The 72,089-nt window shown below is 37.4% G+C and overlaps 1 protein-coding gene across 1 annotated transcript; it reads right to left on the bottom strand.

Annotated features, from left to right (window-relative positions):
• Positions 1-20,160: 20,160 nt before the first annotated feature.
• Positions 20,161-71,766, bottom strand: PLSCR4 (phospholipid scramblase 4). The gene is made up of 10 exons (XM_036756689.1): positions 71,668-71,766; positions 71,144-71,532; positions 49,575-49,602; positions 48,245-48,340; positions 44,509-44,738; positions 42,707-42,749; positions 39,362-39,588; positions 36,852-37,010; positions 29,009-29,167; positions 20,161-24,478 (listed from the first exon to the last, which is right to left on the bottom strand). Exons 3-10 carry the CDS (start codon positions 49,579-49,581, stop codon positions 24,422-24,424), a joined length of 978 nt encoding a protein of 325 aa, XP_036612584.1. The 5' UTR covers positions 49,582-49,602; positions 71,144-71,532; positions 71,668-71,766; the 3' UTR covers positions 20,161-24,421.
• Positions 71,767-72,089: the final 323 nt, after the last annotated feature.

Raw genomic sequence — 72,089 nt, 5'->3', positions numbered from 1 at the left:
TGTCAGATGTTGGCTTGGTTATCAGGTCAGCTGGGATTAGTCTCTTTAAGATCAGAGGGAGTGAAAATGTATGAGGTTCAGGAAGGCTTGGCCAGTTATAATTGTCCCTGACAGCCAGCGTTTCAGGAATCTGTTGGGTCTGCCTGGCTACTCAGTGCTCAAAGTTGGCCTGAAATCGCCGATTTCTACCTCTGGACCTGCTCCCTTAGCTTGTTAAATGGGAGCCCGACTTCCCTCTCTTCCTGGACCTCCCCGGTTCTCTGACATTTACCAGCTGAATGACCCTGGGCTTTCTGATTCCTGGTTTTCTCATCTGTAAAATGAAGACAATAATAGCACCTCCCTCACAGGGCTGTTAGGAAAATCAAGTGAGATCATGGTTTTAACAACACTTTGCAAACTTTGCTACATAAATGGAAACCTTTGGTGTTATGGTTATTTCTCGATTCTGCTTTGTTCTGCCTCCATCCTAGCATGTTCCCAGAAAAAGGTAGAAAGGACCCGTCATTCATTACGAGCCTTGCTGAGAAAGTTCTCTTATATTCACTACAGCTTCCAGAAAGTCCTCCCTTCCCCCCTCTTTCTGACTCATCCCCCCGACCTTTGTTAAGCCTAACATTCTAAGGTTTTCTTACCGACATTATAGTATCATAGATCCACAGCTGGGAATGACTTTAGAGGTTATCTCTAACCCCCTCATTTTCCAGATGAGGAAATGGAGGCCCAGTGAGTTTAAATGATTGCAAGGTTTGCACACTAGTAAATGTTAGGTGTGGGATTTGAACTCAAATCTTATGACTCCAGAGCCATGATCTTTATATTATACCATGCTACCTTACAGTATGATAGATCATACCATTACTATGTGATCCATCTCACCTCTAAGCCTGGAGGACCTCATGGCTTCTTTTACTGGGCTCAAAATGTTGCCCTGCATAGGGACAAAGCTACCTTATACAAATGGAAAATTCAACAGAGAAAAACACTTACGGGTTTGTTAAGATTGCTTTCATAAAAGCAGCTCTTACTCTCTGGGTCTCAGGTACCCAGTCTATGCCCTATCAGCTTTCCAGACACATTTGTGGAAGGAGTAGTGAAACTCCATGTCCCAAACAAAGCTGTAATTAGAGTGGGGTAAATAGGACTTTGCACCAGAGCACCATATTTAGAGGGTTCTGAAAGCACTGGTAGCCTTTTAACGACATAAGAACAAGAGAGTTTGGCACTTCGTTATTCTTCCTCTAGTGTGCCCTGCCCTACTCAAGCCTCTGGGGAGCCTCAGAGTCTCCATCCACAGACCTAGCATCGTGGCTTAAAAAGTTCACTTGTGGGCACAGTTAGGTCCATTTGACCTGGGTGGGGTTTGTGTTGCCCCAGGCACAAAAATTGCTAGTTACCCCTCTGTTTCCAATCACTGGGTCCTCAGAATTTAGGATGTGGAAGATTCCAGGGCCTTGGAGAATTTCACTGACTTGGCATTAACCAAGCAGGGGAAATCCATATCTGTCCCATCTTTGTCCCTATGACATTGGAAGCAATTTTTATACAAACAGAAGCCACTGAATTCATTTGATTTCTCACATAGATTATGGTCATTCCATAAAATCTCAGGCATATCATTCTTCATAGAAGTACACATGTAATTAACCTGTAGGCTAGTACCTATACAAATTAGCATATGTTTTGAATTAGTGAGTATTTACTGTACTCTAAAAACAATATGTCATATGAATCAAAATACGTCAATGCTTCTAGGATCACTTAATTTTTTCATGTGGGTATTTCTCAGTTCCTGCAGGCTGCACCCCCTCTTGCAATTTACTAGATGGTCTTTGAGATCACCCTGGGGCTGAAAAATTCATCACCATAAGGCAGCCAACTTGGGGATGAGTCAGACATGAAACTGAAAACGGCTTTACCCAACTCTGTGAACACATGTAAACCATACATATTTTTTACCCATTTAAGTTACTTTACCAAGTAGCTTGCTGGGAGCCTCCTGGAGTTTTGGACTAGACGTACTTTAGCTTCAGATGACTTAATGCTATAGTATAGCCAACGGAAGGGAAAACTGCTGTTTAACATGGCCATGATTTTCAGCTAGAATGCCAGAGGCCGCAAAAAGGGATTCTTTTGTGGATTGGCTTTTGATCCTATTCTTCTGAATAAATCAGTGTGTATATCTGGTATTTTAACCAGGGCTTCCTTTCATCCCGTGAGGGTATTCCTGGGTCAGTTTAACTATGATAGTTCCTAATATACTCCTCAACTTGGCATTGAAATCCCTTGTCTGGCTCCAGCCCACCTTTTTTAGGCTCATTTCATATCATTCCCCTTCATATACTCTCAGCTCCAATTGGACAGCCTACTTTCTGTTCCCTGAACTTAGAATTTCCTCTCCCACTTTGGTGCCTTCTTTGCTAAGGCAGTTCTGCTTCCCTGGAATGAGCTCTTTCCTCCTGTATCCCTCCTGGAATCTTCCTTTTCCTTCAGGGTTCATCTTAGGCGCTCCCTCTTTCTCTTGATTCCCTTAGCTATTTGTGCTCTCTAAATACAATCATACTGATTTAATAATTAAGTCCTCCAAAACCCCCCAAAATTGTATAAGCTGTGGGAGGAGAGAGTCTATTTCTTTTTTTTGGTCTTTTCAGTCTCAGTGCTCAGCATAGTGCAAAGGATGTCCTCAGTAAGTGCTTGTTGAATTGAATGGCATGATGCCTGAGGGATGCTCTTTTATATAAAGTATCACCAAACCATCTCCATCCATTCCCTTCAATTTTTTTTTAATCTACAGGAAAAACCCATCATTTTTCCCCTAGATCTGGAACTATACTAACCAGCATTGTGTCTTCCTTCCCTTTCTTACTCACCTAGTTGAAGATGAAATCCTAATCCAGATTTTTCATGTGTTCTTTTAGTCCTTTGGTCCTTAATCTAGTTCTCTTTCTGGTCAGGGCATCCCTGGGCAAATTTATAATGTGTGATTTGTCTTTGGAACATAGCTTCTAAACCTTTCTTGTCCCCTTCTTCCCTCACCTTCAACTGCCCTAAACCTAGGTGCAGTTTACCAGGGATCCCTGATGCTTTGGGCTGGGATTTCACTCTACTCTGGGAACACTCTGTCTCATGCCCCATGTACTGTCAGCAAGCTAATCCATTGGAAATCTTTCTAAACATTCTCATTAAGAGAACTGAGAACTGAGAAAGTAACTTTTCAATTCATTTGGCAGTCAAATAACTCCTAAACAAAGTCCTAACAAAAATCCTTAATTCAAAATGGTAGAGATTTAATATTGTGGGGAAGCCTTCTTCCTCAAATTAGAACACATAATATACTCTGCTAACTGCTGCCAATGTATAATGTTACCATCTATCTAGTGTTTTTAGGGATGTGAATTGGATCTGTGATTTCATTGATTTAGGAAATGCCCAGATGAGGAAAAACCATTTACCGATGCAGATTGGCATATACCTTGAAACTTGGAGTATTAGAAAGTTGCATAGAGCACCGAGAAATTAAGTTACTTGCCAAGTGTGGGAGTTAATATGTGTCAGTAATAGAAAACCAATTCTTGAATTAACATTTTGGATATTCAATATAAATAGCTTGAGAAAGTGACAACCTATTACATTGATCATAAAATCCCAAATTTGCAAATAATTGAGCTACTCCCCTTTATATCAGGTTAGCAAGACCAGATGGGGGCAGTGTATAAGTTAAAGAGTGTGTTGCACATGAGAGGGTAGTTAGAGAGAAAGTGAGAAAGAGAGAGAGAGGAAAAGAGTAAGAAAGGAGCCAGGCAGGAAGGAGAGGTAGAGCAAAACTAACTTATAGTGTTCACTATCTTCATGGGTTCATCCAAGATCCAGAGTATGGTCCTCAGTGTGGCAAGTTCAAAGAAAACAGGATTATTGAGTTATAAAGGGGTGTTCAGCACCTAGGAAAGTAAATTCAAATGCCATCTTATTAATTTACAATGAGTGATATATACCCTTCCAGTGACAAGAATATTGGCATCAGGTCGACTATTCATCAGACCACTCCTTTCTGCATAAAAAAGTAACTGGAAGACAGAGGAAGCAAGGAATATTGGTGAATATAGAATTAGTGCAAAGGGACTTATGGTGGCCTTGTGGTCCTCTATTTTTATCCAGTAGAGGCTGAGAGGCTAGTTCAGTGCCAATATACACTTTGCTTTTCTGATAACCAAAATACTTCTTTTTCCCTCGTTCAATGTTCGATAGCCCCTGACATTTTTATCCATTGGTTCTGCTTTTCTTGATGCCATGTGGAACTTAAGCCATACATTTGCTTTTATTACTCACAAGTACCATCATATCTTGTTAGCTTCCATCTTAGAGGGTTGTATTTCCTACTCTTGTCCTTAAAATCTAAAGGAAGCTAGATAGCTCAGTGGAGAGAGCACTGGGCCTGGAGTCAGGAAGACCAGAGTTCAAATCTGACCTTATACCCTTACTATCTGTCTGAACCTGGGCAAGTCATTTAACCTTTCTTTGTCTTAATCCGCTAGAGGAAAAATGCCAAACCACTCCAATATCTTTGCCAAGAAAACTCCATGGACGGTACTGGCGTGATATGGTCCGTAACTGAACAGTGACATAACTGAACAACTGAACAGTGACAACAAAATCTATAAGTGTACCCTATTTAGAGGCTACTGAGCAAGGTAAGCTTTCCATAAGCTGTTTTCAGACAGCCATGTCTCCATGTCTCACTACTATATCCGTCCATAATGGAAGTTACCTCTGCGTTCCACAATCTTTTCACGTCATGTTTGCCTTCTCCCCTGGCAGAGCTGGCCAGAGTGAGCCATTGGCTCCCTGGGTGGTCTGTTCCCTTAACTAATAACTCTCACTGACAACAAATCTTTCCTTGTTACTTAAAGTAAAAAACATTCTGTTCTTGAAAGAAAACTTCTAAATTTCATTTCCAATTCCTAGCTTAGTGCCCACTTTATGTTTAGAGTTTTGTTGGTCTATTTATGGTAGGATATGTTGTAGTTTAGATTTGAAACTAATGCTTATTAATCATAGCTCTAAGGAGCTAAACTATATACTCATGAGATTGGGGAATTGTGAGGAACTTCAGTGGTGAAGTAGGTGCTAAAGGTTTTATTATCTCTAATTGTCACAGTGAGCCTGCTATGACTTGGAGAGGTCTAGTGACTTTGTCCAGAGCCATACAGCTAGTGGTTTCTGAGGTAGGATTCAAACCCAGATCTCCTGACTGCAAGACCACTAAGCTGGCATACTCTGTTAGAGCAGATTGCTTCCTTATCCATAATAATACTGACATTTACATGCTGTCTACTTTATTAGACTATAAGCTCCCTGAGGCCAGCATTCCTAACCCCTTTGCTCAGTGCCTAGTAACATGGTAATTGATTAATAAATGTCAATTGCTTGATAGATTCATTCAGCTTTCACTTTCTGACAACTCTAATTGCTAGGAAGGTTTTGATTTTGGTTTTTGACTTGGGTTGAAATCTACCACCTGATGCAATGGTTCTCAGTCTTAGGGATTCAGGATTAGAAGGTATTTTAGAGAACATCTAGTCCAACAACTTGATTGACCCAAGGTCACACAGATACTAAATGACAGAGTCTGAATTTGAACAACGTCCTCTGCCTCCAAAACTCTCTCCACTGTACCATGCATAGAGATTCTGGCTGACTTTTCAGTTTAACTTGTATTTACACAGAAAGGGATTTGAGGTAATTATTATTTAACAAAAAAAAGTCATATATATTCATCTATACCTATGGGCAAAGCTGCTAAATTGGAAAGATTTTTGCCCCTCAGTCAGTGAGAGGAACCCTAATTCTGCTATGCCCTTATAACCAAAGGCAGCATTACCTAAAATAATTAGTCCGCAGAACATCATGGAGGTTCCTTACCTTCCGTCTTTATTTATTTGGGGGTGAGGGGAGATGGAATGAACAGTGTGTGAGGAGTCAGGCTAGACATGGGAATTTTAGGGAAGAGAGTCAGGAGGCATCTTAGGAAAGTGGAGAGGACAAAATCTGGAGTCAAAAAAAGCTGACGTTGTTAGGGTTTAGGATTTAAGAGTCAGGAGAGTCCTGAGTTTGAAACCTGCCTCAGATGCTACCTGCAATTCTGGGTAAGTCACTTCTAGCCTCACTTTACTCATCTGCTAGGTGGCAAAGTAGATAGATCACTGGCCCTGGAGTCAGGAGACCTGAGTTCAAATCTGGCCTGAGACACTCACTAGCTATGTGACCCTGGAAAGTCATTTAACCCCAATTGCCTCTAAAAAAAGAGAGGAAAAAAGAAAAAGATAGCACCTATCTTACAGGTTGTTGCTTATATCAAATAAGATATGTGAAATGCTTTACAAACCTAGATTAACTACTCTAATTACAGCCCCAGCAGGGATAGGATGTCTCTCTTGTCCCAGATTGAACTTTCCCTTCACTGACACAGCCTTGGCCTTGATCTGTAGATTTAGAGTTAGCACTGAGGACTGGGAGGGGAGAGAGGGCTGTGACCTTGAAATGATCTCTCTTAAGATGGAGCCTTGAAGGACTGGTGAAGAGGGGTAGTTCATTAACATTTTCTCACATTGTAAGGAACATTGGTTGCTGATCTAGAGAACGTGTTTAATGGGCAGAGTCATCCCCAGGCAACATTAAAAGTAGGTGAAATTTGTCTTTATCTGCTTCCCACCTCCTAAGTCAATGATCTTTTCCCTGTTGGTAGTCCTCTGCCCTGTCCTCATCCCCCTAGGGATTTACCTTATGTCTGTCCCATTTCCCACAGTGACCTCCTGGAAGCTGACTGCACAGTTATGAGTTTTCACTAACATGCTCGCTGGTAATGGCCTAAAGCTTCTAAATCCAAGCTAAGGATACTGCCTTGGTAGAATTTCTCACTTAGCACTCCTACCACCAAATTGCACTACGTGGGCATCTGCCAACTTTGCCTAGTATGGCAGGACCTGATTTTAGAGCAAGCAAGGGAATCCCTATAGTACTTCTGCAATTTGGCCAGCAGGTAGGGAATCACTCACTGTTTTTCTGCTGTCAGCAGTCAAAAATGACAAAGGCAGTGAAAACTGCAGGGGAACAGGATAGAAGGAGCTCAAGGAACATGAGCTACTTGAGGACAGGGTATCTTTTTATTTTAATTTTTTTGTCTTTGTATTCCCAGCATCAATCAAGATCCTTGCCATCACACAAGATGAACACCTTTATTAATGTACCAGGCACTATATGAAGCACAGGAGAGAAAAAGATAAATACAAAGCCATCCTTGCCCTCAAGGGGCACACTTCTGCAGTGATGAGGGGGAAGATGATATGTACATTTATAAACTAACAACTTATATACATACATATAACATATGCAGATATATGCATAATAAGAACAAGGAAATTTTGTTAAGGAGCAGAGTAAGTGCATAAAAGTTCACTGAACTGAAAAGGAGGAAAAAAAAGAATAAAAACTGATTCAATGTTATAGTAACCAAAGAAAATTGAGAAGAAAGGGAAAATAAAAATACCCACATATTTCTTTTTTTATATTTGTGAATGCAAAAACACTTACCAAATGATAGGCAGATAAGTACAAAATACCAACTGTTCATTTATAATATATAATATATCTTTAATGATACGATGCTCTAGAATAAAAGTTGCTAAATATAAATGTGACAAGTATATTGAAAAAAAATTCCTAGGTTATATTTACCAGTTGTTTGTTGAGCATATTTCTATTAGGATCACTCATCTTGTGATTTATATATTTAAATGTCATATGGATATTTTTGTAATTTGAAATATATAAATTTAGTTTCTGGTATGGGGGTGAGGAGGAAGAGGAATTTTTAATCCATCAGTCAAAGAGCTAATGAAAGGCACTGAGGAAATCTGTATTTCCTTTCTCCCTGCTTGCTCCTGCCAGGGAGGTCATCCAGGCCAGACCTCAAAACAAGTTGCAGGGACAGAAGGAGAGAGAAATCTGCAAAACTGCCTGGGCTGAGGAGGCGAGGCTCCAAGCCACAGGGAGCAGACAGAGAGATGGGGACAAAATGAAGTAGCATATAATATAGGGAGTAGAGCTATAATACTGAAGTAATCCAAGGAAATGAAGCCAGGGCATCTTTATGCTATTGGGAAGGCAGGTTTTAGCTTAAATGAGGTTGGAGCAGAGAATCTTCAGCTGCCTGAACTCTGGTCTGCTTAAACCCTGGATTTCATATGCACACCCTCACCCGTGCATATTACCTTTTAAGCAAAGAAGCAGGATGGGGTTCCTTTAAGCACAGATTTAAAAGCTTACAGCACATAACATGTATATCTGTTTAAATTCTAATTGATAATTTTGATTTTTTTTTCTTCGCCTGTTTGTTCTGGTTTTCATTGTATACCCTGAGCATTAAGTCCTACAGACAGATGTACCAAGCAAAACATGATAAGCTTTGCTTTAAAAACTAAACATATATTTTATTAAATGAAATAGTGACTTAATGGTATCAATAGGAAGATATGAAGGAAAAGGATAAGCTGGAATAGATAAATGAAATAAACTAAATTCTATTTCACATACATACATATTTAATATGAATTTATTTTCTCAGTTAATAAAAATATTTTTCTCTCCCTCCTACCTTCTCCACGGACAAAATAAAGAAAGTAAAATTTCTTGTGACAAATACTCTGAGGCATAACCAATTCCTCACCTCTCTGTGGGTCTTTTGGAATCAGGGTTGATCATTGTATTGCCCAGAGTACTTAAGTCTTTCAGAGTGTTTTGTATTTCCAGTGTTGCTGTTTCCATGGATATTTTATAATTAAGTTACCAGTGTAAGGCAGCGCTACTTTAAAGTGATATGACTTAGTGATGTAGACCTGGGTTTCAGAGGTGGCCCTTGAGTGTTTGAGTTTGGTGAAAGAAGGGAGGGTTGATGATGATGATGTAGAAAAGCCTTCAGTATTTTCATTTTACAATTTTTTAACATTTTACAGGCTATTGAGTATATGATTGTTTTATGAAGAAATAAAAGAAAACCACCAACAACACAGCTCTCCTACATTTGCACTATAGTGTCCTCAACTGGAAACTGAGAGACCTTTCTCCTCTTTGCTCTGTGAACTAGCTGTGTGACCCTGGGCAAATCATTAAACTCTCTGGGACTTATTTTTCTCATCTTTACAATTAGGGAGCTGGTCTACTTATCCCTAAAGGTTTTTGCATTCCCTTTCTATCATTCTAATGAAATTTTGTTCACATATGAAAATTCTTAAAGATAACATGTGGTTATGCTGCCCCCTACTGAAGATTTTATTTATTTGAATTATTTGGCTTGGTAAGAGGGGACAAAAGGTTGCCTGAAGCAACAATTTTGCACAAGTACATAAATAATAATTTTTTTCACTCTAATTGCTTCTAATTATCTACTATGGCATAAATGTTCCTAAACACAGTTTTTCTTTCCAAATATGTTTGTTTACTTTTGCAGCAATGTAAAAAAATACATTATGCAAAATGAATTGGCTGCCATTCATTATTCTTTTCCCCAAAAAGAAAAATGCTTTTCATGATAAAGGAATTGTATTTGTACAATTTACTCAAATTGGTTCGCTCTGCGAATGGATTATTGCTGACAGCAAAATCTTGTCATTGGAACTAATTGTTTCAGATATCTCATGATGATGATGATAGGAACGATGAAAGGTTTTGGTTTTAAAACATGACAATTGAATAATGTATCAACATAAATGTTATATATGTCACTTATGAGAAAATTAAAAAAGAATTATGATAGAAATTAGTACCCACAGCCAGGAATATTTCACAAGTTCAGAATTATTTAACTAAATTCAGATTTTCAAAAATTATCTCATGGGGGTCAAAATTGGAATTTCTGTCATTCACAGATATTATATTTCACCAAAAATTCACAGAATTTTAGTGCCAGAAGGGACCCCTGATCCAGTTCATACCAAAAAATAATTCGTATTATAACAGGTTATGTTGTATGATGAAAGGTCATCTGGCTTCTGCTTGAAGACCTCCAAAGCAAAGCAAAGGCCTGACCGTGACACACCCCTGCTTACCGAGCTCCAGTAATTCCCTATTAAATTAAATATAAACTCTTTCATTTGGCATTTAAAGTATTTCATAATCTGGACCTTTCCGGTCTTCTTAAACAGCTGTATTTGCCTCTTTTTAGCTTCTCAGACAGGATATTCCATCTCCTCTGCATTTGCAACTGCTGTATGACACCCCTAGAATATTCTACTCCTTCATCTCTGCTTCTTACTTTCCCTGATTCAAGACTTATCTCAGATCCCACTGAGTATAGGAGACCTTTTAATTGCTTCCTTCACCCTTACTCCCCACTCCCAAATGCTAATAACTCTCTCAGAGTGCTTTCCATCTATTTTTTTCATATTAGATGAATCATAATTTATGGGTATACAGAAAAGAATCCTTATGACTAGACTCAGTAGCCAAATTCTGATAATCTTCCAAACTCCAATAATACTCTAATATTTTAAAAACTGTTTTTAGTGAAATATAGGATTTATTAAAAGAGGCCTCAGTGGCCATCTGGTGCAACCTATAGCTGGAAGTAAAACAAAACTACTGTACCACATCCCCAACGAGAGTTCATCCAGATAGCTGCTATCCCTTGTTCGTCCATCTCACTTTTAGAGAACTCTGATTGTTGGAAAGGCTTTTTTTCCCTTAAAGAAAGGCTAAATTTGTCTCTTTGCAATATCTGTTGTTGATGTTCATCCTTCCTTCTTGAAGAGGACCAGTACCATCATGAGGGTGATGTCTTGACTTGTGTCTAAGTCGGATATGAGTGAGGCAGAGTTGCACAAAGTCCTCAGCCTTTCCTCCTCCTCCAGAGTCATCCAAGTCTAATGTGTCAAGATGACTGAACATGACACAGGATGCTGTGGGTGACCTTGGCTTTTCTAAATTAAGGTCTTCCCCAGGTCTCAGTTTGTGTGAGGCCATGCTCAACTTCTACCCTGGATCAATCAATCACTGTACGGGAAGAGATTCTAATTGGTTATGTTTGTTTTCCTCTAGAAATTAAAGGATTGGGTCTACAAAAGCCCATGACAGTCATGTGATTTACCCACTTTATTTAATGGATGGGTATCTTGAAACCTAAAGAGGTAAAGCAACTGGCCCGAAGTTCCACAGCATATTAGTGACAAAGTCAGGCCTAGAGCCCCCATACCCCTTTGCCACACACCACACTGGAATGTTAACAATTGTCATAATGGAAGCAGCTCTACTCACTACCTTCCCAATCGAGTTAATCAACAGGTATTCATGAAGTGCCTACTATGTGCCCATCATTAGGCTAGGTGCTAGAGACACAAAAATATAAATCAAAGTTGCCTGCCTTCAAGATGCTTACATTTTATCCGAGGAAATAGTTTGTCAAAAATAATTTACAAACAGGAATGGGCTGAACAAGCTTTGTTAAAAAGGGGGAACTAAAGGCCAGGATTAATTTAGGTCTTGAAAATTACATCCCATTAGCTGTAGAAACATTAATGATAATCTTGATGTAACCAGAATGGCCTTTGTTTTCTTTGAATGACTCAGCTTACCTCATTGAGCCTCTGGACACTGTGGCTTGCTCTTCCGGGGCAGGAAGCCCAAAGAGCATTCCAGGAAGCAGACAACTTCCTGTGTGATGGGGCTGGCTGAGGGGAGGTGTTAGCTCCAGAACCTGGTCTACGCTAGGGGGAGGGGCCAAGTCAAGAACCAATCGGCCCTGGTCATTCAGGCGGTGCTTGATGATGTCAAAAACTCTATAAGAGGGGAGAGGACAGCTTGAAGATCCCTTTTCCTTTTCCGGTTGGAGCCAGAGACACCTACGGCCAAGGCAGAGCTGACCCACATGGAGCAAGGAGTGCTGAGCCAGGACTGGAGGCCAGTGGGTAATCTTCTTACTGAACAGGGGAAGCATGTATATGATTTTGCCTTATACTATCTCACTTCTCTGTGGCCTCCTGGTTACCCTTGTGAGGCGGACTTATTGGGCCTGGAAGCTTTTGATGAAAATATCAAAATGGGGACGCTGGTTTGTGGGCTTGTTACTGTGGAGTGTAAATACATGCTTTAGTTCTCCTGCCTTCTGCCTAGAGAATTCCTTATATCCTGCGGTTCCAGACCTTTTAGGCACATATGAGATTCTCTTTGAAATCATAAATTCTGCCTTCCTAATATACTTGATTTTAAGTAAGGATAATTTAAAAGCTTTATTTTCCCCTCAATTAATGCCTAGATTTCCAAATAGTTACCTTGGAATTATTTTCTAAAACTGTCTCCCTTTTTCCTTAATCCTTTTTATGGGAATGCTGCTTTATCAATATTGGCTAGTATTAAGAATTAGCAAAGTAAACATACATACATACATACATAAATACATATATATATATATATATATATATATATATATATACATATATATAATTACCAGAAATCTATTTTTTTCTCCCTCTATCCTTGACCACATTGGAGAAAAAAAATAAACCCCTCTTTATAAATATTCATTGTCAGGTAACAAATATACATAGTCAAGAAAAAAAAATTCTTCATTGACTGTGTCAAAAATGCATATGTAACTTTCTGCACTGTGAATCCATCACCTCTCTGTTGTAGGAGGTGGATAGTATGCTTCATCAGTCCTCTTGAATTAAAAATTAGCTGACTGTGTTTTATTTTTCAACCTCAATGAGGGACTCAAGACAAGCCTCTAGTCACATTTTATGGCCAGAGGGTACGGTTTTCTACCTCTGCTACTTCTGTGGAGAAGCTTTTCTTGTGATTTCCAAAGATCAGTGGACGGACACCCCTTGCACGAATTATCCAGCCACCTGGGCTTAGGACACCAATGAATTCCTTTAATTTCCTCCAGTGCCTTCATCTTCGTCTTTCAGACCCTTTTGTTCAAAGTTTAGCTAAGCAAATGATTAGCTTCAGGCAATGCACATCTTTGTTGTGATCCAACATATGTTTATACTCTCAAAGTATATATTTATATTCCCCATGTGTAAAGGTCATCTTCTGCTAATAATTTCATTGCTCACACATTTCCAAGTTTGTGCTTGGAGAGACGGTCTCTAATTCTGGGACATTTGGCACTGTTGCAACTAGACTGTGAAGACAAATAAGCACTGATAGGCTGAATATCTAAGTGATGCTGTCCAATGTCCTGCAAGTTCTCACTGTGACAAATACTACAGCGTGTGTGTGTGTGTGTGTGTGTGTGTGTGTGTGTGTGTGTGTGTGTGAATGAATGAATGAAATATTTGTCCCCTACCACCTAAGGGCCTTACTACCAGAAAAAGGTCTCTGACTTTCAGATGCTTTCAAATGGTGGGATTAAATCAAAGGTGGGGGAGGGAGGATAGAGGCTGTCTCTAAAGAAGGGATCAGGCTTTTCTCTCTGGCTCACTAGGCCCCCTCCTCAGAGTCCTAAAAAAAAATCTCTTCTACAAAGCTTAGATGTTACCCATGTTTAGGGTCTCCCTTAAAAGGCATTAACAAGATTTTTTCTAGAAAAAAAATACTCAATATACAAAGTAGATATCAGGAATGTGGACCGGATAAGTGTCTGTGATTTCATTGGTATAGAGAACACTTATGTATGGGACAGAATTTTCAAATAATAGGAGGGACATCTTTAGGAGAAACAAAGTAAATTTATTTTACAAACCTTGCAAGGTTTGGGCACACCTCCATAATGGAGGAGGTGAGGTAAAAGGGAACCTGCCTTAATTTATACTCTTAATGAAAAGATTCCCATCTACCTCTATCCCTTCTCACCATTGGCTGGGAGGTGGGCTTACAGTCTAGGCACAAAAACTAGACAGAGGACCAAGGTTGATTTGGTCCATTCAGGTTTTCCCTATTGGACCTCAACTGCCGGGGTGGTGTCTGAAAGTCTAGGAGAAGAAATGAGGTGGGTGGGGAGGGGAGAGAACTTCCTGGAGCAGAGAACAAATAGCTCACAAGAAGTCCATTATATTCTAACATCTGAGAGAGGGGGAAGGGCATGCCCACGGCTCCAGGCCCTGACCTTCTAGAGTGACCACAAGTTCAAATCTCAAACCTCTCCTATTCCCTTAGACATTCCCTATTTCAGAAATATGAGAATAGTGTAACCCTTGTATTTTACCCTGTGAAGTCTTCACAATTTTCCATCCCATTCACTTAGATGAGAAAATTCCCTCTACCAATGCAGCTTAGTCTTATGTATTGTACCTTTTAGTACTTTGTGGGACCAAGGGACAGAAACTTACTTTCACCTCAGACCTTCCTGGCTGCGTAATAATTCACAAGGCCCAAACCTGCTTCGTCTGCCAGGTCAGACATGGCTTGGACTTTGTTTTTCTTTTTAGATGCAGTCTCCTCATGGCAAGGGTCATCTTTGGTGAGAAACAATGCCAGTCAGTTAAGAAACATTTATTAGGCAATGACTACATGCCAGGTAACAAAGAAGTTAAAAGAGAGTTCCTGTTTGAGGAACTCACAATCTAATAGGAGAGACAACATGCAAATGATTATGTACAAACAAGCTACATAGAGGACAAATTGGAAATAACCAAAAGTGGAAAGGAACTAGAATTGAGAAGGATTTGGGGAGGCTTTTTGTAGAAGGCAGGAATTTAGCTGGGAGTCCAGGGAAGCCAGAAGGCAGAGATAAGGAAGAAAAGCATTCCAGGCATAGAAGATGGCCACTAAAAATGCATGTATTCAGGAGATAGGGCGTCTTATTAGAGGAAGTGGAAGGAGGTCAATGTCACTAGACAGCATAGTAGCTTATGGGGGCAGGGGTGGAGTGTAGGGGTGCAGGATAGAGAAGATCAGGGTAGTTAAAGTGTAAGAAGGTTAGAAAGGTAGGGAAATACTCCCTGCTGGGATGCAATGCCAAACCAGGAATGCAGGGACTCTCAAACTTAAGGGGTAGCTGCCAAATCTTGGAATGTTGATCTCTTAGGATCACTGAGACAACTAAGTCATGAAGTGAAAAGAATGATGGGCCTGGAGTCAGGAAGACCTGAGTTCAAATTCAGTTTTGGACACTTACCAGCTGTGTGACTCTGGGCAAATCACTTAATTTCTGTTTGCCCCAGTTTCCTCAACTATAAAATCGGACAAGTAACAGTACCTTCCTCCCAGGGTTGTTGTGAGGATCAAATGAGATACTTGTAAAGCACTTAGCAGAGTGCCTGGCATGTAGTAGATGATTATTCTTTTCCTTTTCAGTATCTCTTTTTGCAGGGTTAAGTGACTTGCCCAAGGTCACACAGCTAGTAAGTGTGTCAAGTGTCCAAGGCTGAATTTGAATTCAGGTCCTCCTGACTCCAAGGCCAGTGCTCTACTCACTGCACCGCCTAGCTGCCCCTATTCTTTTCCTTTTTGCTTCTCCTGTTTGGTCACCTGTGCTCAAGAAAAGAAATACAAAAGAGAAGAGGCACTCTGGGACTTGAGGCCTTATCTCAGGCTTACCCAGGCCAGCAAATTTGTTACCACTTCCTTGTGAGTGAATTCTTGATGACGATGGCCACTGTTTGGGAAGGGATTAGAAATCCCTCCCTCTTAACTAGAAGAATAAGGGAGAGAATGTATTGATTGATTACCTATTCTAATCAATACGTACTTTAAAAGACCAGAAATAGTTTCTTTCCATATTTCTAGTCTCTTACAGATGGGGTGGTTTTTCTTGCCTCATTAATTATCATCTTCAAAGCAACCTCCAGTCACTGAAAACAAGGGACCAACCAGGAGCATTGAATATTTTTGCATGTCCTTTGGCCCAGAGTACAAGTGTCACCATGAGGAACCAGAGCACTTCTCCGGCTTCACAGGGAGCTCCTTCAGTCCGACTAACGATACACATTTATAAAACAGTTACTATGTGCCAGATACTGACCTAAGCCCTGGGGATATAAATGAAAGAGGGAGACAGTCTCTTTCCTCACAAAATTTACATTTTAATGGAGGAAAACAACACTTATTTTGGAGTGGTGGCCAGAGAAGGAAGTGTCTGGAGAGTCACAGAGAGGGTGAGTTGGTTTATAAACTCTTCCCAACAATAGTAAGAGTACAGCAGTACTGATATGAAGCAGCTAAGAGGCTCAGCCAATAGAGTGCCTAACCTGGAGTCAGGAAGACCCATCTTCCTGAATTTAAATCTGGCCTCAGACACTTACTATTTGTGTGACCCTGGGCAAGTCACCTAACCCTGTTTACCTCAGTTTCCTCATCTGTAAAATGAGCTGGAGAAGGGAATGGCAAACCGCTCCAGTGTCTTTTCCAAGAAAACTCACAGAGTTGGACACAACTGAACAACAACACACGGAATCCAGATCAAGGGAGATAGTGGTCTCACTCTTCTGTAGTGGTCTTATCACATATGTAATATTTTCTTCAAATTTAGAGAACTATTTTAAGGAAGGGGATTGTTCAGTTGGAAAACATCAAGGAGGACACCCCAGGATATTTAAGGATCTTAGAAACCATGTAATATAATCATAGCTAATACGTATGTATTTATATAGCACTTAAAGTTCTGCGCAGCACTTTATAATATATGTGTACACACATACACATAAATACACATATAATCTCAACAATCTTCTGAGGTAGGTACTACTATTATCCTCATTTTATAGATAAAGAAACGAAGGCTGACAGAGGTTAAATTATTTGCCTAGGATCGCACAGCTAGTAAGTATCCGAGGAAGGAAAGAAAATTAAAAAAAAAAAACAACATTTGTCAGCCACCTACTCTCTGCAAAGCATTGTGCTAATAATCACTTTACAAAATATTATCTCATTTGATTGCCCCAACTATCCCGGGAAGCAGGTGTCATTGCCATCATTTTACAGTTGAGGAAACTGAGGCAGACAGGAATTAAGTGACCTGCCCCAGGTCATACAGCTAGTAAGTGTCTGAGGTCATATTTTTAATAATATATTTTCCCCAGTTACTAATAAAGACAATTTTTAACTCTGAGTTCCAAACTTTCTCTCTCCGTCCTTCACCTCCCCACTCCCTGAGATAGTAAGCAATTTGATATGTTATACATATTGTGCAAAATCATCACACATGCAACACATATTACCATATTAGTCATGTTGTGAAAGAAGACACAGACCCAAAAGGGGGGAGGGGGCGCATAAAAAAATACAGAAAGTGAAAATAGTATATGCTTAGATCTCCATTCAGACTCCATCAGTTTTTTCTTTGGAGATGGATAGAATTTTCCTTCATGAGTTCTTTGGAATTGTCTTGCACTGTTGTTTTGTGAGAAGAGCAATGTCATTCACATTGACCATATCGCAATATTGCTGCTATTGTGTGCAATGGTCTCCTGGTTCTGCTCACTTCACTTTGCATAAGTTCTTATAAGTCTTCTCAGGTTTTTCTGAAATCAGTCTGAGGTCATATTTGAATTCTAGTCTTTCTTACTCTAGGACAAGCACTTTTATCCAACTGTGTTACCTAGCTGAGGCAGAATTAGAACTCAAGTCTTCATGACTCCTAGTCTAGTAATATCAAGAGTGATTGAGGAGGCTAGAGATATTACTTTGGAGTAGAAAAGAATAGCTGTATTTGAATATCTGTGACATTTCAAAAGCACCTTCCCTTCCCTTCCCTTCCCTTCCCTTCCTCCTCTCTCCTTAAGTCAATCTTTCCTTCCAAACTCGAAAGGTGAAGGGGGCAAGGAAACACTGGAATAGTTCTAAAGAACTTGGGCAAAAATCAGAAGAATGTGGAGAACAAGTTCACTCAAATTTGAAGCCAAGTTTTCTGTGGTAAATGAATTTGAAATTTATAGTTAAATAAAAAACAAACAACTCATCTTCAGATGTCACAAAACCAAGTTTAACAGTCACCCCTGGGATTTAATTGGATGTTTATTGAGATACAGAGGCTATGTCAAAACAAAATATGTCAATTTTAAGGAAAAGATCACTGTGATGATTTGTTTCAGCTTTTAAATATGCAAAGATTCATGAATGAAAATTATAAAAAAAAGAAGAATGCACTCACAGTTCCAATGGGAGAGAAGACATCCATAAATAAGAAAGAGATGACATACTGACTACTTACTAAATTGTGTATTCCTCGAAAGGAATAAGAAACTTCCAGGTTACACAAAGATGTACGTGGATAAGGAGGTCAAGAAAAGGGTTGTAATTGGAGGAAGTAAAGAAGATAAAACATGAAACTGAATTTCAGAAAATGAAACCAACTTGTTTATTCCAAGTGAGCAATTCTACGTTTCTCAAACACAATGATAAATGTATACATTATCAGTATAATGTAAACTGGCGTCATACACATGAAAGTACTTTGAAGCAAGGATAAGACAAAGGGTAAGTCATTATAACAATATTGCACACAGATTAGAAATCTCACATCTTCTATAGAGAAGGCCGCAGGACATTTAGAATATAAGGCACTAGCCTCTGGTGAGGAATTTCAACAAAGAAATCTGAAGTTTTTATTGATACTATTACTGTAAAATTTCCTTTTCATTTAATATATCATTATTAAAAATAGTTGCATATAAATTTCCCAAAGCTTAGTAATATAAGGTTAAATATACATTACAATTCACTGTTTTGTAAAAGAAATATATGATGAGTTAACTTCAGAAAATTAAAGAATAAAATATAGTTTGCATATACTATTAGGTATGGTTGAAGCATCACTTAAGTTTTGCTGGACAGCAATTTTTGGGGTTAATTGTAAGTTCAAGGGGTGGCTCACTGGGTAGAGGAAGGGGGAGAACACACTTGAACAGGAATATGGGATATAAAAATAAAATTTATCAATGAAAAAGCATTTAAAAGAAATAACCTAAAACATCACTATAAAACTAATCTATTATTCTGCATTAAGCAGAAAATATTTTTGAAAGTGTACACTTTTTAAATTTTACTTTGCTTTTTTTAAAGAAAAGGTTATATTGCAGTGCAATGGGAAGCCCAATGAACTTGGCATTATAGGCCCTGGGTTCAAATTTGAGCTCTGCCACTTGATACCTGTCTGACATTGAAGTATGTCTCAATCTCTCTGGGATTCTGTTTCCTTTTCTGTAAAACAGAGGTTAGACTACATGACCTCCAGGGCTCTTTCCACTCTAGATCTAGGATTTTATTATTATATTCTACATAATGGCTGTGTCAAAGGTACACACAGTCTTTATCTCTACTCAGACCACAACATAGAATAAATGAATTCAGGGTAAAATGTCCCCAATCTGTTCAGTGTGGTTTTTATTGCTTGATATAGATGATTATATATTTGATACGGATCTTTGTAACTGTTGATTCTATGTGACCCTAGAGGTCATCTAGTCCAATCCTATCATTTTTCAAATGAGCAAACCGAGTCCCATAGAAGTAAAGCAATTTGCTCAAGATCAAAAAAAATGGTAAGTGGCAGATCTAGGATTTTAATTCAGGCCGTTCAATGACACAGACACTGTTCTTTCCACTATTCCTCATTGTTGCTAAAGGTAAGTTTCAGGTAATACAGGAAGAGTGCTTTTGCTGAATTTCAGCTATTGTTGGTTTGATTTTTTTGTTTATTTTTTTTGGATGACTGATTTTTTTTTTAATTAATAGAGCTGGATGGGACTTCAGCAAACATTTAGTCTAACCATCTCATTTTAAAAAAGGAGAAACTGAGGCCCCTGAAGGAGAATGATTCGGCAAAAGTTACAAAGCTAATTAGTATCACAACCAGCACTCCTAATTTCTAATTCAAACCCTCTTTCCACTATGCCACCTAGCCTCTAATCTAGATATAGACTCATATAATATAATAACTGAATGACAATGTTAAAGAAAAATATATGTATGTGTGTGTTGCATTTTTATCAAGGGTTATATAATATAAAATGATACACATTAAATTGGAACATAAGATTAAACTTGAATTCACTTGCCAGAATAGTAATGGGATTGTCAGGGTTTCCTGGTAGAGAGGGAGCAAATTAGTTTGTTTTGTCTCAGATGAGGAACAATTAGGATTATAGAATGTACAAGTTGGAAGACCTTAGAGATCACTTCATCAGAGCCCTTCATTTTATTTGTATTGCATTTATTTGATTTAGTATGCATATATATGTGTGTGTGCACACATATATATGTATATACATATATGTACACAAATATATACACACACTCTCTCTCACACACACACGCGCGTTACTTCTATAAAGCTATTGAGAGATCCTGTCCAATTATTGTCTTACACTAACAATTATTCTAGTTTGAATTTTACATGCTCTATTTGGTCAACTCTTAATTACCTCAGCTAATAGGTTGTGGTGGGGGGGGGAAGTTGCATGGAAATATAAAATAATTAAAATGAATCTATTGTTTACTTTGCAATGTAGACTGGTGCACACAAAAAGAATGACTGAGTGAAAAGCCATTTGTTAAGTGCTTATTATGTACAAAGCACGTTAGTAGGAAATACTTGCTAATTAGAAATATTAAGATGCATAAAAATGTGGGTGAAGGTGAGAATATACATTTAAAAAATGCTTCTCATCGAGTTCGCCTTTCCCTGTCTCAATCCATCCAATGGTGAAAAAGTCCTAATTTTTAATAAGAATCCTTTAGTCCCTCCTGCATTTTTAAGGTTGCCTTCCATAGCTCTAATTTTGTTTATGTTTCACATTAATTTTTGTTCATGTTCAATAATAAATAATTATTTGATAAAAAAATGGAATGCCATTGTCGCAGTCTGCAATGATGTTTACCCTTGCAGTGGGGTCATCCCACCTCATCTTGCTGGGCTTTTATCAATTTGTTTTCTCATTTCTATACTTATTAATAGAAGGATGCTCTGTTTCATATGAAATTATGTGAAGATTGTGAGATCATTAAGTCCATACCTCCAAGTTGACTTTGAGTCATTTTTTCTACTGTTTCTAACATCTGCACACTACCAACCTTTGTCATTTACCCATATCCACAAGCCATACCAGTCTGACTATTCCCTAACTTCCACAGATAGAAATCCATCTATATTGTGTGTTTATTTCTACAGTGGCATTCCTTTCATTTTTAAGTAGGTTACATTTGTCTCAGCTCTCTGGTATGAACTCTTTGCAACCTATTTTACCCTAAAGAAATACAACTGAGACAGGAAGTTGTACTAGGACATGTTCAAAGGCACATTTATAAATAACTCTAATTTTGTGTAGCCTGACTGCCATCCCTTCTAAGCTCCATCCTTCTGTTATTAGAGCTAAAACCCAGCTTGGCTATCCTTCAATGCATCAGAGGCTTGAAGTCACTGAAAATAATCAGCAGTGAAGAATCCTCATGCAGATGATTGGAAATGGGCAATTCTCCCGATCCAAGGTTTCTAGGTTTTAGGGAGAGGAAAATGTTCCAAGATACCGTGAGTCTCTAGAATTTGAGAGATTATGATTACCCATTATCATCTTCTGAAACTGAAGAGATTTAAAGTAAAGAGCCATATGGCTCTATTCTTAGCAGTGCTCCATTCATCATTTTAATCAATGTCTTGAAGACTTAAACGGCATGCTTATCAAATTTGTAAATGACATTAAGACTGAAAAAAACCTAACCTGTTGGACAAAGGATTTGTGATCCTAAAGGATCTTAGTAGGATAGAATGATGGCCTGAACATAAGACTATGAAATCTAGTGGGATGAAATAAAGACCTATACTTAATTTCCAAAAAATCAACAGCACAAGTATTTGATGTCCTTTTCTTCTGATTATGCATTAATCATGGAAGAAAGGTTAAAAGCGGGGGAGATGATGGTCAAAATCATGCAATTTTTAAAGCAGATATTAACATTAACTTAGCTGATATTATCCTAGATACAAGATCCTTTCCAGTGATCAATGAATGGACATTCTATGTCAAACCTCACATTCTTGCTATAAGTGCAACTGGAAGACGAAAGGAGGTTAAGTTTGATGGAAGACTGGTCTAACTTGGAGAGGCAATGAAAGCATTAGTGGAATTACTTTCATCTTGAGTCCAAAGGCAATAAGAAACAGCATGGTAACACACTAAAAAAATATTTGCTTTCATCGGAGAACACTGATTACACATCAAAATGTACCCATAACTTAGTCAACAAGTTAAAGACTTTCCTAAGCTTCAGAAAGTTTAAATGACTTACTCATGCAGCACAATCGGTAAGTTACAAAGGCAGGGTTTAAACTCAGGTGTTAGCAGTTCCAAGGCCAGCACTCTTCCTACTTTGCTACACATTTAACTCAGACCTCCCTGAACCTACATCCAACACTTAGTTCACTGTGCTTCTATATATCATGACTATTTTCTTCAAGACCAAAGGTAGAAGATGTCACATATGGTTAGTACTGTCATAAAAATTAAATGACAGAGCGAACTTACTGATGTGAGAGTCATTTTCAAATTGGGTAAAAAAAAGAAAACCAATTTGTTAAAGCAAAAAATAAAATCTATATTAAATTAGAATGAAAAATAAAATATAAGATGTTATGTCACATAGCTGAGACAACTCGCCAGATTAAACAAACTATTTGCACTGAAAATAAAAGGAATGGTTAAAAGAACATATATCAAAACTATACCTTCTTAGTTCAGCCCAAGGTCATATTAGATTTTTTGACTGCAGCTTCACATTACAGACTGAGCTTTACTTTATAATCTCAACAAATTCTTTATAAAAATAGTCTACATGAGGATCATAAGTATCCTTGATGGAGGTATAAAAAAAGGAACACCAAGGCTTTCACAAATATGACCTATGGAAGACTACATCTTTATACTTGTACAACTAATTGAAGGCTCTAGAAAACAGAAGACCCCCAAAGGCTTTTAACCAAGAAGGAGATTCTCATGTATAACAAAGCTCCTTGACTAAGGAGTTTTTACCCCCTAACTTTCCATGCATGAAAAACAAAATAGTTAATAAAGTCCTTCTGCCTAATCAATGATATGAGGATAGGTGGACAATCTGTAAAACCTATCATTGTCCATAGAAATTGGGTAGTTCCAGGGGATGGGGAAAACTGGGTTCAGATTTAAATAAGAGGAAGACAATGGACTAACTTACCTGTACCATGCTTTTAATGACCCCAAACTTTCCCCTAAAGTAAGAGCCCATATATATATTGACCAACCTTGAGTCATAGGATACTACAGTCTCTGAAGAATTAAATTTGGTTATTACCCATAGGGCAATGGTAAGGCATACGGTGAATGTGAATAGGTTACAATATGTTACTAACAAATTCATAGGATAAATGACATAAATGATATCATTAGAGAAATGCATAACTTGAAAAGAAGGCAGGCTGCTACATTGCAATAGTACTGTCCCCTATACAAGGTCAACGTTACGAGACACAGAAGGCCCCCGTCATGTTAGATGGAGTCTCTGTAGAGGATTTTTGGGACAGTTATAGGATTATAGTTCTAGAACTGAAAGAAGTGATCTAATACAATCCCCTTATTTTACAGATAAAGACACAGGAAAGGGTTGACATCTGTGCCAATGGAGAAAATATTCCAATCATAGATCCATAATAATATGATATGCAAGGGATACTAGAATAATATGTTATGGTAGCCCCATAGAATTAACTTTGAGGAAACTTCAAAGGAAAACCATATTGTATGGGGGTGGTGGGAAGGCAGAGGGGAAGGCTAGTTTCACTGTTATCCTTTAGAAATACAAAGCCTCCATTTTTTCCTCTAAACTTCTTATTTTGAAGAATATAGAAGGAGAACAAAAGAAGACAAACCTAAGAAGAGTGTCATACATCAACAAGGCACAGGAAAATCACAGGTTAATATAATCACTTGATGAACTATCGGCAACGAGTGTGCATCACTTGATGTTACTAACGTGACAGAAGAGCACTCCTGAAACTGGATATGTATAGGACAATGACAGTCATATTAGAATAGTGCTTAACAGAAACAGAGGCAAGAATATACAGGACCCTTTTGTGGGGAGTCCATGGAGGGGAGATTGATGTGATAGCTTTTGAAACATATTTGAAGAACTTCAGGTATTTCTTCAGGTCATTTGGAAGAAAGATCAAACTTGTTTTCCCTTCTGTTAGAGAGCAATAGTAGTGGAAAGTACAGAGAATCTAATCAATATTCAGTCCCATATAAGTGGGAAAAAAACCGCAAACTTCTTAACAATGAGAGCTGTTGCAAAATGGAATGGTCGGTTCTTGAAGGTACAAAATCCCTCATCACTGAAGGTCTTCACATGGAAACTAGATAGCCATTTCCAGGGAATGGTCTATCTGATGTTTCTGCTCATGAATAGATTTCACCATATGACCACTAGGGCTCCTTCCAACTCTGACATTTTATTATTCTTATTAGGACTCTTGATTTTGGTCGTTACGTCTTGGAGGGCTTTCAAAAAACATGAAATCCTAGAATTTAAAAAAACAATACATATGTGTATATAATACATAAACAATAAGGTATCAACAGAAAGCCTTTGGCAATTAGCCCTACTAATTTTAATTAATTGTACTAATAAGATTTGCAAGTGAATATTTTCTTTTGGAGAAATTTCAAGGTAATCTGTCACATCAGGTGGTGAGAGTTGTCAACTAAATATTTTTCTTGCCATTTTTATAAGACTATGCAAGATTTTTCATGACCATGACTTTATGGTCAGAGGACCATAATGTTAGAGCTGGAGAGAAGTTTAGAGGTCATCTAATCTCTCTCCCTCATTTTATAGACAAGGAAACTGAGGCTCAGAGATATTTGCTGGCTTTCCCAAGTTTACATAGAAAGCAACTGGAAGAGGCAGGATATAAACACTGGTCCACCAACTCCAAATCCAGGACTCTTTCCAGGAACAGAAAAGCATAGTTTGTATTCTTGTTTGTCTCAAATAAACACAACATTTTTCCTGCTCTTTTTTATTCCTTAAGTATATTTCAAATAATTTACATAATAAATATAGAAAAATCAAAAACAATGCTCCAGTTCTAGCCTATGTTCCAGTTAATTCTCTTCCCAGTTTTTCATTTGTAGATTCAAAGAATCATAAGTTTAGAGGTGGATGGGATCTTACACATCAACTTAGTCAAATCTATGAATTTACAGACATGGAAAATGAAATCTTGCGAGACCACGTGACCAGTCTGATTTACACATGTAATAAGTAGAAGAGCTAGAATTGAAGCTCAACCCCATTGACTCCAAATGTTCTGTTCTTTCTACAATGTGATGATCTATCGCCTAAGAATAAATGTAATTAAAGTTATATGAAAGGGCACCTTTTAATTGTGGCATCAATGATGTATAGATTGCAAATATTAAATTTCCTACATTAAAAGGTAAAGATTTATTTTTCCCACTTCAGTGATGCTGGAATTCCTATATGCATGTGTTCACAAAAAGCTAACTAAATTAAACAATCATTGTCGTTTCTAAGGCTATGGCTCAGAAGAACATAATTCATGTCATAATTTCAAAAGTCAGACCATTGTTCATTTGTGGGAGACTTCCAGCCAAGATGGCTTCCTAAACAGGATGCATAACACCCAGCTCCCACTTGCCTATTAAATCAAAAACATGAAATCTCCTCCAGGCCAAATAATGATCAAGGAAGGAATAAGAAAATACAAGACTTCTACTTAGAACTGCACAAACAGGCAGGAGGCTACAGGAAGTAAAGAAAGGGAGCTAGCTACAGGGAAAGCCAGTGCCAGCACAGTTTAAAACAAACAAACAAACATAGTTCCTAGTACGGAAGGCCTATATGTCACCTACAAGGTTCTGTGGCCAGAGGCAAGAAGACTGAAAAGTCTCTGGAGGAAGACCCAGGAAGGTCCAAAAGCCCAATAATGATCAGAAAGCCCAGGGCAGAGACCTTGAAAGCCTCAGGAAAGGGAAGTCAGGAGAGCGTTATGGCAGCATTGAGAGTTGGCCACAGGGACTCTAAGGTCTTTAAAACTATCCTGAGATGAGGGAGAGAACCATGAAAAGCCAGGGCTCTAAACCTCAAAGATCCAGGGGGCCGAGCCTTCAGAAAGAGGCAGGGGGAAGAGAAGGTAGACAGATCTGCCCAGGAAGGGAACAACCAAGCAGGGCTGACCACCCCACCCCAAAAATACATCAAAACATTAACAGAAAGCCCCAGCTCAGGAGCTAAAGTTGGACAGAGGAAGAAATCAAATAAAACAATGATATATAAACAATTATTGTAACTCTAAAAGTTCCCCAAAGTAGAGTATAACTCAGTAACAACTTCAATCAGTGACTCAAAGGGGAAAAGATGGATTTTCTACAATGACTACATAAATAGCTAGAAGAAATAAAATAAGAGATGGAGGATTAAATAGAGCTCTTGAATGAAATGGAAGGAGAATAGGTAGATAAAGTGGTATCTTACGTATGTAACAGATGCTCTGAAAACTAGAACGTATGAAACAGAAATTTATGACTCTAAGAATGAAAAAGAAATATTAAAATTTAAAAATGAAAAAATGAAGAAAATTTAAGCTATTTGGTATTTTTAAAAAGCTAATCCAGAAAACAGGTCAAGGGGAGAAAATTTAAGAATCATTAGACTTGATTAAAAAATCCTATGCATCATATATCAATAAATTATAAATGATCCAACAATACAACTACTAAGTTTGTATCCCAAAGAGATTATTTTTTAGAAAGAAAAAGGTCCTATATGTACATATGCTCTTTTTGTGCTGGCAAAGAATTTGCAATTGAAGGGATACCCATCAATTGGGGAATGGCTGAACAAATTGTGCTGTATGAATGCAATGGAATACTTTTGTGCTATAAGAAATGTGCAGGAAGGTTTCGGAAAAAATCTGGGAAGACTTATATGAACTGATGCCAAGTAAAGTGAACTGAACCAGAAGAACATTGAACACAGTAACAGCAGTGTTATATGATGATCAACTGTGAATTAAGTATTTTTAGTAATACAATGATTCAAGGTAATTCTGATGGGCTTGTGATGAAAAATATCACCCACCTCCAGAGAAAGAACTGATAGAGTCTGAATGCAAATCAAAACATTTTTTAACTTTCTTTATTTTTCTTCGTGTTGCTATGTCTGCCTTTCTTTCACAACATGGTTAATATGGAAATATGTTTTACATTACTGCACATATATAATCTACATTGAATTGCTTGCCTTCTCATGGAAGGGAAAGAGGATGCAGGGTGGGAGAGGATTTGGAACTCAACAATTTTTGGAATGAATGTTCAAAATTGTCTTTACATGTAATTGGAAAAAAATATATATATAAAAAGAAAAAAAAGAAATAACAAATGAAAACTTCCCAAATAAATTAGAATCAGAGAGCAAAATGAAGATAGGATGAGTCCAACATTCACCTCCTAGACTACAGCAACATCAAGTTCAAACAACAACAAACAAAAAAGGGAAAACTTCCAGGAAAGTCATGACCAAAACCCCAAGTTTTCACATCAAAGGAAAAAAGATTTAGGCATCCAGAAAGAAACAGTTCAAGCATCAATGAAAAAGTCAAGATCACACAAGACCAGGAGACCTTGAAATACAATATTCCAAAAGACATAAGAGATAGGCTTACTAGTCTAATCTTACAGGGAAACTAATAAATCTTTAATGTAATAGAGGACTTGAAAACAGTGATAAAAACTAGGGCTGAACAGGAATTAGGAAACACAAACATGAGAGTCCTGAGAAACCTGGAATGGTAATTTTATTTGAGCAACTGGAAAGGGCTCTATGGTGATATAATGCTAACATCCTAATAGAGAGAGAAGAAACAAGTGTCCCTTTGGAGCCTTAATGTATTTACAGATTATTGAGGGAAGTAAACAAGAAAAACCAGAGTTCTCTGAAATAGGTTTTTTTCCTGTTGTGGGGATTTTAGGAAGGAGGGTAGAAGGAATATACTTGTGTAGAAAGGAAGGGGTACATGATAAGAAATGTATAGAAACATAGAGAAAAAAAGTAGAGAGACTGAACATCGGATGAAACTCAAGTTTTATCTGCAAAGGACAAAGGAGAGCTGAATCCATGCAAACAAACAATTTGGTATAGAAATATAACAATATCAACAGGGCAAGAAACTGGCGGGGCACAGCATGAACTGCTAGGATGGATGACATACTAAGAGGAAATAGCAGCCAGCAAAACAACTTCTTGACCCTGAAGGAGACATTAAAAGGAGGGACGTTTTTTAAAAAGCTAGTCTAGAATCCAAGGTGTATGCCTGTGAGGGGGACAGGGTGGGGTGGGAGACATCAATTGAGAAATGACTGAATAAATTCTAAGAATGTAATCGAATATTATATTTAAGAAAAGACAAAATATTATTTCAGAGCATCCTAGGTTGTATGAACTGATGCAGAGCAATGTGAACAAAACCAGAAATACATCTACAAAAGGATATTAACACTGTAAGGAGAAAGAGATGTGAAAGACTTAAGAAATCTCATCAATGTGGTGACCAACCACATCTAAAGAGAAGCTCTGACAATGAAGCATGTTATCCATCTCCTGACAGAGAGGTGATAGACTCAAGGTACAGAAGGAGACATATTATTTTGGACATGACCACTCTGTGGATTTCTTTTGCTTGACTATGTCAAGGCTTTCCCCCCTCTTCTCTTTATTTTTTTTAAATTGGGGGTGGGGTGGGGTTAGGAGCAGAAAGGTAAGGTTTAGCAAGAACAATCCCTAAAATGAAAGGCATTGAAGTAGAAGGAAATGCAAACAAGCAGTGCAGTCTTGAAACTAATATGTGAAATGATAAATTACATAACATATATATGTTTATTTTAAAGCAAGCAGTATGAAAAAGAAGAATGATGGTTCCATACGTAGTCATTTTCTTGTGCTCTTGTTTGCATATGGAAATGCTCATTTCCTGGTGTGTAAGTTTAGAATTGCAAAAAATATATTTTTAAAAAAAGTAAAGACTTACAATGAGGAAGGTAGCTGCAAAAATCAAAGCTTTCATTGTTACGTTGAGGTCTAATGGAAAAGTGACCTCAAAGTTGTCTATATCTGCTACTGATGCTTGTACATAGCCAGGCCACTGTCTACAAATACTTCCAATAATGGCTCCATCCAAAGATTTAACCTGAAAAGACAGAAATATGACTTTATTGATCTCCTTACAGGTATTTTATGCTAGAATAGGAAGAAATCCAATGAGTTCACTCAGACATAGAAGGAGAAGAGGCACTGCCTATAGGGGTTGACTGTAGTGCTACCTTCTAAAAGGTTATCCTGTCCCGTTGACTTGTCAAGTTGTCTAAAATTCTCAATAATGGAAATTTACTCCTTTTGGCTAATGACATTTTTTCAAAGAGTGGACACTTTACTATTCAAATAACAATAGAAGTCACATGATTTGTCATACTTGTTTTTACCATTTATTAATACCAGAGTAGATTAGTTTATCTAAAATTAGGAGATCAGTCATCCTATAAAATCTAGAAGGAACAAACCACAGAACAGGAATATTTTTAATGAAGGAACTACCTAGACTTGAGCAAAAGTTATTTACTTTTTTTTTGTCTTGAATAACTTTAGCCATCCGGGGAAGCCCTGGACCTCTTTTCAAAATCATTTTTAAATGCACACAATAAAATACACAGGATCACATATGAATTTTTTTCCATCCAAGTTCACCAGACTCCAAAATCTACCCAGGTTAAGAATCCCTGACATAGTGGTGGTCTCTAAACTTTTGCTTTCATACCCCTATAAACAAATAATGTTTGTGTATTTTATTTATGTTTATTCATTTATCTGTTTATCCTCTATTTATCTATCTCTATATCTATCCAACCATCTATTCATTCATTTATTTACACTGCTAGGTAACACACTGAGCACTGGGCCTGGAATCAGGAGGACCTGAGTTCAAAACTGACCTAAGACTTGTTGTGTGACCCTGGGAAAGTCACTTAACCACTATTTGCCTCAGTTTCTTCATCTGTAAAATGGGGATAATAATAGTCCCTACCTCCCAGGGTTGTTGTGAGGGTCAAATGAGTAATAATTGTAAAGTGCCTGGCATATATAAATCTTATTATTATTACTGTTGATATTGCTTTGAAAATCATATGACTATTATATCCATTATAAAACATATGCAAAATAGAAGGAAAAATAAGATAAAAGTGAAAGACACATTTTAAAATAAATGTTTTATTTTTAATAGCATATAAAATCGTTTTTCTCCAGCTAAAACAGTACCTATTAGTTAATAATTATATTTTATTAGATGTAATACAATTGGTCATGTTTATTATTATTATTTTTATTATTAGCAAGGCAATCAGAGTTAATTCACTCACTAGGGTCACACAGCTAGTAAGTGTCAAGTGTCTGAGGCTGGAATTGACCTCAGGTCCTCCTGAGTCCAGGGCCAGTGCTCAATTCACCATGCCACCCAGCTTCCCCCTTCATTATTTTTTTTTAAATATTTGGATTCAACACTTCATGATACAGCAATCTGCACATCTAGTTCTAAGATCAATTCACTTCAATATTTGTTTTTTAATGGTAGTTATGGATAACAGATATGTCACAAACATTGATGTTCTTGTTCAGTCGTTCAGTCATATCACTTTCTTCATCATCTCCTGGACCATAGCATATCAGGCTCTTCTATCCTCCACTGTTTTCCATAATCTGGCCAAGCTCGTGTTCATTGTTTTCATGACACTACCTATCCATTTCATTCTCTGCCATATGCTTTTCTTTTTTGCTTTTAATCTTTCCAATCTTCGTTGTCTTATCTAATGAGTCCTATCCTCTCTTCATATGGCCAAAGTATTTAAGCATTAGCTTCAGTATTTGACCTTCCAGTGAATAGCCTGAATTAATATTCTTTAAGTATTGACTGGTCTCCTTGCTATCCAAGGATCTCTCTCCAGCACCACAATTTGAAAACATTGATCCCATGGTGCTCAGTATTTCTTACTGACCAACTTTAACAGACATACATTGCTACTAGAAAAAAACCATAGCTTTGAGTATATGGACCTTTGTAGCAAGGCAATGTCTCTGCTTTTTAGTATGCTGTCCAGGTTTGCCATAGCTTTCCTTCCAAGGAGCAAGCATCTTTTAACTTCATGGCTACAGTCACTATCTACAGTGACCTCTGAGCCCGAGAATATAAAATCTGATGCTGCTTTCATTTCTTCTCCCTCTATTTGCCAGGAAATGATGGGACCAATTGCCATGATCTTAGTTTTTTTATGTTAAGTTTCAAGCCAGCTTTTACATTCTCATCTTTCACCCTCAAGAGGATTCTTAATTATTTTGTACTTTCTGCCATCAGAATGGTTTTGTCTGCATATTTGACATTGTTGATATTTCTCTTGGCAACCTTAATTCCTTCTTTTGATTTATCCAGCATGGCATTTCAAATGATCTACTCTATATAAATATCAAATAAATAAGGTAACAATATATAGCCTTGTCATACTTTTTTCCTCTCAATCTTAAATGAATTAGTTTTTCCATGTTTTATTCTAACTGTTGCTTCTTGGTCCAAATACAGGTTCCTCAGGAGACAAGCAAGATGATCTGGTATTCACATTTCTTTGAGGGCTTGCCACATTTTGTTGTGATCCACATAGTCAGAGGCTTTAGTGTTGTCAATGAAGCAGAAGTAGATTTTTTTTCTTTCTGGAACTCCCTTGCCTTCTCCATAATCCAGCAAATATTGGCAATCAGGTCTCTAATTCCTCCTTCTCTTTGACAACCAGCCTGGTCTTCCTGTCATAAAGATACTCTCAACCAAATGTAAAAATGCATCATGGACTGCACTTAATAAATCATGATACTGAATTTTAGCACCTTCCACAAGTTATATAAAGACTTTTTTAAAAAATTGGCTAGTAAATTTCCATCTTCCCTAATGTTAATCAGTTTAGTTATTCTTGCAAAGTAATCAGAAGGTATTGAGTTTATATATATATATATATATATATATATATATATATATATATACATACTTATGTATATATATATGTATTATATATATACATAAGTATATATATATATATTTAGCAAATAGTAGATATAAATTGTTTCAATTAATCCACCTGCTAATTTTAAATTTTTTGTCCAATTTCTTTCATATCTTATTAGATAGATGGCTGTGGAGAGCCAGCTATATCCTGTTTAGGCCTCATTAGACCTCTGCAAAGCATTCTCTTAGATCTCTGCATGGAAGGATCAATTGAGGATGGGTCTATGCACAGCAAAAGCCATTTTTAGGATAAGAAGACATGGCAAAGAAAACCCGCCTTCGTAGCTGATTGTCCACATGGGAAAGAACTGAAATGTTTCAATATGATTACCCATATGTGAAAGAACAGAAATGTTTCAGTATGGTTATCTATATGGGAAAGAACAGAAATGTTTCAATTTGGTTAAGCTTATAGGACACTGGTGTCTCATTCCCAGGAACAAGGAGATAAAAAATGCTAGTCAATGCTTCATTGTACTCTTCTGAGAAGTCAGGATGACTCAGGAATTAACCTGCATAAAATACTGTCAGTAACTCCATTAAAATTAGTCTATAGTCAGCCTATAAGACTTGCCTAGCCCCATGTCTTTCTCTTTTTGTGTTTCATTACTCCACCCACACAATCACACGGCTGTTCACAGGTGGCACTGGAACAGGGACCACAAGTCTGGGACTTGGAAGAGGTGGAGTAATGTCTTACCAGTACAGGCTCTGGAGCATATTCACTAAGGAGTAAGAGGATTATTCACTAGGCTTACTGGGGGATTGTAGAAATTTAGAGATTTAGAGATTTAAATATGAGGCAGATACAATTTAAGGATAGGGATCTGTATCTGCAAGTATTAAGAAAAATTGTAACAAAAAGAGGGCTTTGTATAACAGAAGAGCAAAAACAAGAAGGTACAATTGATTTAGAAAGATGGGAGATTATCAGAAAACAAATGAGTAAAAGATTAAGAGAAGATGGACCAGAACGCTTCCCAGTGTCAGCCTTTTCTATATAGAACATTTTAAAAATACGTTTTACTCCAGAGGGAGAAGTTCCTATGGTACAAAGAACAATTAAGCATGATATTGGGGTTGGGGTGAGAGCTTGTGAACCTCAGCCCAGGGATGGGTGACAATAACCCACTATGCGGTAGATTGGGAATTACTAAAGTAGAAAGGGAAAAGAAATATGATGGCAATGTCTAATTTATGCAGTAGATTCCTAGAAATCCTCTTTGTGCGTCCTGTCATTTTTCGTCCGTATATGTTTTGTGTTGTGTGTCTCTGTGTGAAGAAAGTGTGTTATCTGTCTCTTTTTGTTGTTAAAGTCATTGAAATAAGAAAATGCTCTTTCTTTCTCCCTTCATTCCAATTCTGGCCAAATTTGGAATGTGAAGAGAGATAAAGAAAATGGTAATCTTTTCCTCTTAGGTTTAAGTGAAATGTGTTACTCCTAATTTGATGTTTAAGATAAGTCAGAATTTATTATACTATTTGGCACTAAGACAAATTTGGAAAATGCATAGATCTGAAAAAGAGGCACTTTGAGTTTCCCATTATGGGGGAGAAGGGACAAGGCCCCACTGGATCTTTTCCAGAGTCCCACTCACCTTGCCTGGAGGATTCAAGGTTCTCACTTTCAAAAAAAGTTTTTAAGGAGTGAACACAGAAGTAAAATTTACTTAAGTAAAAATTAGAACCATTAAGATCTTTTCACCCTATTGTCCTGCCTCTGACTGAGCCAGGGCTGCAACAAAAATTAGAGTAGCTAAAAATTCTTTAGCAGATTCCATTAACCAAGCATATGAAACCTTTCTCAAAATAATAATACACTTATGAATGTGAAGAAAAATCAGTTTAAATGACAAAAGATGTATATTTTTCTATATCCGTCTTCAATCTATCTGTAGACTCGTTGGGGGGGTGGTTAAAAATTCCAGCACTATGTCAGAAGTGTATACAAAGGTGTTTTATTTCATGTGTGGTTAATAAGAATCACCATGAGACTAGTATAAATAAAAAACTGAAAAAGGACTTTAAAAAAAATCTAGAATGTTCTCTACAATGCATTGTAATTATGATTTCCCAATTTTTAGAATTAAGAACTTTAAGTAATGATTCTATAAATAGTAATGGAAAATATTTAATAACATAAAGGTATTAAATAAATCAATGGAATTAATAAGTAGTTTTTTTAATATACAACTACAAGATCCTTATGTGCAATTTAGTGACCCTCATTCCTATTTGAGTTTGAAAAAAGTGGCTTAACGCTTCCAAAATAGAGAAATAAAAGCACAGAATGAGAGCCAATCTGAACATATTTGACCAGAAAGACTTCTACTTACTGTATTCCTGAGAAACAAAAATACTTCTTAGAATAGGAATTATCTCAATAGATATATATTTCTAGCTTGCTGTGATTTTCCTATGTTTGCTACTTTAAAAGTTTAAAGAGTGATTTGGTTGTGAATATACAATAGAGTTGGCTTCTTTTCAATACAATTTCCCTGCTTACTAGCTGCTTTTTCTTGTTTTTTAGGCCCTTTATTTTGGTGGTTTTTTGTTTTTACCTAAAGGTCTCAATGAAAATTAAGTTGCTACTTTGTTGCCCTCTCATACCCCACTGACAACACCCTGGAGCCCTGGGCACTCTGAAGCCCACACCTCTAGGCAAGCAGAGGAACCTCTCCTCTCAAGCCCCCAAGTCCTTGCTCCCACACCGCCGGAATCTGGAATTTTTGCTCCAAGTTTCCCAAAGCCCAGCAACCCCTATTAGGAAGCAAATGTTCCTCAGGGACCCTCCTCAATGACTCCTCAGACCTTTTGAGACTTACCAATTGTGACGTACCTATTGAGACTTATTGATTGTGGCACAACTATTGAGATTTACTGGTTGTGACTTAATTATGGCAACTTACTAGTTGAGACCATTACTATTATTATTAATGTAAATACTAGTAATATACATACATGTAAAATATGAGACTGTGTTGTCAGAAAAGCAATTTCTTTTATAATCTAGATGTTGTTAGGCTAAGAATTGTACTGAGTTACAAAACTTTTAAATCATTCTAATTGACCATGTATTATAAAATTTTGTAGTGCTGTAATTTAAGAAATCATAAATTACCGAATTTTGTCTTTAATTGTTTTGTTATCATTTAGGAAATTTGTGAGATTGTTAACTAAGCTACTGAGGTTATTGCTAAAATCTAGTATTTACAAAAGTATGTTTAATTTTCTTTCTTTTTTAACCTTTGCAAAAAATGTATAATTTTATTTAATCGGTTTTCATATTCTAGACCCTTAAGGGATGCAAAGTAATCAGAAGGTATTGAGTTTTTATATATATATTTTTAACAAATACTAGATACAAATTGTTTCAATTAATCCACCTGATAATTTTAAACTTTTTGGCCAATTTCTTTCATATCTTACTAGATAGAAGGCCATCATTTTCACCACAAGACATTACTACAAAGAGCTGGCATTAGAAGTACAAAAAGCATCAGTTCTGCCATGTTTTCATTTTTGAGTTGTACTCAATAGTAGTACTATCTTCAATCTATAGTTTTCATTTCAAGAATCTTTTTAAGTTCTTTGTCCATTTGGTGAAGATTAGTTTATTTAAAACCAGATCACATAACCTGAATATCTACTTTACCAGACACGTGTAACCTATAATACATCAAAATTTATTGAAAGTAAACACATGAGTAAGGGTGCCATCCAAGTAAGATCACTATTTATTTGGAGGTGCTATGCAAATATGAGTTGTTATGAATATTTTCAAAAGACATAAATGTAAGTATTACCTTAAGATCAGTCGATTAGTATCAGTATGTAAGACTGTTTATAGGGGAATTTTGGTGGCTACAATAAAAGCCTAGCAGTACGGTAATTAGAACATTAGCTACAGAAGGGGCAAAGAGAACGGAAAAGAAATGAACAAATCCCATGGATGGTTCAAAGGAAGAATTAGCAAGGTATGATAATGGATTGGACCTAAGAGAGAGAGGAGTCAATGGCAACAGGTGAATAGTCTGGGGTTTAAGGATAATGATACCAGTGAGTGAGAGGCCACTATTTGTTGGGAAAGTTTTGGGACATGTTGAGTTTGAGATGATGGTGGAGTGCAGAAGCTCTATGAGCATTTGGATCAGAACACAGGTCAGATGGTGAACAAATAGTCATTTGCAAGGAGGTGAAAGTTGACACCATGTGGACAGAGGAATTCTCTGAGGCAGGCAAAAGGTAAGAGGGGTACAAATATAGCCATTGTCGGAGGTTTGGAGGAGAAAAATGCCATTAAAGGATAAACAAACAAGCCAAAAAATGGAAGAGAACCAATTGAGTGAAGTATAATAGATTGTAAACAGTGAGGGTCTCAGAAAATTGGAGGTGGGTTTGCTGTGTCCAATGTTGCAGAGAGATTGAATAGGGTGAAAACCTTAAAGTAATCACTGGTTTTTGCAGTATCTTTACTGGAAGCAGCCCACCATGTCACTTCCAGACTGTTTTTCCACCATTCCACCACATTCATCCCCTCGCCCCATGACACTTTTTGAACTTTAGCCCCTCCTCCCCCACTTTGTATTGCCCTTCTGTATTACAGCGTAAGCCCCTAGAACACAGGGACTATTTTGATTGCTTATATCTGTAGGCAATGTGCCAACTACAGTGCTTTCTGTATAGTAAGTGCTTAATAAATGCTTTTTCACTTATTTATTCATCTGTTTATTCATTCCAAGATCTGACATTCTTGCTTATATCTCTATCTTACCTGATAAACAGTAGCTGAGGCACAGTTAGGCATACACGGGCCATCCAGGATCAGCACTTGCTCTTTCTTCTCATTTTCAATTCTGAAATACGTCATGCAGCAGCCCCATTGTTGCATGACGTAACCGAGGGCCACACCAGGAGGAGATTGAATCTCGAGCTACAAACAAAAAAGAACAGATAGGGTTAAGCTGCAGAAAAATAACTGAAACATAAAAGCATTCCTGAATTGTATGGGCTCAGGTTAACATGGACACAGAAGGTTATAAAGAGACATTCCAGAGACCTCATGTTTTCTAGAAAAATTTGGTCTTATTGGGTACCATTTTCTGAGTAATTCTAAATGATTATCTACGAACCTCTTTCAATTCAAAAATCTGTGCAGTGTACTTTTGGGATAAACAATGGACATCCCAAATGCAAAAAGAAACAAAAAAAACCCCAAAGTTTGTTTCTTACTCAAGGAATTTTTATATCTAGAGGAAATACTACACACTACTTTCAGGGCAACCAAAGTGAAGCCTGAAGCTCATCCTGAGTTGTCCAAAAAAAAAAAAAGAGTAGGGAGGGGCAAAAAAGAAGCCTTTGATATTGTAGCTTTCTATTTTAACTATTTATTCTTTCTCACTAGGTACTACTTGTCAAGTTGTTTCTGTGCCACTGGAGTACAACAGTAATCAGTGGCGTAGGACAAAGCCTGATCATCCCACCCTAGCTATAGCTCCTACGTGGAACATCTATAATCTTTTCAGTTGTTTTACATGAGCAGAGCTTTTTTTTTTTTTAATGGGAAAACCAGGCTTATAGCAGTAGTGTCTCATGAGCAGACATAAAGTGGAGAAAGTGAATGCTACATGATATGTTCATATAAATTGTGACAGGACCCCATCTGTGATTCAAGATGTATGTATTTAATTGCAATAGTGGCATCCATTCTGCATAAATTATCAAGCCTTTGTGGTACTAAATGACATCCGATAAAATTGTTCTGGTCAACATCTTCTGGTTCTGACAATCTGCTTATTTAGCAGTTTCCTATAGAACTAAAGCTTTCCAAAAGGTTAATCTTTATATTTAAAGATACAAGATAGACGGGATCCTTCTAACTTATGTCCTCTCCCCCGCCCCAAGATTATGCAACCTCAGAAAACTGTGGTTACAGAACCTCAGGAGAGAAGTATTTCATTAATATTGAGATAAGTTTGTAGGATCTCCACAATGGGCCATCAGGTCATAGTTACAGAGCCAGAAAAGAGCACCTTCTAGTCTGATAGTCATTTTGCAGGTGAGAAAACTGAGACCTAAGGAGGTTAAGTGACTTGCCCAAGGTTAACATATAGGTACATAATAAGAGGCAGAGTTTGAATCCAATTCCTTTGACTGTGGAGCCAGTGATTTATAACATTGAAGAAAGACTGACAGATTCTGTGTTTACTCATCAAAGGAAGATGGTTTTCTGGGTCTTTCTGTACCCAGTTATATAACTTACAGTAGATCTCACTCTGCTTTTGTTCTGGTGACTTACTGACTTGGATCCAAGTAATCCGATAGCTGGCTTTTTCTGTCAGGGAAGAGACCCTTGTTGATACGTTCCTGGATTCACTAGGACACTAGTTAGTCAATAGTGATCATAACTGGGTGGGAAGCATTGTCACATATACTATGGATCCCTCTATTGTCATGGAGAGCCATGAAGGCAATAGAAATGGCAGTTTTCCGGAAAATAAACAAATAATTATGCTTATGCTGTGTCCCCCAGTGGAACAACAACAATCCTTTAAGACTGAAACTGTCTTCTTTTTGTCCCCAGGGAGTTTTGTGGTGTGTGTGTGTGTGTGTGTGTGTGTGTGTGTGTGTGTGTGTTTACTTTTGTTTTTTAAAGACTAGGTCCTTCCCACCTAGGCTAGAAGTACAGGGGCCACTCATGAGCCCAATTCTACTACTGATTGGCACAGAAACTTTGACCTGTCCCATTTCTGGAGTAGGTTAGTTTACCCTTCCTTTGGCCCCCTGCTCCTGGGGGTTTACCCTACTGATGCTGAATTTAGGGCAGACACCCACCCATAGTCTACAAAAAGATCAAAAGTCCTGAGCTCAAGAGATCCCCCAGCTTCCCTCTTACCAGTAGCTGGGATTAGAGGTGTGCATCACCACGCTTAGCAATGACTTCTAAAAACAAAAACAAAATCAAAACCAAAAAAACTGGAGGGAGATGGCCATCGACCAACACACTGCAGCAGTAAGATAGCATTTTACCTAGTCTCCTTACTTCTCTCTTATGCCTGAGACTGAATCTTTTAGGCTGCCCTCATCTTGATTCTCAAATAGCACCACTCAGAACTGAAAGAAGGGCCTTCCTATTAGCACCATTGACCACATTAGTAGCTCTCTTTTAGTGTGAGTCTTCAACTTATTGGCTGGTGGTCAGAAAACATAAACCAACAGGAGGAATTTCTCTCTGATTTTCTGAAAGAAGGAGAGAATTTATGGCATAGAGCTTAAGCCACTAACCTCTTGCATGGCAGAAGAACAACAAAAACAGCAACAGGTGCACCGATAGGGTCTCTGCAATCTCATGATTTCTCGACCCATGCTGTCAATGACCCGAATGACAAAGGGACGTAATGTATGATATGCATTTCTCGTAATGTCATCAGTGTCCTCAAGAACCATGTATATCATCTGTCCCATGCTGTTTTTCACTTCATATCTGTTATTACTTTCAAATCGTGTCATCACTGGAAAATAAAGCAAGAAGAAATTCTATAGTAAAGATTAATTCGCTTTAGCATGAATAAATAGAAGCAGAGTCAGTAGAAACCTGTTTTGGAGCCAGGAAAAATAGGTTTAAGGCCTTTCTCTGACACAAATTGGCTGTGTGACTCTGGGCAAATCATCTAAACTCTTGGTGTCTCAAATCAAGTCTCTATGACTATAAATTATAGAAGGTCCTGATCTCCGTTGGGAAAGAAGCTTCATTGGAGGCCTCCTATACCAAAAAATCACAATTCTAGAAAAAAAATAAAAGAAACTTCTTCCTTTGGTATGCTTTAAAAACTAATTTTCATTATCACATTTGAAATGTATATAATATTTTAGACAATTGTGTTATGAGTTTGTTAATTTTAATGCAATATCAAATAACTGAAATCTTTTCAAAAGTAAAAACCATTCTAAGAAATTTTATTTTAGTGTTGAGTGGTGGAGCCCAACAGACAAGTGATTTAATTGATGTGGAGACAGTTTCAACCAATGGAGATGGGAGATCATAGATTATTTGCTCATGTGCAATTTACAGTTTTCAAGAGTTTCCTGGGGCAGTGAAATGATTTGACCAGGGTCACATAGTCAGTATACAGGAGAGGCAGGACAAGAACCCAGGTTTTAAAATGACCCTAAGGTCAATTCTCTATCTACTATACCATGTGGGCTCTTACTTAAAAAGCTTAACAGCCACATAATCCAAGATCATATTTTTTCCACATAATAGACATTCGAAAAACATTCTTTTTTGTGTGGGCCTCAGGTTGCATTTAGATTTGTTCTTGGTAAATAGAAGGGATATGTCTCCATTCAATATCAGAGGAAAGGAAGAGATAGTGATGGAAAATATCTGAATGATGTGAAATGAGTATTGGGGGGAAAGATTAAGGAAGGGGAACTCCTGGCGAATGGTCTCAATTCTTGTATAACAGGCAGGATTTTACTATATTCCTGTTCCAGATCCTTTGTTATTGACATTTTTGTATGTATCAGGGAAGAAGGGATTATCATCTAGGAAAAAAATAGTTCTGAGCCAATTTTAGAAAGGATATTACTAGGCCATGCTCCATTTTTCAGTGATCGTAATAGCTACTGAGAGAAGACTGATTAATTGAAAGAAAAATGTTCTCATTCAGGGATCAAAGAAATGATTAGAAAGATAAATTGTGAAGAAAGGATAACTTCTATTGAGAACAGTTCTAGGTTAATTTTTCCTATTCTGATCTAACCCTAAATCCATTTTTATCATCAGAAAAGCTCTGATCTGAAATTAGGAGGGTTCTTGTTCTAGCTTGTGCTTCTGCTAATTAGTTGTGTGATCTAGAACAAGTGTCTTTACCTCCTTGGGGCTTAGTTTTCTCAACTTGAAGGTAAGAAGTTTGAATTAAATGACATCTAATTCCACAAAATTGCAGGAAGCTGTTGGTATAGAACCTCAAGGAATAAGTGGTCCATTTTATCCATCTCTTGCAACTCTGAAGCTGTAGTTCTATGTTTTATTAATGACTACTTAATGATAATGAAAAATGTAATTCTTTTCCTTTTTTTCTAAGAGGCAAGGCATTGTAGATGACAATCCTCCTTTCCCTAAGACATTGAAAAATATCAGTACAATGCAAGATCTGGACCAAAAATATAATCAAATGCTACATGTTAGACAAAAATTGAGATCATTGGCCAAGAACTCCCCTTTCTCCCCTCTTAATCATCTCATATCACTTAAACATTTTCTACCACTATTTTCTCCTTCACTCTCATCTTGGAGGAAGTGGTAGCCCTTCTCTTTGCCAAAGTTAATCCCTCTCCCTGATTTTATCACCTCCCAACCTTTCCAGGCAGCCTATAAAAGAGCCCATATCTCCTCCATCTAAACAACAAACAAACAAAAACAAAAACAGAACAAAACAAAAACCTTACCATCCTTGCTAACTGTAGTCATATATTTCACAATGTTAATGTTATCCTTGACTCTTTAGTCACATTCACACCATATACATAATCTCTTACCACGTCTCATTTTTTCTACCTAGCCCAACGTGTCTCACATATGTCTCTTACTCTCCACCAGCAGAGCCACAATCCTACTTCAGGCCCTCGTCACTTCTATTGCAATACCCTTCACACTGTTCTCCCTGCCTCAAGTGTCTTTCCATTCCAATCTATCCTCCATCTGCCAAAATAATTTTTCCTTATATTTTTTCTTCCAAAGTGTAGGCGTGACTATGTTATCAACCCTACTCAATGACCTCCAGAAACTCCCTATTATAAACAAGATCAAATAGAAAATCCTTTGTGCAGCTCTGCCTCGCTTAAGGCCGATTCACCTGCGGGTCAAGATATCATTGATCCTCTTCAAGAGCAAAGGATGAACAGCAGCAACAATACCTATGTTCAGATCTTTAGAACATGACACTCCTTATCCCGTCTCCATAATAATAAGAGTAGTAATAACTAAGATTTGTATAGTGTTTGCTATGTTCCAGGCACTGCACTAAGGGCTCTAAAAACATCTCATTTGTCCCTCACAACACCCCTGAAAAGGAGATGCTATTATTATGTCCATTTTATAGTGGAGGAAACGGAGGCAAACAGAAACAGAGGTAAAGTGACTTACCCAGGATCATACATCTGGAGCAACTGTATTTGAACTCATTTCTTCCTGACTCCAGGCCCAGTGCTGTCTCCACTATACCATCTAATGGTCTCCATGTCTGGCTGTACTCTATGCCTTAAATGTGTTGCTCTCTCACCTCTGCCTCTTAGCTTGCCTGACTTCCTTCCAGACTATTTTCAAGTTCCACCTTTGCAGAAGGTCCTGCCCAGTCCTTCTCACTCTGAATTTACTTTCTGTCTACTCTGTATATAACACTTGTCTAAGTAGTTTTGAACCTGTCTCTCCCATTGGAATGTCTGCCGGTTGCAAAGAAGAATTGTTTTTCCATTTCTTTGTTTCCCCAGAATTTAGAAGAACACCCAACATAAATACTCAATATTTATAAAGCACTTAACACAGTGTCTGGCATACAGTAGGTGCTGTATAAATGTTTGTTCTCCTCCCTTTCCACTGCTGACTGATTGACAAAATACACTTACATTCCAGAAGTTCAATCTGCTGATGAACAAGTACTTTTTCTAGCTGTTGGGATAAAACAAAGTGTTTTTAAAGATAAATAAAACAATCAAAAATGAAATTCAAACTAAAAGATAAATTATATTTTCCAGTTAGTCAAGGCCAATGCTTCACTCAGGAAAGGGGATACTAAGATAGAGATAGCTACAGACTCAAAGGAATTCTACCATCCCTTGTATTTATGTGATCTATTCATAATAAAAATAATATTCAGAAGCAATAGAATTTACTCACCCTAGTTTGGCACATCCAATAGAAAATTCCCAAGTTCCCTAATATTTGATTATCCTTCCTTAAGGCCAGGTTTTGATAGGGGAGGAGAGAAGGGAAAAAGAGGAGTTGAATAAAGATGTCCAAATGGGAGAAAGCAAAAAAAAACAAAAAACCGAAGGATGGAGGAACCCAATGATTTTTTTCCTGTTTCACAATTTTCATCTAGCATTAGTCCTGTCATTATCCTCAGCATATGTAAGTATTCCAGTTCACCCATTCTCCCTCCAAAGTGAATATCAAAATGTCTCTGAGGGCAGGGAATGAGAGAGAGAGAGAGAGAGAGAGAGAGAGAGAGAGAGAGATTTCTATTTCTATATTCCTATATCTACATCTATCTTTTTCTCTATCTATCTGTCTATTGTCACCTAGAAAACCTACAGCATAGAGTTTGGCTCATAGCTGGTAATAGGTATATGTTGAATGAATTAATATCGGCAAATGTAGGTGACAAATGTAAAATGTTTCCATTGCTGGCTCCTTTTCCTCCGCCTGTCTAATGTGGATGTCCCCAAAGTTCCTACTCTAGCATCTCAATCTCTTGGCTTCAACTGTGCTGAAGTCGTCTACCCAATCTCTGTTCCTTGCCTTAATTCCCACTCCAGGCAAATACATTACTCTATCTGTGGTAACGTCTCATCTTGGCTATTCTTTGGTCAATTCTGAGTCAACACATACTGAACGACAAAAGCAACAACAATAATAATAGCTCACATTTAAGTACTTCAAGGGTTGCAAAACACTTTACATGTATTATTTCTTTTGGTCTTCACGATAACCCTTTAAGATAGGAGTTATTATCATCCTTATTTTACAGATGAGGAAACTGAAGCTAAGATAATTAAAATGATATGCTCAGGGTCAGCTAGTTAAGTATCTGAAGCAGAATTTGAACTCAGATCTTCCTGACTCCATATCTAACACTATCCACCTAGTCTTCTCCTCTGGAACTAACTTTCTTTTCTGGCCTTCCAATCTAGAAACCTTGGAGTCATCAGTAAGTCAGTTATGAACTTACTAAGGGCCTAGTATGGGTCAAGTGTTTTGCTAGACCTGAGAGAGACAAAGAAAGACAAAGACATGGAGTCTATTCTCAAGTAGTAGCTCATATTCCAACAATGTAGACCACATGAAAACAATTCTATGTACACACAATATGCACAATATAAATCCAGAAGGGAAGTCATGAGAAAAAAGGAGACCAGGAATAACTTCCTATAGGAGGTAGGGTTTGAGCTGAATCTTGAAAGAAGTCAAGAGGCAGAAGAGAGGAGTGAGAGCATTCTGGGTATGGGGGATAGCCATTGAAAAGGGACAGAAGTATTTTCAACTCCCCCTTGCTCCTTACTTCCTATAAGTAATTTCTCCAAGCCCTGTCATTGCTTCCCACAAAATGTGTCACTAACATTGAAAACCAAGGTATATATTTATCTAGTACATGCATACTTAATACACCTTAGAGTGGATGAACTAAGGATTGAACAGATTTAACTACCTGAGATAGGTATTCCAGACCAGGTGGGCAGTTTGGGAGCGGAGGTGGTGCTGCCATCCATGGTACTTGGGGAGGTTGAATTGGGTTCACATTGATGCCAGGCTGATAAACAATTGGCTGGCCACCACTTTGATACATGGGAAAGCCACCAGGCTGATTCAGACCTGGATAACCTATGGGACCGGGGCCTGCATAGCCTGCAATGGGATAGCCAACTGGTACAGGAGGTCCTGAGTATGGAAGAATTAGAATTTTGAAGAGAAGTAATTAAAGCCATTTTAAAGATGAACTCTATATAATTTTCAAAATGTAGAATGCAATAGAATTTGATTATGACACAAGCTATTTTTAATGTTAGAAAGGATCTCGATCAACATGTCTCCCACCCTCCTTAAGAGTAGGAGCTTATTCATCTTTCTAGCTCTACTAACATCTAACATAATGTTGTACACATCATGATTGATTAGTGTTTGTTAACTAAATGAATGAATAAAATAATATGGAAATGTCTCTATTTTAATTCTCTTTATAGGTCTAATCAACTTTGAGAGAACCAGCTATATAAAGAAACAGGTGTAGCAGAAAAGAACTTTGGGCTTGGAATTAAAAAGCCTTAGTTCAAATCCTGATTCTCCCATTTACTACCTGTATTGTCTTGGGAAGGTCACTTATACTCTCTGAACCTCAGTTTTCTTAGCTGAAAAATGAGGAGAATTGGATTAGATGATCTCTAAGGTTCATTCCAGCTCTAAGATTCCGTGAAATACCCAACTAGGAAAACAATATATTGTGCAAATATTTTATTTAACTCTACTTGAAATCCTAGTTGTGAAAAAAATAACTACTTACTGTCATTATATTTAACCAATATTGTTACATAAGCTATGAAAATTAAGTGTTCTGGAGTAAATGGCTAAAATCTTAAAGGATACCAAAGGCTTAAAAATGAATATTTATTTGGGGTTCAAAATTATGGTTCTTTGTATAGTCATTGTGTTGGTTGGTATGTTTAACTCCCTTTCTTTGTTACAAGCAGAGATGGAATGCTGGTAGAATATATTGGGGAAACAACTGCAATGGGATCAACAAAAGGCTTCCATAATTTTCCCCCTAAAATTGCTCTTTAGATTCTGAGATTCAGACTACTTCATTTGGGTTAAAAGCTATATGCCCCCATCACTTGCTGTTTGGCTACTAACAACAAAACAAATTCCCATATTCCTGAAAAAAATAGTAAGGACATCATTGCTTTTCATCAGGCACCAGTGAGTTGATGCCTTGTATACTATATATAGATAATACAAGATTATATAATTTATCTATGCATGCTCATAACTGTACATCACTGGAAACTGTGAGAAAAGGGTTTTGTAAACCTTAATGAGCTATACAAATCTGAGTTATTATAATATATGTACATTTGTAGACACATTTTATAAGACCAGTCTGACAAACTTTATATGGTCGTTCTTACACCACTATATTATAGGGATGGCTAGAGGCTAAAATCATGAATCATCAATCCAGAGAGCCCATTTCTCCTTCATGTATAACTAAATTTCAGTAAAATATGTTTTACTCACTTACTACTATTTTAATATTTTTATCAATGAATTATTAGTATTTTCAACTTTAAATATACTATTAATTATCTTTCATTCCTAAGTGTGATTTCTAATATATTTTTGGGAAAACAGCATGGAAACATATCTTTAGGTCTAGAATCCAACTGAATGGAAAAATATAATTACAGAAATTAACTTTACCAATTTTTAAAGAGAATGTATATTCCAAAAGATGTCACATTTGAAATAATAAATGCCAATTTATACCACTAGATGGCGAAAATAGTGAATTTTTTTTTTTTTAATGAAATAGACAGTTGGAAATTCACTCAGCAGTAAATCCATGTTTTAATGGAATTCTTTCCAAGACAGATTTTTTTCTAAGCTCCCAGAGCTACAGTTCAGACACACATTTCTCTAAAAGATAAATGATTATTTTAAATAAAAAGAATTTATCAATTAATAATTCTAAAAACTATACATAGAATTAATTAGCAATTTCTTTATAGGATTTTTTGAGCTTAATTTTATATAGGCAATGTATATAAAGCTCAGGAATTCATCCCAAAAGGAACATAAAGTTGAAATGATAATCCCAGGAACAGCAGCTCCATCTACTGACATATACAATACTTCATATCTTAATAGAAATGTCTAAATGTTGTAAATTACTACAGTTGTTTAAAAAATGAGAAGGAAGTGAGTGCCCCACCCTGCACTACTTCATTGTTAATCTAACCATCGCAGCTGCTTTCATGCATTTCCTTCTTTGCTGCCTGCGCCAAATATAGCATATATTATTATTATGAATAACAATAATGTACATTTATAGTGTGCTTTAAGTTTTGCAAAGTACTTTCCCACACAAAAACCCTGAGAATTTGTCAGTGCATGTAATATTTGTCCCTATTTTTTTTACATAATAAGAAACTGAGTCTCTGAGCTAGATTTCCTGTTTCAAGTTCAGAGTCCTTTCCGATACACAAAAGAGAAAAATGAACCATGAATTAGACCAATAGACTCTACTTTAGAAGTGTAAGGGGAAAGTGGAGGTGGGGGTGGGATGGGGCTAGCAGCGGATCTCAGAGAAGTAGTCTCTTGATTGGGTATAACTTGAGAGTTATGACAGGGAGTTGAGGATAAAACTTGAAGGTAGCCTGGAAAGGAGGGTTATGCCAGTCATTGCCTGAGTATGGTATAAGGAAAAGCATATGTGAAAACACTATTTATTTCAAAGCACATTGCAATGGTTCAGAAATCTCCTAATCTATTGACTTGAGCCTAGAGCTAAGACAATCAGCTAAGACTTCTCTTGTTTTCCTAGTTTCAAATCTGGGAGTTTTTAAACTTTCTTTTTGTATTGTGATGCCTTGGGCAGTGTCTGGTAAAACCTACAGACCTCTACTCCATAGTTTTTAAATCCAAAAGATGTTTTTAAATATTTAAAATACATCAGCTAAAATATATAGCATTACAAAGGAAATCAATTATACTGAAATATAGTTATCAATTTTTAAAATCTATTTAAGAACCTCTGGAGTGAGCCCATGGCTCTAAACATTAAAATCTTAAAATTAAAATGATATAAGGTAACATTTATACAGTGCTTGAAGGTTTGCAAAGTGCTTAATAAATATCTCATTTGGTCTCACAACAACTCTCTGAAAAGCTGCTATTATTATCACCCCCATTTTATAGGTAAGGAAAGTGAGGCAGTCAGAGATTAAGTGACTTGACTGGGGTCACAAAGATAGTAATAGTCTGAGGTTAGATTCATGATCAGGTTTTCCAAATGTTAGGAGTAGCACTCTTTCCACTATGCCCCAAAGCTCCCTCTAGTTACTTCCTTTTGTTTGCTACTTTTTATATTAATTCTATGACCTTTTATATTGTGATATACTGTGTAAGGTACTTGTCTAATTCTCATTTTTGCCCAATTGATTTTGTCAAATAGGAGGTCCTTCCTCCAGAACATTTTGTTCTTTAGATAATGTATGAAAAAAAAGATATTACACCCAGACCAACACAGTTCATTAACCATGGCCAACAATACATTGACAATGGCCAACAGGGGTGTGAGAAAATGTATCTCCCTGAAACCTTGACCATGAATCCTAAAACCGAGCCAAGGAAAGAAAAAAAAAAGTTACCCTTCTGAAGACTGAACACACCTGGTTGATAATGAGAAGTGTAGGTAGGGGGGTCTTCAGGTGTTGGATTGGGTGATTTTTCTGTTTCATCTACAGGTGCAGTAGGACCTGTGGGGTCTAGAAAAAAAAATTGCAACATAAAAATGAATGTTATTTTATACTTAGGACATTTGGGGACTTTTTAGTGTAAAATTCTAGAAAAAAAAATCATTTATATATAATATGCTGTGATATATTTAACTTAGAGAAATGTATCATGGGATAGAATCTAACATAAACTACTCATTTTATGTATTTTTTTAAAAACTGTTTCAAAAAAACAACCTGATAAACATAATAAGGTAGAGAATCGAGCTATTCTATGAATTGTATCAACACAACCAAACTGTATCTTGGCTAGACTTACATGAAGTTGTGATTTATTACAACCAATTAAGAGTTTATTCCCTATGGCATACAGATTAATCTCTTCCAAATGGTGGCAATCATTTTGTTATGCTTTATATGTGTGTCAAAGAAATAGATAACACTCAGAGCTGTTACTAAGGTGGAGCAACTGGGACATTGCCTTAGGGTATAAAAAATTAGAGTACCCACAATACTTAAGCTCCTTCGGTGATAGAAACAACTGAGTTTAGGTCCTAATTAGCAAGAATAATGTGTTAAAACAGGAAACTTCTAGAAGGAAATCTTTCCCAAGATTTTCCTCTATTTTCCCTAACTGAATTACTCCAAGTATCAAAATTGCTAATTAGATCTCTGAAAACACTTATCATATTGAACCAAATACTTTAATAGTTCCAGGACAGGTGTTTTCATTAGTATAGTGAGTTTTCATCCAATGACACAGATTATAATCATTCCATATTTTAGTAGACACCCAGCATTAGCTGCCACTGTTGCTAGAAAAAAAATCATCATTGGTGTCCAACCATCTTGCTGGGAAATTTTGCAAATTGGGTATGTCCAACCTAATCCAATACAACAAACATTTTAAAAAACAGCACAGAGACACCCCCAAAATGACTAGAAGCCAAGCCATAGTAAAAATGAAATGTAACAGGACAATATCAATTTTACTGTAATTCATAGAAACACAGAAATGTTTCAATTCATATGTCTGTGTATATGTCTGTGAATTTTGTTTTGTATATAGGCATACACTAGATACACATATCTATTCATTTTAAGTTTTCATACATTTTGTTCTTACCTTATAAACATTTCCAGATTACACAGTCCATGAGACCTCTCTTGTAGCAAAGTAAAACAATTGAGTAAAACTAACAATATGGCTTGAAAGACTTGAATCTGAAAATGGATGCATGCACTTGAGCACACACTGACTCACCTTGCATTTTTAGGAGTTATAACCAATTCTGAAAAAACAAAACAAAATAAAACATTTCTATTTAATGCCCTGAGAAACACTTCTAAAAAGTGCATATAACAAATCACTCATAATGTTTTACTTTCCATTGTAAAAAGAAGCCCCAATATGACTAAATAAAATCTATATCCATCAATCCTCTGTTTGCTTTTATGAATATTTGCTTTTAGGAACAAATTATCCCATGAATGTGATCCTACAGTGACTTGGGTCAGGACAAAAGCACTGTACTTTTTTAAGCAGGCAGTCAAGTAAGAACACCATCTTTGAATATCACCACCGCTCCTTCCACAGTGGCTAGCATGTGGAGTTCAAAATTATGAAGTGACTTGATTCAATTCTAAGTTGGCCAAAATAGTCCAGTGAATGTGCTCTCCCTTCAGTAATGGGAACTCCAAAGTATCTCAAAAAACCATTCTGGTCTCTTAAGTTGCTACTGATCATTAGAATTAGTACAATATATCTATATGTATATATAATGTATGTATTTATGTATGTATATATACTCATATTATGAATTAATATATTAGAATATATTGTAATTAGATTACTCCAACATATTAGTCCAATAATAGACATATTAGTCCATATTAGTATTAGCCCACACTTATATTAGAATTGTTTTAGTCCATGTATATTAGAATTATATTAATCTTCAAATGAATATTATATGTCTTTTAACTTTAGCAAAACTGTTCACCTTTATTTACTTAATTGCTTTCCCTGCACCTGTGATTTCATTGCCATTAGGAATTCCTGGTGAGGAAATGTCTTTCACTAATGCAAACTGGCAATTCCTGTTTTACTACAATTTATATTAATACAGAGTTGCCTGAGGAAGTGAGAGTTAATTCATTTGCCTATGGCCATAAAGTCAGTATCGATCAGATACGGACTTTGAACACAAGTTTTCCTAACTTCTTGGCTGTTCCTCTATCCACTATGCCAAGACAACTCTGATTGGTCATCTTAACCAGTACAATCCAATGTAAACTAAACTAATCTAATCATTTTATTAGATGATTAATAGTATAGGAACATAGGGCAAAGTTCTCAAGACAACGTGTGTGTGCGTGTCTGTGTGTGTGTGTGTGTGTGTGTGTGTAGAGAGAGAGAAAGTGTAAGAGGGAGAGAGAGAGAGAAAGAGAGAGAGAAAGAGAGAGAGAGAGGGAGAGAGAGAGAGAGAGAGAGAGAGAGAGAGAGAGAGAGAATGAACGAACTCCAACATGCCTAGGGGTTCCCCTCACTAAGATGAAATCATAGACAAATTCCTTTATATATAACATGCATACACATAAATAGTACTACAGTGACAGATGGTATAACGGGACAGCACTGGAATTAGAACACATGGCTCAGATTCTACCTATGCTACTAAATATGTGTCTTAAACAAGTGACTTATCATTCCTGGACCTCAGTGTCCCTCCCTGTAAGATGAGTGAATTGAACTACCTAGCCTCTGAGGTTCCCTCCGGGTCTAATTCATAGTCTTATGACTTGTATGACACACTTTATAAAATGTAGATGACAATTCAGTTATTTGATGATATTCAATAAAGTCTAAGAAAATGATACAAAAACATCCTAGAATATTTCAGATACTGTAGGCAAAGCTAAAACAGAAATGAGCCCATAAACTAAGTCCAGTCAATTAATAATAAATCACAACTAATGATTAATACAATGCTTTAAATATTTACAAGCTCCTTTCCTCTTAATGACCATATTGGGAATTCAAGATGAATCAACTAATCCTTCTAAGACTCAGATTCCTGATTTGCAAAATGGGAATCCCAGATACTGTGAGATCATGTGACTTATCTATGATGATACAGAAGTGGAATTCTAAGAGAGGCCTTCCTTTGGATTTCAAATTCAGTATCCCTTTCACTACACTGCCTTTTGCCAGATATATGCAACAATTGAACCTCTCATCAATCACATTTTCCATAACTCTTTAAAACTATAAAAACTCATTTAAATAATCGCTGTTTTAAGATTTACAATTTTTTCCTCAAAATAAACCTGTGATATAGTTGTTATCTCCACTTTACAGATGAAGAAGCTGATTGCACTCAGAAGACATAAGTAGTTTACCCAAGATAAAAGAAAAAATGAAGTGAAGCAGTAGAATTCAAGGTGAGGTCCCATGATTCCAATTTGGTCATTCCCTTCACTACATCACACTGATTTTCCTGCTAAAAATGCAAAGATTTCTTATATGGGGAGTGTGTTCTCCTCCCTCCAACACCCCCCACACTCCCACCACAAACCTCTTAGTTGATCAATATAAGGGCACGATGTAGATTTCATCATTTAAACAAGGACATTTTTGGGCTTAGCTTTCTTTATAAGGTGTGAAGTTTTTTATTGGGTTAACAAAGGAATAACTGAGTGACTAACACAATGGTTACCTTTTGGTGGTTTGTGGTGATGATCGAAGAGATTCATGACAAAAATTCTTTACCAGCCACTTAAAGTAGCTAGTAACACACAAATGTGTGTACTTGATGCAGTATTTTTTTTCTGAAGCGTTTAAAAAACTTTATGCACACAATGTGTAGTGATGACATCAAACTTGGATTGTTTCTGACTAAGCTCAGCATATCCTTGAAGTTTTTCAATCTATCATCAATTTGTTTCCAAACTGCACAAGGACATTCAAGCATAAGCCAATTCACAAAGGATAGTCAGAGCATTCAAATGCCTTTATTTGTCTTCTGTACACTGAGGCAGCATAGGTCACTTATTCCCTTCTGTTACCTTGAAATCATGCCTCCATACCTCATTAACTGTGTAATTGTGTGATCACGATAACTAAGAACATTTGCATTCTTGCAGTGCTAATGAAAGGCTGTTTGAAAACCATGCTCACTGAGCATGAGACACACCATATTTAAACCATCATGGACAACCACAAATATTTGTATTTGTAGAAACAAAATTTATATTGCCTCTCCTTTCAGTAATAAGACTGTTTTACCAATTATGTTTACTTTACTTTTGTTGATATTCTTCTATCTCATTGATTTTCAAATGACACTGATCAGTTATCGACACTGATCAGTCATTCATTTAAAGTTTCTATGAGAATACAGCTGGGATTCCAGTAGTACAAGGGAAGAAAGTAATATAAAGAGACTTTTTTTTCTTATTTTGTCATATTTTGCAATACATGCAACTAAATGTTAAGAATATTAGTCATTTATTGTGCCTCACATTAGCTGGTGGAAAAGTAAATGCATTTTGTGATACCTAGTTATTCATCTTCATCAGTTAGGTGGATTTTTTTAAAAAAAACTGATGGGGTGCTTGGGTACTTGTGCTTGGACCCTAATTCTAACATTTCTCCTTAGCCTCTGCTTGGCTAAGCAGAGGTCCAGCCTGTGCCTGGATCCCAATTCCAAAACCACACCCAGCTCTAAAATTGCATCTCTCCCCAGCCTCAAAATACTGTCTCAGACAGTTCCTCTCCAGTTCAAGAGCAGCATGCCTTAGCAAAAAACTTATCTCTCCTCCTGATATTGCAGCTAGCTGCACCTATAACATTTATTGGACTCCCTGTGTATGTGCTAATTAGCTGTGCACTGGGCCATAATAATATTTACTACTTACCAACCTTACAGATATGTATCCTAGACATAGTCAAATGTATACTCCCTTACATTCATCTTGTCTACGACAGTTGATGGAAGCCACCCGGATATTCCCAGTCAGCCCTGACCCTTTGTTGACTTAGTGATGTTTCATGGTCAAAACCACACCTCCAGGTCTCCCCCCGACTTTGGTCTATTTCCCAGTGAACTCTGGGTAAGATACCTGCACAGTAGATATAAAAGATGCATGTTCCTTTAAGAACTGACCACCCCTTAACCACTCCCTAATCCCACCCCCAAACACCTAATTGACAGGTTTCACCCTAAAACCTCTTATAAAAACTTTTCCTGTAGCCCTGTAAGGTTGCAGGTTCTCTAAGAACTCTTGCCAGCTGTGAAGTGTAAATAAATCTTTGCCACCTTGACATAAAGAATGCTTAAGATCTTGAATTCATTCCAGGTACTCCCTACCCTCTCCAGTACTCAAGTCCTTGAGGGGCACTCCCCCTCAATGACCTTATCTGGGAACCCCAATCTTGGGGTTCCTGGACCTCCTCTCCCTCAACCCTCAACAAAACTATAACAAATTTCTATCTCTCAGCAAAAGAACTTGTAAAATTCTCCTAACAATTTTCCCTATGTATTTGTGTCAGCAAGCATTTTCACTTTATTCTTATTTTAAATTAATATGTAAAAATAAATGATGTGGAAGCAGATTTAAAATTGTGTTTGGTGTTAAGTAAAATTTTGATAATCTTTGTTAAAATAAAAAAAAGTTCAAGATCAAATTTAAGTTCAAATGTGATTATTATCTCATATTAAACATCTTCCAAACAGCAACTTATTTTATTTTAGATGGAATTTATATCCAACGAAATTTGAAAAATAAAGACACTTAATATGCAGTTTTATAGATAATGGTAAACACATGAAGTCCTGTGGGATTATTTCTTTTAATTCTTACGGAAAGCCCCACATAAAATATCATGATTTTACATTTAAAATTTTCATAATTATAGGCAGAATAAAATATCATATTTCATAATTTAATGAAATAATATAAATTTAATGTGTAGCTTTTTAAAGTAAAATTATCACTGTAGTTATTATAAATATTTAATAAATATAAAAATATTCTATACTATATCAAATAATACTGGGGATTCACACACATTTGTGATTTTTAGTGGTTCAAAAGAGTTCACAGAAAAAAAAAAAAAACATTGTGAACCACTAGGCCAACCAAACAAGTTAACCATGCCTTGGGGTGAGGGTGTAGAGGGGCTTTAAATAGTTTGAGGAATTTGAGAAATGAGCAAGTCAAGTGGTGAGCTAGCCTAGAGGTAGAAGAGCTCTAGTTAGGATGATTCTAGATCCAAGTCCCTGAAAGGCAATCACTCTGGGAAAAAGGGGAAGGGGTTGAGAACTTCTTTTTTTTCCTGTAGTACTTTTTTCTGTTTATATTTTATTTTTAAATTAAATTAAATTAATTTTTTTATAAATGTATTTTTTATTTTTAGTTTATAAAACTCAGTTCCACAAGTTTTGGGGTTCTAAATTTTCTCTCCCTTCCTCTCCTTACCCCTCTCCCCCAAGATGGCATGTAATCCAATGTAGGTTCTACATACACCTTCACACTGAACTTATTAACAGAATAGTCCAGTTGTAAAGAAGAATTATAACCAATGGAATGAATCATGAGAAAGAAGAAATGAAACCAAAAAAGAAGGAAATAAAAAAAGAGAGCAGTTTGCCTCAATCTACATTCAGACTCCATAATTCTTTCACTGGATACGCATGGCTTTTTCCATCATGAGTCTTTTGAATCTGTCTTTGAACCTTGTATTGATGAGAGGAGTTGTCTATCAAAGTTAGTCCTTACAGATATTGTGTGTCTGTAATAGTGTATAATGATCTCCTGGTTCTGCTCCCCTCACTTGGCATCAGTTCATAAAAGTCTTTCCAGGTTATAATGAAGTCTGTCTGCTCGTCATTTCTTATAGCACAATAGTATTCCATTACATTCATATACCACAATTTGTTTAGCCCTTCCCCAATTGATGGGTATCCCTTTGATTTCCAATTCTTTGCCACCCCAAAAAGAGCTGCTATAAATATTTCTATACATATGGGTCTATTTCCCACTTGTATGATCTCTTTGGAATACAGCCCTAGAAGTGATATTGCTGGGTTAAAGGGTATGCACATTTTTAGAGCCCTTTGGACATAGTTAAAAACTGCTTTCCAGAATGGTTGGATCCGTTTACAACTCCACCAACAATGTAACAGTGGGGAAATGATATAATGCAGAGCGAGCAGCACAGAACTAGGAGAACATTATACACAACCACAGATATATGGATTCTGTGATGACTAACCTTGATAGACTTCACTGTTTTTCCATTTATTTAGCTCTGACTTTATTTGTGTGAAAAGTGTTTTATAATTGTGTTCATATAGTCCCTGACTTTGTCTTGGCAGGTAGACTCCCAAATATTTTATAGCGTCTACAGTAACTTTAAATGGAATTTCTCTTTCTATCTCTTGCTGTTGGGCTTTGTTAGTAATATATAGGAATGCCAAGGATGGGTTGAGAACTTATCTTTTTTTTCCCTTCTCCCTGTAACAGTAAGCACCGTGACACACCCTGCTAGCACAGGTTCTTTGATCTGATTTGAAAGGAAAGCAACTTTAAAGGGGTCAATAATCTTCTTTAGTTACATTCACTAGTTCAGGGTAAAAGTCAGCATCCTAAATGTCAGAGAAAATACAAATACAAGCACAAAGACCAACAGACAGTGCTCTGACTGCCTGAATCAAAGCATTATTGTTTTACACTTTACATACACTACTAGATCAAGAGAGACTTTACATTTGAGTAGTTGGGGAGCTCTGAACATAGGTACTCAGAGTATCAACCAAGAAATCAAAAGATCCCTCTCATAAGCAAACCCCCAAAGCAAAACCTCACCTCAGAGTACATATACACTTTTGGCTAATAGGCTCAAAACCAGAAGGCATAACAACCTTTGTGACTCAGTGCCTAATTAGCTTAGTACCAAAAGGTGTGAAAGCCTTCCTACAAGCAAGCCTCGCCCTAAGCAAGCTCCTCCTTAGGCAAGTTCCCTTCCCCCAATGGGCTCTATGTGACTCAGGATGTATCATAGCATGGCATGTAGGCCTATTAATGGGCAGGGAATATCTTATTAGCTCATTCACATTACACTCCCAAACATGTTACCAGAGAGATTGGACCAGTAGGAAGCAAAACATCCAGTCTGTAACTGAGAGAGATATATTGAAAACAAACATGGAAAATACAGATAAATATAGATAAACATAGATCCTGAAAGATTGCATTTTCTGTCATGCTTTTCTAAGATGAGATGATTTCTATCAATTCCTGCTAATGTGTCATCATTTGTAATATTCTTCACAATATTTATGTCCCATTCTGCCACCTTTCCATTGCCCAGAAATAGGGTCACTTGCAGTTTCCCTTTGGCAGAAATAATATCACTCCCTCACTTCCAATCATGCAGCAACATCAGAAGAATAATGGTGTTTTTAAAATAACAAGTTTCCTTTTAGGGAAAAGCTTGGAAAGTGCTTTGTGACCTTCCAAATGCAATCAAGCCTGTTTTCTTCCTCCTACTTAATTTTGTACCTAGCTAACTGTGGACCTTACTATCAGATTCACATACTGAGAGAACAGTTCAAAGAGAGTCATGGAATTCCCTGTCTTTGAGCTGGAAGAGATGTGATAGATCATTTCATTTTACAGATAAGGGAAATGAAGAGGTGAAAGGAGCTCTCCAAAGTCTCAAAGTATGTAAGCACCAGAGCTGGGATTCAGGCTCACATTTTCTGACTCTAAATCCAAAGTTCTTTACACAACACCATGCTTCATCTTCCTTTGACTCAGCTGATTCACATTTTAATTCATGATTTTTATTTTCAGATATCTGGGTTCATAAAATCTCAATGAAATCTCTGTTGCCCACATTCTTTTAATCTCTACAGGGTCTAGAATGCCTTACAATAATGTGGTATTATGGAGAAGGTCGATGGATCTATGGTAATTAAGACTGACTTGTAAACCTTTATACCCTATTTTCAAATTAATCAATCAAGCACTTATCCAGTGCCTACTGTATACCAGGCTCCTGTCCAGTCCAACCCAATGGCCTTCTATGTAGTCATTCATCTTACTGGCTGGGGAATGGAGAAGAAAAAAAGGAGAAATTAAGTATTACTTCACATCTCTGGGCCTCATTTTCCTCATCTGTAAAATAAGGGATTTGGATTAGATGATTTCTTGTGTCCATTCCGTTTCTAAATGAATGAACTGTGAAGAGGAATTTGCATGCATTTTTCCTTTGTCTCTTCATTATTGATTCAGCGTTTTCACATTTCCCTACTTCTGAAGACCTCTATATCCCCTCCTTTAAAAATATTGTCCTCAAAGTTGAGCAAGCAATGTGAACTGACTGTATTCATTACTGAGATGCTCCTTCCTTTTCAAATTGGGTGTCTGTCTGGCATGAAGGGAAAGGCCAGTTGTCTTCAATGGCATGGTTCTCTTTTGGAAGTGACTGGGAAATCCCAAACTATCAGAAAATGTCAAGGAACAGTTAAGTTGAATTTAGCTAGCTTCCCAACACTGAAATCCTTCTGGGCTATGTAATATTTTGGTTAATCACATCCTGTAAAACAGTAGAAGGGGTTAAGAGACTAGGGAAGTAAAGAGAAAAGCAGGTAAGTCCCTTAGAGACAAAAACAGTTTAATTAGTGATTTTTATGTTATGCTTTAATTTTTCATTGGTCATCACTCCAGTATATGAAATGAGAATTCAGACCTGAATTCTTCTTGGCATAAAAGAGAATTATTAATTGCTAGTACTTAGTTATAATATTGGCAATTTGCTTTTCTAGAAGCACTGGATAGAGGATTGAGTTTGACGTCAGAAAGTCCTGTTTCCAAACACATATTGGCTGTACACAGATGAGGGAATCATAATACCTCTAGGAAACTCTTTAAGAAACACTCTAAGACTATTAAACACTATAAATTCCAGATTTAATGTGATCTCAATTGGCAGAGGTCATCCAGAGGATGAAATCATCGGTTGCGGTATGGGAGGGAATGTGTATAAAACCTCTAGCCAATTCACTGAAGAAGACGGGGTCATTTTACTGGTGATTTTTATCACTGTTTTGGCCCTTACAGAACAACTAAATCGTTCAAGGATCTTAGCTACCCAGGCTACAGATTTTGTTTCAGCAGCATAAAACAATATCTCCAAGTTTAAATAAGAATGAACTGAAAAAGGTAATTCTTCCTCGCCAGAGGCTCAAATCCAAACATCTGTACCATAGGAGATAGAAAATGAAACACAGAATTAGGAAGACTTAGTTTCAAATCCTTCCTCAAATGTTAATTTGCTGTGCAATGCTGGATAAGTCATTTAATGTCTCTGGGCTTTAATTTCCCCAGATGCAAAATGAAGTTGTTGGCTCCTTTAAGCCCCAAATCAGACATTCTCCAACTTTTTCTGTCTCATAGACCCTTGTGGTAGTCTGGTGAAGTCTATAGACCCTGTCTAAGATAATGTCTGTTGCCTATATTCATAATTGAAGGAAATGTTAAATGTCAGTTTAAATACTACCCGTCCCAAATATTAGTTGATGGACTCTTTGAAATTTATCCATAGACACCTTAAGAATCAATGGGCCCTAAGTTAGGAATTGTAACTCTAAATCTATAATCCTGCACTCAGTGCTTTAGTTCTGCTTATAAAAGGTGTCAAACTCTTCTTAATGACACTGTTATATAGTGTGGTAAAGTGGGTAGAGCACTGGCTCTGGAGCCAGATCCAATCCTGCTGGTGATGCAGAGTAGTTGTGTAGAGACCAGCCCTACCACCTCCATAAGAACAGTGAAATACTGAAGAATGCCTACTGTGCACAGTGTGCCATACACTTGAGGCTCAGAGATTGACAGTAATATTCTTCTAGGCCTCTAATAATTGCAAAGTACTTTGCATGTGTTATCTTTTTGATCTTCTTAACAGCCCTGTGATGTAGGTACCAATATTGTACTCATTTTAGAGATGAGGACACTAAAGTCAAGAATAGCTCCTCAAGGGCAGTACAGCTAGGAAGTATCTGAAATTTGAAATTAAGTCTTCCTGACTCTAAATAGAAAAAAGTGACGTGCTCAAGGTCACACACGTTCTAAGTACCTGGGCCTGGTTTCAAACTCAGGTCCTTTGACTCCAGATCCAACCTCCTTTCCAATGCATCATGCTAGTGGATTTCCACTCACTATTTCTTCAAGTAAAGGATGAATGATCGCTTAATGGAATAGAAACTCCTTAAGGGCAGGGACAATTGTTCCTTTGTCCTTCCATTCCCCGGAGCTTAGCAAAGTGTCTTTCACATAGTAAACACTAAAAATTCTTGTCCAATTGAATTGATGTTATGGAAAGTCATCTGGAACAGTTAAGAATTTAGCTACATGGCCTCTGAGCTTCCTTCCAATTCTGAGATTTTTTGTTCCTGGGTTTCCAGTTGTGAAAAGATTTAGTATGTGAATGAATTTCTTGTTCCTCATTTGCTCTGAAACCCAAGAAATGCAATTAAATCATTCAGACAGCAATATTATTGAGAGTGAAAATCCAACACCCTTTTGAAAATGAAAGAAAAAAATGAAATGACAAAAAGTCTTTCAAACTGGATCCATTATTATCATGTTAATTTTAAAGGTCAAATATTTGAGGTGAACATTCTTGGAATTGATACTAGTGTAAAACTGAAGAGAAGAACATGCGTGATGTTTAAAGTACAAATTTCAAATTCTTCTATGAATATCCTTTGTCTTCAAATGTTATATGAAAAATCTACATTTTTAAAGGTAGAAATAGTAAGTTGACAAGCCCGGAAAAATATTAAGTATATTTCAATTCAACAAACATATATCAGGCATCTAGTCCACAGATTATTTACCCTTTTGTGAGATGGAGTCTACTGAAGCTGCTAGACCCAGGGCGGGGAACCTGTAGCCTCAAGGCCACATGTGGCCCTGTAGGTCTTGTAGGTCTTTGACCAAATCTAAACTTCACAGAACAAATCCCCTTAATAAAAGAATTTGTTCTGTAAAAGTTGGACTCAGTCAAAAGACCACACCCAAAGACCTAGAAGGCCACATGTGGCCTCAAAGGTGCTCTGTTCTATGAGTAAAGTAGAATTGAAATAGTGCAAAAGAAACACAAGATACACAAATTTAGAGAATCCACCACAAATGTTTGCATGGACTATTTGTGCTCAACCTGTGGTAGAACATTCAAAGCTCACATTGGTCTGATCAGCCACAGTCAGACACACTGAAACTTGATTCTAGCATAGTGATGTCATTTTGGGCCTCTTTGTGAATGAAGGTCAACAACCAACAAGGACCCTTATCAGAATAAGGTTTTTAAATATACCAAATAAAATACATAGGATTAAAAGGGAAGCTAATAATATTAAAATATAGTTATCAAAATATTCTTTAAAATTTAAGTACTCCAAGTTAAGAACTTCTAAAATACAGGATTTTCCAAACTGGAATGTACCTCCAAGGGAGAGTCATATGAGAGATTTTGAAGGGAGTGGCATCATGGAACAAAATCATTTGATATTTTTGAGTCCAATTCCTCATTAAGTTCACTCCCTTTTCCCAACAAAAACAAATTTCAAATCAGTGTCAACAAAAATGAGATTAACATGCAACATTCACTCCCACTGCTCTCAAAGGAGGCCCTGGGTACTAGGTGGAAGAGAGGGCCCAGAAAATAAAAAGGGAAAGAGATCTTTCTTTAGAAGTAGGGGCGGGTGCTTATTATAGCAGTATTAAGATGTTTCCCACCTGCCCCAACTTGCAGCGGTTAGGATGGGAATTGATACCATTTCTTATGGACAAAGAAGCCAAAGAGGCTTCAGGGCACTTAGATGTCACTGATTCTTAAATCCATTCAGTCTTCTTCCTTTTTTTACCAAAATAGTAGGCCTCCTGTACTTTTGTGCATTATATGTTTCTCCCTCAAGCCTGAAGAAGAGATCCTGAAGTCATATCCAATGGTCAATAACACATTGGCACCTTCCACTGGGAGCATGGTGACAGCACTACATATTTTCCCTAGCCCTGGTCCCAGGTACCAAGTTTAAAGATTTAGAGGGCCACCTGCCACCTCTTAAACTTTGGGAGGCAGCACCGTATATAATACAAAGAGTAGTGGACTTAGAGTTAGAAGACCCTGGTTCATATCCTGCTCTACTACTTACTATTTGTGTGACCTTGAGCAAATTATTTAATTTCTCTGGGATTCTGTCTTCACATATGAAATGAAGGGACTTGAGAGAAGATTTTGAAAGTCTTCTCCATCTCTGAGTCTATGATTCTATGACAGGGAATGTGGTACAGTGATTACATCATTTTATGAGACAGAGAGAGAGAGAGACAACATGACTGCTAGAGTAAGATAAGACCCCACAAAATAGGAAAGGAAATTGGATGAATGTTTCAAGTAAAGATTAGCTTTGGTGAGGAACAGAAATACTTCTTTTGTGACCAGAAGGGAAAAGGAAGTAGAAAGTAATGATTCTGAGAAGTTTTAGGGAATGAATAAGGAGGACTATCTCCTTTTCTTTCCATCTGGCATAATTAGAACTCGGGCAGTGAAGGAGTAAGGGAGGCTCAGACTCATAAAGGTCCAAGCATCTAAATCCTGGATTGTGGCCAGGAGCTCTATTATTCTAGGAATGGCATGCATGGATGTAAGTCTAGGGGAAAAAATCAAAAGTTGGGAGCTCAGTCTAAAGGGAAGGGAGGAATAGATGAGAAATAACTACCACTTGCCAAGAGCTATGCAGAATCCAAGAACTAGGTACCTATTCATTCTCTTCATCTTTTGTGCATGGCCTACAAGCAGATAACATTCAAGCAGGTAAAAAGTCGTTGCCAGTGATGAAAGCCAATTACTAGATGATTAGGATATAGACAAAAAACCTAGTCACTGTTAATCTGAGGCTAATGCTTGCTACTTTGTCCCTGGAGAACCAAGGTCAGAATAGGACCAGCAGCAAGGGTGACTCAATGCTGAAACATTAATATAAATCTCCTTATAAGGCCTCTCTTAAACAGTAGTCCCAAGCATGTGGGGTCAAGCTGAATCTACAGATAAGCTACATAGACTTGCTTAAATCAGATGATATGGAAGTAGAGGGCCAGGAAGGTTATTATAATTCCCAAGTGTCTCCTTAAAACTACACTCCCCCAAAAGTACCTTAAGATTCCCAAGTTGTTGAGGATGGGGAAAATAGTATTTCTCATTTTCTTGTCTTTTTTTCTTAACAAAATATCTTGGTTTTATCTGTATCTAACCTAGATAGAAGGGTGAGGCAATTATATAAAATACCATGTTTAATTAGAAGAGGTTAGGTAATACAATACAATAATTATATAAAATACAATGTTTAATTAGAAGAGGTTAGAAGAGGTAACAGCAGAAAGGGAAAGATGAAAAATGAGGAACAGTGAAGGATTTTCAGCTGAGAGCGAAGAATGGGATAATAACCCAAGAGAAATTGGGGTCATTTCACCTTTAATCAGTTTCCTCATCTAAAAGATGAGGGGATGGACTAGATGGCCTCTGAGGCTTTTCCCAGTTCTAGGTCCATGATGCTATGCCTCAGGAGGTAGTGGGTTTCTCTGCCCTGGAACTCTCTGAGCGAAGGCTATGAAGACACCAACTCCCATATTTCACCAAACTCACCCTTTAAGAAACAATGATGTGTGTTGCCGGGTTTTTTTTTGGGGGGGGGGGAATTCACAAATACTTTTAACACATTCATTTTGTAAATCTGCTACATGACAGTGTTGCTATGCTTTGAGTTGGATAAGGGGCAAAAGGGCATAAATTAGTATACCATGGTGGCTTTTGGGCACCTAGGTGATGTAGTGGATGGAGTGCTGGACCTGGAGTCAGGAAGAGATAAGTTCAAATCCAGCCTCATACACTTTCTCACTATGTGACCCTGCGCAAGTCACTTAACCCTGTTTGCCCCAGTTTCCTCATCTGTAAAATGAGCCGGAGAAGGAAATGGCAAACAATTCTAGCGTCTCTGCTAAGAAAACCACAAATGAGCTCACAAAATATTGGATGCAACTAAAATGACAGAACAACAACATAAGTGAGGAACCCGGGGCCCAGAGAGGTTAAGGGATTTACCCAAAGTTAAACAGGCATTAAGTGTGAGATGTAGGATGTGAACCTAGTACCTCTGACTTGAGAGTTAATGTTTTGTCCACTTTACAATGCTTAAGGACAGATAACATAAAGAAGCATATAAAACAACCTTGTTGTTCAGCGATTTCAGTCATGCCCAATTCTTCATGATCCCATTTGGGCTTTTCTTGGCAAAGATACTGGAGGCATTTCCCATTTCCTTCTCCAGCTTATTTTACAAAGGAGGAAACAGAGGCAAACAGAATTAAGTGACTTGCCCAGGGTCATGCAGCTAGTAAGTGTCTTTGAACTAAGGAACATGAGTCTTCCTAAACTCTTGGTCCAATTCCTCTTTCAACTGCTGCCCTTCCTCAACTATAAAATGAGGTATTGTGTTAGATGAACTCTAGGGTCCATCTGACTCTAGAGCTATGATGCTATATGGTAAGCTTGGTACTACCTGCCTACACAGTTAATGAAATACACATGGAGTTTTTTTCCCCATGTATTAAATGTGGATGAGTTAGACTGAGCCAAATGATCTCTCTTCCTTTTTTTTTCTCTTGTGATCAATAGCATGAAACTTCAAGATGGCTATTCAATTCAGTTAGGGGCTTAGTTGAGGCTGAAACAGAGAAATGTTAAAATGAGGGCTGAACCATTGTCTCTGGCCTGCTTTCTATCATTGCCTAACAAAATGAGTTCACCAACCCTACTATAGAAAGGAGAATAACATGTAAATATATAAGGAATTCTTTCCGGGGAAAATACTAGGGAAAAATCCTGGTTTAGGGATTTTACCTTATCTTTTTGGATGCATTGATTTAAACCCTTTGTTATAAACCCTTTTTGGAGTTTGGTACAACCTACAGACTCCTTAGAATGATGTTTTTTAAATGAATAAAGTGCATAGGATTAAAAGGAAGCCAATTGTAGTTATCAAAATTGAAAAAAAATGCAGACCCCAGATTAAGAAGCCTTAATTTAGACTCTCAGAAGTGTTTACTATCCTCACCTGTGCAAACACAAACAAAATAAAGGACTATTAAGTTAAAAGGCAGGAAAAGGGGTTGAAGTCAGCTCACAGACAAAACTGTAATTAAGCATAGATTGGAATATATCATTATGATACTATGACAATTTTCCTTTCTGTGAAAAAAAAGTGATTTCTTTGGATCACAAATGAGAAGAGAAGGATGCTGTTTGTGTAATATTAGGGTTACTTGGAGTCAAGTACACTATCTGGAAGATTTCCAGACTGTAGCAAGTGTGACCATGTGGTTAGTTCCCTCTACTAAGAATTGGAAGGAATAGGATGGGTGTAACCACTCAATACACTTTGCCAAGGACAGTTAGTTATTGTATTAAAAAAAAAAAGAAAACAACATAAAACAAAACCACATTCTCCTGAAACCTAGTTTGAGGATTTTAAAAGTAAAAAAGTGTGTGTGTAGGTGGCAGAGGGGTTACTTTGGACATTTTTTACTTTAATGTTTATAGAAAAAAATGATATTTTTGTAGTTTTTCCAGTTCACATACAAACTATCTCATTAATAGACTATAATAAACAGCATGCTGATAAATGCTAGCAAAAAAGTCATTCAGGACTTCCAGTGCCAAAATGGCCAAGTGAGGAATGAACCCTCTTAAGCTTTCCCAAGTTCCTCTCCAAACAACTAGAAAACTGCCTCAGAATTGACCTAGGAGCAGGGAAGTAGTTTACTAGCCTGGCAGGATTGGGGTAAGAGGTGGGCAATGTCCAAGAGCAGCAGCAGCAGCCAGTTTCACAGCAGGGGACAAGCTACAGGTAATCCACCATGGATGCCCTGTGCTTCTGCAAAAGTGAGCAGTAGTCTGTACAGTTCAGCAAGCCTCCCCCTGCCCAGCAACCTCCCCCCTAGCATAAACTACCAGCAGGGACCAGATCCCATTGCTGACCAGTAGTGAAACTCCACCCCAGGGCTGCCCAACAACAAGAACCCAGCCCTGGAGATTGCCAACAAAGAGACCCTGTTTCTATAGGAATTCAGTAGCAGGGCCCCACCCCTGGGGCAGACCAGCAAAAAGATCCCTCCTCCAGGGCCAGCCACTGAAAAGTCTCAGTTATCATAGCAATTGAGCAGCAAGATCCCACACCTGGATCAGGCCAGCAGCTAAATCCCACACCCAGGGGAGGCCAACAGGGAGGCTCCACCAGTAGTACAGGCCAGAAGGGTTATCAACCCTCCAGTGAAAGCCAGCAGTAAGAACCTGAGCCTCAGTACAAAAAGCTTGGGACAGTGTAGGACCATAATCCAATTCTTACATAAAAACACCAACTCATACAAAAAAAAGGCAGAAAAATAACCAAAAATCCAAAAGAAAACAAAAAAAAAAGAGCTTGACTATAGAAAGTTGCTATGCTGACAGGGAGGATCAAGAAAATACTTGGAAGAGGACAATAGTGTCAAAATGTGGCTACATGTAAGGCCTCAAAAAAGTGGAATTTGGTTTCAGGTGTAAAAAGAATTCCTGGAAGAGCTTAAAAAGGATTTTAAAAAGCAAATCAGAGAAGTAGAAAAAATGTAGGAAAAGAAATGACAGTGATGCAAGCGAATCAAAGAGTCAATAGCATGAGAAATGAAATACAAAAATTTACAGAGAAAAATAACTCCCTGAAAAAATAGAATTGGCCAAATGGAAAAGGAAGTACAAAAGCTCACTGAAGAAAATTATCCCTTAAAAATTAGAATTGAACAAGTGGAAGCTAATGACTCTATGAGACATCAAGATACAATACAACAAAATAAAAAAAAAAGTTACAAAAGAAGAAAATTCGAATTTTTTCATTGAGAAAACAACTGACACAGAAATTAGATCCAGGAGAAATAAAGTAAAAATTATTGGACTACCTGAAGGCCATAAAGCTATCACTCTTTGAAGGTGATATGATGTTATACTTAGAAAATTTTAGAGAATCAACTACAAACTACTTGAAATTAGTAACAATTTTAGAATAGTCGCAGGACACAAGATAAACCCACACAAATCATCAGCATTTCTGTATATTACCAATAAAGTCCAGCAGCAAAAGCTAGAAAGAGAAATTTCATCAAAAATAAATGTAGACATTTTAAAATACTTGGGAGCCTACCTGCCAAGAGAGACCCAGGAACTATATGAACACAACTATATGAACACAACTTGTCACACAAATTGGAAAAAAAATTAATTGTTCATGGGTAGGCCAAGCCAATATGATTAAAATGGCCATTCTCTCTAAATTAATTTATTTATTCACTGCCATACCAATCAAAATATCAAACAGTAATTTTACAGAGCTAGAAAAAATAATAGTAAAATTCATCTGGAAGAATAGATGGCTAAAGATACCAAGGGAATCAATGGGGGAAAAAACAGCTAAAGAAGGTGATCTAGCTATACCAGATCTCAAACTGTATTATAAAGAGGTAATTATCAAAACAATCTGGTACTGGCTAAGAAATAGAGTGGTAGATCAGTGGAATAGATTAGGTATACTTTACATCATAGTAATGACCATAGTAATCTAGTATATGATATACCCAAAGATCCAAGCTTTTGGAACAAAAACTCATTATTTGACAAAAGCTGCTGGGAAAACTGGAAAACAGTATGGTAGAAACTAGGTATAGACCAACATCTCACATCACATACCAAGATAAGGTCAAAATGAGTATATGATTTACACATAAAGGGTGATACCATAAACAAATTAAGAGAGCATATAATAGTTTATCTGTCAGATTTATGGATAAGGGCAGAATTTAGGATGAAAGAAGATGATGTAGAGGGCATTACAAAAGGTAAAAGAGGTAATTTTGATTATATAAAATTAAAAAATTTTGCACAATCAAAACCAATGCAACCAAAATTATAAGGAAAGCAGAAAACTGGAAAACATGTGATAAGTATCACTGATAAAGGCATCATTTCTCAAATACATAGAAAACTGAGTCAAATTTATAAAAGTACAAATCATTTCCCAATTGCTAAACGGTCAAAGGATATGTACAGGCAGTTTTCAGTCAAGAAAATCAAAGCTATCTCTAGTTATATTAAAAAATGCTTTAAATCACTATTGATTAGAGAAATGAAAATTAAAACAACTCAGAGGCACTACTTCACACCTAACAGATTGGCTAATATGACAAAAAAGATAAATGTTGAATTTTGGAGGAAATGTCGAAAAACTGGGACACTAATGCACTCTTGGTGGAGTTCCGAATTGGTCCAACCATTCTGGAGAGCAATTTGGAACTATGTCCAAAGGGCTATAAAGCTGTGCATACCCTTTGATCCAGCAATATCCTTACTATGTCTATATCCCAAAGACATCAAAAAGGGGGGGAAGGATCTACTTGTACAAAAATATTTATGGCAGCTCTTTTGCATTGACTAAGAATTGGAAATTGAAGGGATGCCTATCAGTTGGGGAATGGCTAAACACACCGTGGTATACAATTGAATTGGAATATTATTGTGCTATAAGAAATGACAAGCAGGATGATTTCAGAAAAACCTGAAAAGACTTACATGAACTGAGGCATATTGAAGTGAACATAACCAGGAGAACATTGTGCACCGTAACAGCAATACTATTTGATGAAGAATTGTGAATGGCTTAGCTATAATCAGCAATGCAATGATCCAAGGCAATCCCAAAAGATTGAGCAATACAATAATCCAAAATAATAATAAAGGACTAATGATGAAGCACACTTTCTGCCTCCAGAGAAAGAACTGATATTGTTTGAATACAGACAAATATGCTATTTTTCATTTTCTTTCTTTCTTTTTTTTTGTTCAAGTCTTCTTGCACAAAATGACTAATGAGGAAATGTTTTACATAATTGCATTTGCATAACCTACATCTGATTGCTTATTGTCTCAGGAAACAGGGACAGAAGATAAGGAGAAGTGAAATTTGGAACTCAAAATTTCAAATAAAAATATTTTAAAAACTGCTTATAATAGGCCAAAAAGAGAGATCAATGAATTAGATAGATATACCAGACATCACATCAAATGTATATAAAAGATTAATGCTTAATAAATGTGTGGGAGAAAAGTCAGCCAACAAGTATACTTACTATGTGCCAGGAAAAGGCCTGGTCACTCTTTTAGCAGGGTTTTTTTTTGGCAATGAGGAACAAGGCAAAGAAACCAGAATGAGAGGGGTAAAAAGCCCATTATTAGGCAATGATTTTGGCTCCCCAAGGCCATCACCCCCAAACAATTTTCAAAACCATTTAACCAGAGAACCAGATTTGGTTCTTCAGAGCCACCTGTTAGAACAAGCTCAAACTTACACTCTTAATCTTTACACATTACTTTTACCTTGGAATTTAAGTACCCAGCCTAGGGTATAAAATTAAAATGTACATCCACATAAATTAATGGAATAAGGAAAAATCTAAAGTTTATAATCAAAGTTTTTAAATTTTTTTTCACAGCAGCAATGCAAGAATCATAAAATAATGGCACACTGCTTTTTTATCTGCAGGAAAACATTAAATTCCTTTCCATCATATGTGCTTTAAGAGGATATTTGACAGCCAAATAATTATTAGGAACTTGGGGTGTCTGGCACAAAGCAGGATAGGGAGAGGTAAAATCATAACATCTAGGATAGGATAGCTTTACCTTGTTCAAAGAAGTGTGTATTTGCCAGGTTAGCCTCTCGAGGAAGGAGCCCAAGCAAGAGATGCCCAGTAAAACCCCGAAAGAGTGAAAAGCATCAGTATTCCAAGAGTACAGCCTGTGAAGTCAGGCGGCTTGGATGTGAATCCCAGCACTGTCACTTAACACTACCACCACTCTGTACACTTATAATCTTACTCGAAGCTCCCATAATCCTCATCTTTTTGTTGCTGTCATTACCCTTATTTCACAGATGAGGAAACACGAGACTCACTGTAGTTAAATGACTTGTCCTCAGTCCATAGTTAGTAAATGCCTGAGGCAAGATTCTAACTCACATCTCTCTGGATTCCAAACCCAGAACTCTAGCTGCTACATTCCTGTGCCACTATGGACAATGCACTTCACCTCTCTGACTCGCTGTTTCTTCATCTGTAAAAGGGAGGGCTAAAACTAAATTACTTCTGGAGTCCCTTCCAAATCTACAGCCTTCTAATTAACCTCTAACACAGCCATCCATCTGAGAAATGTCTATTGTTAATCTTCCTTTACCCAAGAAAAGACTGCACTTAGCACCTTACAGTTACTTCCTCCAACTATTGTCTGAAATTGAAGTAGGGTTAGTTTCCCCACTGAAACCCAGAGCACAGTCCTACCTACCTTCAGGACATGGAGCCCACCCTGTAAAATCCTGGCAACGATAGCCTCCTAATTGTCAAATGTAAGGTCCTTTCCTCAATCTTAAACTTTTGTTTAACCTTTCTGTAGCCTTTGACATTGTAGATAATCCCCTTCTTCTGGATGTGCTCTCTTCTCTACGTTTTCCAAATGCTGTTCTCTCCTACTACTCCTACTTGGCTGAGCATTCCCCCTCAGTCTCTGGTGCTGAATCTACATCCAAGTCACACTTTGGGTATCACCTAAAGCTCTCCCCTCAGCTTTATGTTCTCCTTCTACTCCAGCTCCCATGTTATGTCATCTGCTGCAAGGGTTCAGTGATCATATTTATGCAGATAATTCCCAGAACTACATATCCAACCCTAACCTCTCTTCTGAAATCCAGTCTAGTATCACCCACCGATTCTTGAACATCTCAAATTGGATATTCTACAGGCATCTTAAACTCAACATTTCCCTTTCCCCAATTTTTCTCTTGCTGTTGAGACAGTACCATTCTCTCAGACACTCAGGCTTACAATTTCAGTGTAATCCTCAAATCCTCCATCACAGTTACATCCCAACCCCATATCTCATCACTTATTAAATCCTATCATTTCTACAAGCATTTCTAGCAAACAACATCTCTTGAATTAGACCCATTCTCTGTAATTACATAGCTACGTCCTTATCTCAAGCCTTCATTACCTCCTATCTGTACTATTAGAAACAACCTCCAAATTAGTTTCCCTGCCTCATTTCCTCAATTCCAATCTATGCTCAACTCACCTGTCAAAGTAGTTTTCCTAAAGCATAGATCAGACCACATCCAAGCCCTGTTCTATAAATGATAGTGGCTCCCCATTACCTCCAGGCTCAAATATAACATTCTCTCTGGCTTTTTAAGCCCTTCACAACCTGACTTCTTCCCACCTTTCCAGTCTTCTTACCCCTCACTCCCCACAACCTATAACCAACCAAGATGCCTTCTTGCAGTTGCTCCAAAATCATACTCCCATCTCTAGGATCTGGGCTTTTTCCCCTAGATGTCCTAACAACTGGAATGCTTTCTTTCCTACCTCCACCTCACTAACTCCTTGGTTCCCTTTAAGACAGCTCAAATGTCACCTTCTGCAGGCAGCTTTGCCCTCCCCTTACTCTCCTTCCCTCCACCAAGAGAATCTCCCATTTACACTGTACAGATCTTGTGTGCACATATTTGTTTATATGTTGTTTCCCTCAACAGACATGTGTTGTTTGAGAGCAGGGACTGTGTGTGTGCGTGTGTGTGTTGTTTCTTATGCCTATTATACCTTTCTTTTTGTTCCCAGTGCTAAGTATAGTACCTGGCAAGTGCTTGCTTGTTGACTGGCTGGCTAGTTGGCAGGCAGGCGCCGGAGCAAACACAAGCTTTCCCAAAATCAGATGAAGTTCTTGGAACTGGGGAGGGGGGGAGGCTTCCGCAGCTCCCGAAAATCCCGAGCTTCTGCGAAAAACCGCCCGAGGCTGCCCCGCGGGACCAGGGAAAGATGCTACAGCAGGAGCCCAGCCACTTGGAAAGTTTGTAACTCTGCCCACGTCCTTGACGTCTTCCTCTCCGCTCGCTCCCCTACCTGGTCTGATGAAGGCCAAGCTGTGACCCCACTCCTCGTTTCTCCTGTCCTCTTCGCTGCTCGTCGAACTCTCAGGACGACAGCAACTCGCTTCCCGGGGTGATTTCGAAGACTCGCCCAACCTGCTGGGCAAAGGTAAGAAGTCCCACCCCAGGAATGCAGTAACTGGAGGCAGGAGCTGTCCAATCCCCGGCCCCAACCGGACCCTCTCCCAAAGCAGCGCTGGCCAGGACCCTGCCCCATCCACCCCACTTCACCTTCTTCTCTCCCAACCAGGAGCGGCTGCAATCCGTGCTCTCTCTATGGATAGCTCCGCGCTTCCAGAAGTGCCTTGGAAGGGTGGGAAATTCTTGGGGTAGAACAAGGAATAAGGAGTATTTCCGAAAAGGGGAAGAAGAGGAAAAGTAACGGGAAAAGGAGGAGAAGGTGGAGCGTACCTACAAAGGGAAAGGTGAAGCAGGATGCCGCCTGGAGCACTTTCCTTGGGCTCCCGCCCAAGATGAGAAAGAGAGAGAGAGAGAGAGAGAGAGAGAGAGAGAGAGAGAGAGAGAGAGAGAGAGAGAGAGAGAGGGAGGGAGAGAGCCAGCCAAATACGGCTCTGTGGAAGTCACAGCCTCAATCCAATGATGGAGCCCCTCCCTCGTGATGTTTTGAGACACATCTGAAGACAGGACAGTTA

This window comes from Trichosurus vulpecula, chromosome 4 (genome assembly GCF_011100635.1).
Source record: "Trichosurus vulpecula isolate mTriVul1 chromosome 4, mTriVul1.pri, whole genome shotgun sequence".
Taxonomy (NCBI): domain Eukaryota; kingdom Metazoa; phylum Chordata; class Mammalia; order Diprotodontia; family Phalangeridae; genus Trichosurus; species Trichosurus vulpecula.
The sequence above is the reverse complement of the archived record's forward strand: the minus strand, read 5'-3'. Positions and strand labels throughout refer to the sequence as shown.

Excerpts from the sequence above, each read along its gene's own strand:
- PLSCR4 (XM_036756689.1), bottom strand. Across the intron at positions 39,589-42,706 it reads GCAGATTGAACTTCTGGAAT|TGATGACACGATTTGAAAGT; the intron begins GTAAGTGTATTT and ends TTTATTTTCCAG. Across the intron at positions 37,011-39,361 it reads GTTCTTCTGCCATGCAAGAG|CTCGAGATTCAATCTCCTCC; the intron begins GTTAGTGGCTTA and ends TTTTGTTTGTAG.